The 72,089-nt window shown below is 36.6% G+C and overlaps 3 protein-coding genes and 1 long non-coding RNA gene across 4 annotated transcripts; 2 read left to right on the top strand and 2 right to left on the bottom strand.

Annotated features, from left to right (window-relative positions):
* The first annotated feature begins 17,185 nt into the window (after window positions 1-17,185).
* LOC111025398 (uncharacterized) lies at window positions 17,186-17,830 on the top strand. Its single transcript, XM_022303251.1, has one exon. It carries the CDS (start codon window positions 17,186-17,188, stop codon window positions 17,828-17,830), a length of 645 nt encoding a protein of 214 aa, XP_022158943.1.
* A 23,448-nt stretch (window positions 17,831-41,278) lies between these two features.
* Window positions 41,279-60,144, top strand: LOC148212310 (uncharacterized). The gene is made up of 2 exons (XR_015789700.1): window positions 41,279-42,026; window positions 59,835-60,144. It is a non-coding gene; the product is annotated as an uncharacterized LOC148212310 (long non-coding RNA).
* On the bottom strand, window positions 42,747-49,159 carry LOC148212312 (uncharacterized). The gene is made up of 2 exons (XM_088121584.1): window positions 45,932-49,159; window positions 42,747-44,962 (listed from the first exon to the last, which is right to left on the bottom strand). Exons 1-2 carry the CDS (start codon window positions 49,140-49,142, stop codon window positions 44,298-44,300), a joined length of 3,876 nt encoding a protein of 1,291 aa, XP_087977710.1. The 5' UTR covers window positions 49,143-49,159; the 3' UTR covers window positions 42,747-44,297.
* On the bottom strand, window positions 53,118-57,637 carry LOC148212311 (uncharacterized). Its single transcript, XM_088121701.1, has 4 exons — window positions 56,480-57,637; window positions 56,054-56,443; window positions 55,414-55,666; window positions 53,118-54,984 (listed from the first exon to the last, which is right to left on the bottom strand). Exons 1-4 carry the CDS (start codon window positions 57,635-57,637, stop codon window positions 53,237-53,239), a joined length of 3,549 nt encoding a protein of 1,182 aa, XP_087977827.1. The 3' UTR covers window positions 53,118-53,236.
* Window positions 60,145-72,089: the final 11,945 nt, after the last annotated feature.

The raw sequence follows: 72,089 nt of genomic DNA, 5'->3' as shown, positions 1-72,089 counted from the left end.
CTAAATCAATTGTTCATTAGAACGATAGTGGTACTGAAGGGGAAAAGATGTAACTTAGGGTAAAATGGTTTTTTTTACCCAACTGAGGTTACGAACAGCCTGTAAAGGATCAACTTACCGATGACAGTTATACCGAATGGACACAAATATATCTAAAGTGAGGGGAGTGCATCTACAGGCTATAGTGGATAGTCCTGTTAGTTAACGAATGTTCATTAACTAAGTTAAAGAGTTTGACCGATTAGTCTCGAATCGTTGGAGCCCATGATCTGTAGGTCCATCAGGTCTCCATGCTAGCTCATAAAGGATAAAATTGATGAACTAGGTGAAGCAAGAGTTTGAAGTGTTCAAATTCGGTTTTTACGGAATATTGTATTTTATATGACATATAATATATAATATAATAATTAATTGAGAATTAATTATATTGGAGAGTATGACTTATTTAAATTAGTTTTAAGTAAGTTTAAAGCTTGAAAAAGAGTTGTAATTTGATTAATGTGATTAATCAGGTTTAGGTATCAAAGACCAATTAATATGAGATATTAATTTAGCTTGGTTTTTGTTTTAAAAGAAAATTAATATTTCAATGTTTGTTTTTATAAAAATTAGTTTTATAAAAGTTTTATTTACAAAATCAAGTTAGTGGAACACTAACTATTGGTTTTTGAAGTGTTTCTTCAAGGCTGATAAGAAAACAATAGCCAATTGGATCTAAGAACCCTTATGGTTATGCAAACCCCTAGATCACAAGTGCTAAAACCCCCAAATCAAGATGATGTCAACCCAAGGAAGAAGTTAGAGCAGATTTACCTTGATGATCAATATCAAGAGTAGAGAAAACTTGTTTCTAAACTCAAGATTCGAACCACTCCACAAGATAGCTTGATCAATGCTACTTGAATGATTCTAGCATGCAATTCTAAAACACAAGAAATGCAAAGGAAAAGCTCATGGCTCAATAAGCTTAAATTTAATTATCTCAAAACTCAAATCTCAAATCTCAAATCTATTTTTCCAAGGGAACAAGCTAGGCTATTTATAGCCTCCAAAACAACCCTTCAAGTAACCTAAAAGAATTGTAAAGGTTGTAACTCCCTACTACATCAATACCATAACCACCACTAACACAAATAAAACTTAAAACACATAAATGAAATGTTTAAAACTGAAAATACAATTAAACATGCTTTAAATCCGAGAATGAAACTCCTCCACCATAAAACCAAGAGTTTGTAACCATTCAAGAGTGAATGAACTGGAGTTTGAACTACTTTCAAGTACTTTGAAGTCTTGTTCATTTAATGCATCTTGAGTTCAACTTAGACTTCCATTAATGCAACTTGAGTTTGTAGTAAATGAAGTTGGACTTGTTCTTGACTTCATTCAATGCCACTTGAGGTTGCCATAAATGACACTAGAGTGCATTTAATGCAACTCCAATTTGTTGTCAACTTGGACATAGGATTCTCCAACAACTTCCTTTAACTCTTTGAAGACTAAGACACTTTGGTTCATATCAAAGGCAATGACACCTATCTTTTACATACTAGTGGGCTTGTCCTTGCATGTATTTGGTCTTTATATAGGTGAGGAAGATCACTTGGAGAAGGCTAATTGATATAGAAATGAATGATCACGGAGTACACGGGGAAAGTCTACAAGAGGAGCAAGCTCAAATCAGCTCAAATGAAGCTTATGCTCAAAGTCAACCCAATCATGAGCCAATCATTATGCCACAAGGTCCAATCACAAGAGCTAGAGCTAAAAGACTACAAGAAAGGTTGAATGGTCACTTCCAAGCTAAGGTGTTCACACTTGGTGAAGAGTTGCATCCCTTCAAGCTTGAAAAGACATCTTGTCCTCTAAGAAACTTCATGAATCTAAAAATCCAGATTCATCCACATATTTAATTTATTATGTATTTTTCAAGGGTTGTGTCTTTTCATCCAAGAGTTGTGTCTTTTCATTATGTCTTTTGAATTACTATAAATAGGGATGTACATTTGCTTTTCAAACACAACATTTTGATGAATGAAAAATTCAGATTGAGTTTAGTCTCTCTCAAGCTTTTAAGCTTTCTTTGTATTCTTGTGTTAGAATACATGTTTTAGAACTTTCAATCTAGTTTGATCCATTAGATTGTGGAGAGTTCGAAATCTTGAATATAGGAACAAGTTCTCCTTTATTCTTGGTCATTGATCATCTTTTCCAAGCACAAATCTGTTTAGCTTTCTTGGGGTTGATTCATCATCTTGTTATTGGGGTTATTCTTATTATTGTTGTGGGGGTTCACCTTGTATAAGGGAGTTCTCATGCATAATTGAGTTAGTTCTTTTGTCATTTGGTATCAGAGCTTAGGCTCTAAACAGATTATATCTTTATCCGCTTTCCATTCTTCTTCATATTTCTTTCTATTTTCAACCATATCTAAATCCACTACGTGTGACTCTTCATCTTCTCATATTTGATTCATCTTTTATCATACTTGCTGGAGAAAAAATTTTGTTTTCAAGGGAAAAAAAAGTGACTCTTCATCTTCTTTTGATTCACACCATTTCACTCATATCTCTTTCTTTTCCATTCTATTTTGCTTATTAGAAAACGTTTCTCTATTTGTTTCCTAAATTTTTGATTTTTGTGACTTTTCACATTCTATGCTATATTGAAGTGTTCTTGCATGATTCTCATAAGAATACTATAAAGACTTGCTAAAGTTTGAGATATTAGAAGTTCAAATGTTTCAACAAAGGCGAAGACGTCGTGAGAATCACGTTAGTGAGGACCCGTTTTGGAAGTCTATGAGAGATAATTTTGCTGAAATGCGCAAATCCATGAAGTACATTTCAAAGTTAAATCAAGAATTGAAATTGAGGGACCAAGCCAAGGAAAGACAACCTGCACAATTCGTTCAAAGGGAGGAAGATTTTCCCGAGCCTCAAGAGGATGAGAAATCAATTCAAAATGAGAGAGAACATCCAAATCTCCAAAAGGATGATTCGAACAATGTTGAGGTCATTATGTGTGATGCTCAAGAGGAAGATTCAAATGATGAGGTTGTTATGTTTGATGAGAAGACAACCGAAGATTGTAATGAGTTATGCTCTGAAAAAGAGGTGGAGACAAAAGTAATAGAAAGAAAGGACGGTGAAAAAAGTGACAAACGAGAGAAAAGTGTTGACGATCATATGGGTTTGGTTACGAGAGTTTCTAAAGCTAGTATTGTTTTGTTTTCAAAACGACATATACAAAAGCTTGTAACCAAACGAAGTTGCTTTCTAACGGGTGCACTTAAACCAATTGTACCAAGTTTTTCTTTTGAATTCTTGCAGGAGGTCAAACTGCTTGTTGAAAAGCTAAATTCAAGAGTTGCTTTTAAAAAGAGCCAATTTCGTTCACATGGGACATATGAATCCAAGAGGCTGCACAAGAAGCATCATTCCAACTTCACTTCCTACCGCATCCTAGACAATAAATTCAAAGCAGAGGGGGATCCAAGTAGTACAAGGCCTAGGAATGCACATGACTTCAAATTTTCCATGCAACGAGATCCTTTAGATTCGAGGACGAATTTTTTCGAAGAATGGGAGAATGATATAGAAATGAATGATCACGGAGTACACGGGGAAAGTCTACAAGAGGAGCAAGCTCAAATCAGCTCAAATGAAGCTTATGCTCAAAGTCAACCCAATCATGAGCCAATCATTATGCCACAAGGTCCAATCACAAAAGCTAGAGCTAAAAGACTACAAAAAAGGTTGAATGGTTACTTCCAAGCTAAGGTGTTCACACTTGGTGAAGAGTTGCATCCCTTCAAGCTTGAAAAGACATCTTGTCCTCCAAGAAACTTCATGAATCTAAAAATCCAGATTCATCCACATATTTAATTTATTATGTATTTTTCAAGGGTTGTGTCTTTTCATCCAAGAGTTGTGTCTTTTCATTATGTCTTTTGAATTACTAGAAATAGGGATGTACATTTGCTTTTCAAACACAACATTTGATGAATGAAAATTTCACATTGAGTTTAATCTCTCTCAAGCTTTAAGCTTTATTTGTATTCTTGTGTTTAGAATGCATGTTTAGAACTTTCAATCTAGTTTGATCAATTAGGTTGTGAAGAGTTCGAAATCTTGAATATAGGAACAAGTTCTCCTTTATTCTTGATCATTGATCATCTTTTCCAAGCACAAATCTGTTTAGCTTTCTTGAGGTTGATTCATCATCTTGTTATTGGGGTTATTCTTATTATTGTTGTGGGGGTTCACCTTGTATAAGGGAGTTCTAATGCATAATTGAGTTAGTTCCTTTATCACTAATGCTTCCTTACATAAGTGTAGAATTTTTCCACTCAAATGTCTATTGTTTTCTCCTTCCATTAGTGCTTTCCCTTTGCTTTCACTCATAATTTGGTCCCACAACCGTGTTCATAAACCTGAGGATAGCATGGATTTCCCGTTGGTGGTCTCATTGAGTTAGGAGAAGAAGTTATAGTGGAGGTTTTCAAAGGTAAAAAGTTAATCATTCCCTCTTTACCTTATTCATCATATTTTCCAGCATGCTTATTTTAGTTAAATTGCTTCATTAAGTGTATTATGATCCTTAGCTTCCGCTGTGCATATCTAAAGTTTCATCATCAAATACATTAATTGAGATGGAATACTTAAACAAAATAATATTTTTTAATATATGCTAATATTAAAATTTATATTATTTGAATATTATTCAAATGAATATTTTATTAGTATATCTCATATATAAATAAAATTTTCCCCTCGAACGTATGAAATACATGAAACAGGACATGCTCATTAGCCAACTAAAATATGTTAATATCTCATATATTAAAATTATATTATTTGAATCTTAGTCAGATAAACAGTTTATTAGTAAATATCTATATTATTGAAATACATTAATTTATATTATCTTTATTATTTAATATAACCAAATACAGTAATTAATTAAATAGGATTCTGACAATTTAAAATTCAATGATATTTCAACATAACTCATTCATTGAGGGGTGTTTGTTTGGTTCCGTGTTTTCATAATGGGTAGTAGGGTTTGTATTTGTTTCATGGTTTTATAAAGTCAAATTTGCTACACTACGTACTATTCTACCCCATGTTGCTACGGTACATATTATTCCAACAACAGTTCCTTACAGTATTTTATCAATGATCTTTTTAAATATTACATTCCATATTTTATCTTTTAATTTTTGATCAAATATATTAGCTGAATACGAAAATCAATTAATTATAATTTTAATAATAAATAAGTAAAAAAATTTAGTTAAACTTGAAAGTAATCAATTATTAATTCATATATCGACAACAAAATTTTAATCGTAAACTTTATGAGTGAAAACTGAAATTAAGAAATGAAAAAATTAGCAAAATCGAGTTTATTTGATATGTTGGAGCCATACCTGTAACTTCGTTCATTTTTCTCAATCCTCTGTATCAACTTTGACTACCTAACCATTTCATTTATATATGTTATAAACTACATGTTTTAGAGAAATTATAATGATAAAGTTAGATGTAAAAAATTCTTTTTTTGAAACAATATATGCAATAATTTATGTGCACACTTTAGTCAGACATCAAAAAAAAAAATATTTTAAAAAATCAATAACATAACTAATTAAATATTTATCTCACACAGTAATTACTCCAGAAAAAATTAGATGAATAATTCTATTAAAAATGAATTATTCATACTCAAAATATTAGTTAATAAATAAATATTATTATAATTTTAATCACATGTATATAAATACTTGACAATACACATCATACAATCTAACATCTTTATTCTATAAATCCATAATTTTATCAAACTTTTTTTACTAGTGCAATGTAAAAGACAAATTAGTATAATTAACTAAATAAATGTAGTTTATACCATAAATGAATTTAACTATTATATTTAGTTTGTCTTGAAGTTAATAACTTTTTAATCCTTATTAGTTAAAATGTGTCAACTTTTTAATCCGGCTATATAAAAAGTTAAAAAAGTTAAGTTTAATGCAAATTTTGATGGTTATTAGTAAATAAATTTAGTTAACATAACAAGAAATTAACACAAATTAAATAAATCAGTGATATTAAAGTATGTGTTGATAAATTTGTATAAAAAAATTATTGGAAAAAAATTAAGGCAAAAAAATGTATTCATTTTTTTATTGATATTGAAAAGTATACTTCCTAATTTCATTAGAAAATAAAAAAAAATTATTATCTCAACCAAATAGTTGATATATGAACTATCTATTATTTATTATAAATTATAAATCTTGTGATAAACACAGTGGTAATAAACATAAGTTTAACAAAATAGTATCCAAAAACACCTTTAACAAACCCATACTTAACAACCTTTTTTTATGCCCAACCAAAAACATGTTTAAATAAATCAGACTTAGCAAACCCATTTTCTACACAACCAAACCCATACTACTTAACAACTCATACTTAATAAATTCATATTTAACAGACCTCCTCAAACCCGTGAACCAAACACCTCTGAATGTTCTTGCGATCCATAGTTTATACTTTTGGTTTATAGGGGACCTATAATTTATAAGCTCCAATTGAAGGGATCGAATCCCACAGTGGAAGCACGCGAACGCGTGTGCATCAATTTTGTCTTAGAATTACAACAAAGAAAAAACATATAAGCATGAATAGAATAAAATTAGTGATACATACCATTAAAGACACCTCTTCAATGTAGACACCAATGTCACCACAAAGTCTTCCTCGCTATCCATTAAGAACTCGATTTGTGGGAACCATCTTATAATTAAAAGGGAGACCGAGAGATCTAGAGAGAGAATTTCTCGTTGGAGTTTTGGAAACTCAACAACTGAGGATCGGGAGCTGTGAAAAGGAATTGGGAGAGCCTCCCTTTTATAGGAAAGGAGGAGTGAGAGGGAAGTCACTTCCACATTCACTTCCCCACTTCCCACTTTCCACCATGGGAGGTTTCCTCCCATTTTCCTTTTCCTTTTTTTTCTTTTTTTTCTTATATATTAATTAAAACAATTTTCATTAAAATAATAATTAATTAAATCTAATTTCATTAATAAGAAATGGAATTATTAATTTAATTTAATTAAATCTAATTTAATTTAACCAAATTAATATATCACATTAATTTAAACTTAAATTAATCAAATAATCAAATTCTAATATCCATCTCTCTCATAATTTTGAATCCAATTCAAAATTAACTTTATATTATAATGTATCAACATACATTATATTAATTGCATCTCATAATTAACCTTAATTCCCTTTAACTGTTCTAAACTATACTTTACGAGCTAACAAGGGGACCTAATGGACCTACAAATCGGAAGCTCCAACGATACGAGATTAATTGATTAAACTCGTTAACTGTCGGTCACTCCACTAAAGACCCACAGTTGCACTCTTCTCACTATAGAATATTTTGCGTCCATAGATTTTGACCATTGACAGTAAATTAATCCTTCACGAGTGTTCGCAAACACAGTTGGGTCAAATTACTGTTTTACCCCTGTGTTACATCTTGTACCTTAAGTACCGCTGATCCTCTAATGAACAACCCGGTTATGGTCCAACCAATAATCCGAAGTCCCTCTCGGGCCTGCGAGAGGATGGGGCACCTTGTTCAAGTCCCGGAGTCAGCACTCAATACAACACTCATCTACTTACCCTAAAGTTGGGAAAGAGTGAATTACATCTTGTGTAGTTATGTTTCTAACTCCCCACTCGGTCTCGTCCCCAAAATGGTAGGCATATTAAATCGAAAATTCAAGCCACTCTTACCCATACAAATCAAAGCAGGAGCTCTTACAGGCAGGAGTCCACAACTCACTCAAGATTGAGATCGAGTGGTGGTCATCCAATGTCTGTCCATGTTGTAGTGGCAGCAGTGGGGTCAGGTCTAGGCCCTTACCAGTGGCCTTCTTCTTCTTGAAAGTCTTACTTACAGAAGAAAATGGCACAAACTTGGCTCCATAGGTCGAACCTCGATGGAACTTTTTTGAGGTGGCAACGTTTGCCTCCCCTTCCTGTCCCTTGTTTTTTTTTATAAGAGACTGGTAAGTCTGTAGCTCATTTAAGAGCGTGGTAAGAGTATATTCCAGCTTATTCATAACTGTATTGCTACGGAATTGCAGGAAACTCTTCGGAAGAGATTCTAGAATAAAGCTAACCTGAACCTACTCGTCTATGACGACCCCGTTCGACTCCGCTACATTGAAATGGCCATCAGGTTGAGAAGGTGTTCTCGCACTGATGAGCGCTCCTTCATGCGAGAGTTGTGGATGAACTTTAAGGCTTCATGTCGAGCCTATGAGGACGGTAGTCCAAACATGCTCTGCAGCGAGTCCAAGATCTCCTTAACGGTGACCGTGTCCTCGTGCTTCTTAGCAAGCACATCAGATATGGTTGTCAAGATATAGACCTCAGCCTTGTCATTGGCTTTGATCCATATGTCATAGACGTTGCGCACCGCCACAGTGGCGTCAGGCGCAGGAGCTTAAGGACAATGATCTTGCAAGACGAACCTAAGATCATCTATCACGAGTATAGTGTTTAGATTCGATTTCCATTGTTTGTAATTCTCGCCGTTAAGTTTTTCCATTGCTAGAAGTGCAATAATAGAAGTAGACATGCTGAAAGTAAAAAGATGTAACGCCCCGAGTCCCTCAGGTTAGTTAGTCTCGAATCAGGAGTTTCATTTAAATTTTTATTAAATTAAACTTTAATTAAATTTGTACATATCGGGTTCCGCGGGATTGGTTTTATCTTAAGTTGGGATGGCTTTCTTTTTCTCTTGGGCTTGGTCATGTTGGACTTTTATTGGGTTGGTTTGGTTTTAAAACAAAGGAAAAGAAAATTAATAAAAAGAAAAAAAAAACACATTAGGTTGGCATCTCTTTCTTCATCCCCTTGCCCTAGCCGCCCACCCCCCCTTCTCTTCCTCTCTTTTCTTGTTCCGGTGACCTCACCCGTGAACGCCGGGTTACGGCAGCACCCCGACGTCCCGATCTACAGTAGCGGCGGCCGGCGACGGCAGCACCCCGACGTCCCGACGATCCATAGCAGCAGCGGCGGGCGACCCATCCAGCGGCGGCGAGTTCGTAACAGCAGTAGCGGCACCATCTTCGATCCGGACCAAACCTGAACGGTGGTGACGCGCGGATTTTGCAGCAACAGCGACGGTCCGAGGGTCATTCGTGACAGATCGTCATTTGGGAACGGCGCCTGATGGCTTCGGGTCCAAACACTTCACCTAGGCTCGGGTACAACAGTGCTCGGTAGCTGATTTGGTGCGTCCCCTCTGCTGCAACTCGTAGACAACAGCGTTTCAGTGACATTCGGGTTTACCCACAACCGTTCGAAGCTCGATTTAGGCTACCCACACCTTGGCGAGCTAGATCTAGGTTACCCACACCTATACGAAGTCAATTTTGTGGTAATGAGTCATTTGAACCCTCTTAGAATTGATCTCGAAGGCTGAATAGTATATGTAACTTGCTGTTTTTTTCTGTTTTAGTGCCTAGGTGTGAGATCGACGCAAAACTTAGGGGCGCGGTTGTGAGTAAGTAGACAAGGGGCGTGTGCGTGCGTTAATGTGTGTCAGATGGCTTCTAATGTGCTGTTTTTGTGATGTTTGATATTATTTTTGATACGCTGTTGTTTAGGTAGCTCTCGGTTGTGTTAATCTGTATACTTGGTGTAGTGTTGAATATTCGTTGGTGATAATGGTGGAAATTTTGCCTTGTTAAAGTGCTGAGAATGGTTGTGGGATGATGTGTGTTTACAAAGGATGCACGTTATAATGGAGTTATTGTGATTATGCTTTCTTATGATGTGAGCGTGCTTGTATAGTTTATATAAATGTTTCTTTATGATGCGAGCATGCTGGTCTGAGTCATATTATTTTCTTATGAGATGTGGGTGTTATTGAAGCATATTTTCGGACCCAGTTCGCAGGCTAGGGGTTGATGTGAAGTTGGTTATGACAAGGAACGTTGGATTCTTGAGGAAGGTGAATGGGTGAGTGTAGGGCCTCAGGTATAAATGGTCGGGGGCTGATACGTCACTAATGGAGTATCGAGGCCTCGGGTAAAAATGGTTGAGGGTCGATGCGAGGAGTCTTTTGGAAGGAAAACTATTAGGGCCTTGGGTAAAAATGGTCAAGGGCCGATAGATGGTGAAGTCATCGGGGCCTTGGATAAAAATGGTCGAGGGCTGATGCAATAGTGTCGGGGCTCTAGGTAAATATGGTCAGGGGCCGACTCTACTCGAAAGAGTTAGCTGTGGAAGACTAAGATAGCTGTGATAAGCGTAGAGGTACTTGAGATGTTAGGGAGACTCGAGGTTGGTTAATTTGTTCATGGTTGTGGTTGTCACCGAATCTTATAGAGTGTGTCTATGTTTGATTGCATAATGTGATGAAGAGCATGACTATGAATGTTTCATGATTTTGTTGAGCATGATGTGTGCGAGTTGTTGGTGAGGGCTACTTACGGAGTATATTTTATATACTCACCCCCCCCCCCTACAATTATTGTTTCAGGTGAAGGATTCGTTGGCGACCATGGTGATAAGACAAAGGAGACATGACGAGCGAGGACCATAGGCTGGGTAGTTACTTTTGCTTAGTTTAAGTTTTAGATGGTTAAGACCTTATGTTTTGGTCAATAAACTATTTGTTCTTATTTGAATAATTGGGAGGTTCCCACTTGTTGTTTATTTTATTTTGGGATAGGTGTTTATTTTAGTTTTCTTCCATTCATTGAGTTTTGCCTAGTTGGAATAATAAAGTTGCCTCATGAGATTGTCCACGAATGATGTTGATTGATATTCTATAGAGTTGATTCATTGTTAAATTGATGAGAGGTGAAACTTGATTTTATATAATTATTTCACAGAGAGTTGACATCTCGTGTTTGGGGTTAAGTTTAGACAGTTGGGTAGTTAACGTGACCTAGAAGTGTGTGGGAAGTTCTGGGGCGTTACAAAAGAAACATATATTAGTTTCATGCATTATCTTTTAAACTCAATCATATTTTAGCAAAAGTAATTAAACATCCTAACAAAATTGTTTTGCAACGACGCTTCAGTGATTTAGACCAACAGCTACTGTTAGGGTAGACAACTATTCCTTCACTGAATTGAGACGTTGTCAACTAAATTTTACACCAGAAAAACCTTATTCCTATAAACTTTAGTCATCGTTTATTTGGTCAGGAAATTGCTACCTAACTTAACAACTCCCCGTAAGTGTGACCCACCATTTTCAGACCTCAAAGGTCCGCCTCAATAATCATGCCTAGAGAGGAGGGGTACATGAATTAACCGATACCACTTTCGAATGAGAGGGATCCTACGACCATGGAAGAATGGTTAAGAAAAGGCTTAAAAGAATTAATAGTTGCTACCTATACCAACAAGGTGCACCTTTCTTTTCGGTGGCTCAATCGTAAGAACTCCAAAGTTAAGTGTGCCCTCCTAATTGCTTTACTAAGAAGCATGTAAGTGAGGACAAAGCATGCTCGAAGGGCTCGTGTTGGCTAAGGTCACTTCCATTTCCATTAATCATGTTTGGCAGATTAAAAAAAAAATAAGAAAGCATAAATCACTTAAAATTAATTTTTAAGGTGTCACTTGGGTCGTGATTTTTGAAAATCAATCATTCTTAAATCTATTTTTCAAAATCACTTCTTCTACCATCACTACCTAACACACCCTAAATACCCATTATGGAAAAACAAATAAATCCTCTAAACCAAATTGTATAGTATTTGGAGGCTGTACATTTGGTACGCTCATTTGTTTGCTTGGTACACTAAACTCTCTTTTTCTTGGGTTACTAATTTGATTATTGATACGAGAGTGTTCTATTGATAGTATTTTCATCTTTTGAGATACATAATTCACCCTTCTCAACAAAAAGAAAAAAAGAAAGCAAATCGATTCGGAGGAAGGGATAGACTGACAAAGCTTGGTGATTTTGAGCGATAAATGTAAGAGCAAGAAACAATTGATGTGATGAATGAACAGAGAGACAAAATCAAGAGAATGAAGATTAATTAGTAAACGACTTCAATAAAATAGAGAGAGTATAAGCTACAACCGACAAATAAAAACGATGAAAGAAATAATAGATTATTATATTTAATTCATACAGATTTGTGTGAATTTGAATGGATCTTAAGTAGAGGAGGAAATCGATATTTTATCACTTTTATTGATGACTTTTCTAAATATACTTATGTTTATTTAATGAGAAATAAAAGTGATGTTTTTGAGAATTGCAAAATATTTATCCTCGAAGTTGAAAATCAATTCGGTAGAAAATTAAAACAGTTAGAAGTGATAGAAGTCGAGAAAATGTGAATCATTGGAATTTAATTTACATGTTGAATCCTTGGGAATAATTCATGAGACTATTCCACCATATTCACCTGCTGCTAATTTAGTAGCTGAGAGGAAAAATAGAACCTTAATTGGTTTAACTAATGTTAATATATTAAAATCAGGTGCATCTTTTTTTGGGGTGAAGCAGTTTTCTGTTCTTTCCATGTGTTAAATAGATTACCACAAAAGAAGACAAAAATTACACATTTTCATAATGTGGAAAGGTTATAAGCCAAATTTAGGATATTTAATTGTTGGGGAATGCTAAACTTTTGTAAGGCTAACATATCCAAAAAGACCTAATTTATGATCTAAAGATACCACTTCTATTTTTCTTGGATAGACAATTAATAGCATAGCCTATAGTTTTATTGATATTGAAAATCATGTGATTTTTTAATCAGGCCATGCAATTTTTCTTGAAGAAAAATTTCTGGTGAGGGTTGTCGAGGCCCTCCAAAATAATTACTAATTTTACTAAATCTAACATGTAGAAATAGTGAGACCAGGTCGAATCCTAAGGGAACCAATGAAATTAATTTCTCAAAGTTAAAAATTGGGGGGGGGGGGGGGTTTCAATTTAAATTTTAAAATTTAAATAGACAAACTAAAAGGAAAACGAAAATTAATCTTACCAACTTCCAATCCAAAGGTGTAATTTTCATCCAATTGTAATCTTGATCATAGGCTTTACACAAAATTGGTTTCTTGATTCAAGAACTTAGTTTACTTACTCGGAACAACCATGGTAAGTTTTAATTCTCCTAATTTAATTAATTTAGACCAAGCATCAAATTAAATCTTATTAATTAATCAACTAGGCACAATAGCATTCTATATTAATCAAAGAATGGCATTAAAGATGATGAGAATAACTAAACCAGAATCAATTAATTTGAGATAGCTGCAAGTTAATTAATTTTATCTCTTTGTTTCCCTAGAGTCTATTATGCCAGCTATGTAAACATGGAAAAGCTATAAATACACACACAAAATCCAACCCCTTGCTACTTATTTTAATCATTCATGACAATTACAGATCACAAACTCATGGATAGCAGTAGAACAATTAATATTGTTATACGAAGAAAAACCGACAGTGTTAAGAAACCCTTGAGAGTTGGATCTAAGAACCTTGCTAACGAACAAGACCCATAGAACTCAATCCCAAAAACCCCGAAAACAAGTATGGAATCAACCCAAGGAAAAGTTTTAGAACTGATATGAACCAAGGAGCTACCGTTGTTATGCCTCATGGACCGATTACAAGATCGAGAGCTAGGAAACTTCAACAAGCTTTGCTACTTCGTGTCCAAGCGTTCTTGAACTCGACAAGAGAAATAAAGGAAGATGTGCAAGAAGTTAGAACTATGCACTTCAATTTGGTGCAAGTTATGCATTTTTAAGTGTTTTTATGGCAAGTTAAAGTCCACTTGGTCAAGGTCAAAGTCAACTCCATCAAGACAAGTCAAAGTCAACTCATTCAATTCAAAAACCAAGTCAAACACTCACATCCCTCATTATGGACGGGATTGCAATTATTTTGGTTGGCTTTCCATGTTCTTAACCTTTTCATTTGCTTGTCTTTTTCATTTCTCGTAAGTTATGTCTTTTCATTTACAAGTCTTTTCATTTCTTGTAAGTTACAAGTCTTTTCATTTGCTTGAGACTTTTCATATGGCTTGTTAGGATGGCTATATATAGCCTTGAGATGTCTTGTTGTAACACAATTTGAAGTTGAATGAAAAGTGAGTTTTCTCATTAGCTTGGTTGAGAGATTTATCTCCCATTTCTTGTGCAATTTCTTGTGTCTTTAGAATTTGCATGTTAGGATCATTCAAGCGGTGTTGATCATACCCCTTGTGGAGTGATTCGAATCACGAGTTTAGAAACAAGTTTTCTCTACTCTTGATATTGATCATCAAGGTAATCCGTTCTAAAACTTTTCCTTGGGTTGATTCCATACTTGTTTTCGGGGTTTTTGGGATTGAGTTCTATGGGTCTTGTTCGTTAGCAAGGTTCTTAGATCCAACTCTCAAGGGTTTCTTAACAAGAACGGATTACCTTGATGATCAATATCAAGAGTAGAGAAAACTTGTTTCTAAACTCGTGATTCGAATCACTCCACAAGAGGTATGATCAACACCGCTTGAATGATCCTAACATGCAAATTCTAAAGACACAAGAAATTGCACAAGAAATGGGAGATAAATCTCTCAACCAAGTTAATGAGAAAACTCACTTTTCATTCCACTTCAAAAATGTGTTACAACAAGACATCTCAAGGCTATATATAGCCATCCTAGCAAGCCATATGAAAAGTCTTAAGCAAATGAAAATACTTGTAACTTACAAAAAATGAAAAGACTTGTAAATGAAAAGACATAACTTACGAGAAATGAAAAGACAAGCAAATGAAAAGGTTAAGAACATGGAAAGCCAACCAAAATAATTGCAATCCCGTCCATAATGAGGGATGTGAGTGTTTGACTTGGTTTTTGAATTGAATGAGTTAACTTTGACTTGTCTTGATGGAGTTGACTTTGACCTTGACCAAGTGGACTTTAACTTGCCATAAAAACACTTAAAAATGCATAACTTGCACCAAATTGAAGTGCATAGTTCTAACTTCTTGCACATCTTCCTTTATTTCTCTTGTCGAGTTCAAGAACGCTTGGACATGAAGTAGCAAAGCTTGTTGAAGTTTCTTAGCTCTCGATCTTGTAATCGGTCCATGAGGCATAACAACGGTAGCTCCTTGGTTCATATCAGACAGGCAAACAGAATTGATGAAGTGGTGGACCGAAAATTGAGCCATTGGGCCAAGTCGAGCCCAGCGTTCCCTATTCCCTCCATCAATCCGTTACAAGTCAGCCTCATTCCCCCCGACATCCGTTACAAGCCTCCTTCCCGTCGTCATTCGTTACAAGTCACATGGTGAAAAAACCCTAGAGGAGTCGAACAACTATAAGGAGTGGGGTGAGCAAACCCTAGAGGTAAGCAAAAAAGAGAATAGTGACTTGATACTAAGGGATTTCGTTCATTGAGCTGACTTTGGCATCAGAGTCTGTGTGACTAAGGTTGCACCGGTTTAGTCTAATTTGAGTTTTGCAGGTCCCTGATCATCGAAGTTGTTGCAGATCCCGAGGCAATTTGCATCAGAATTGTCCACGCATCAACAATTGGTGCCATCTATGGGGATATGTAATCCTACAACCAATCATGACTCCGAAGAAAAGTCCACAACGCTCTGATGACGATTACCATCCAAGGAGGAGGCTAAACATGGATGACCTTCAACTAGGAGGATCTGGAGATGGAACGAGCCAACTAGGAGACCAAGAACTGCTCGAGATTCCTGTTACTGCCGTTCCAGAGCAACTCTAGAGTAAGTTTACAGCCCTGGAAGAAAAGGTGGAAAACATGTTTCAACGCATTACCCAACTACTCAAACAATTAGAACAATGGGTGACAGATTAATCACCTCTTCTTAAGGAACCCCAAAAGGGAAAGGGTCCTATACCCAGCGAGGTTAAAGAATCGACAAACAACGCGTAGAGCAGATTGAGGCTGGGAGGAAACGACAAGAGACGCACCCGAATTCTCGACTGTCGAAGTCCACAGAAGGACAAAAGGCAAACAAAGTCCCCAGTGCAGAATGAAGGCAAATGCGACCAGAATAGCCCAGATCTCGAGTCATTAGATTTTGACAAGGAGAAACCAGTGGAATGACCCGAGCCGTCAGAAAGACAATTAGGTCAGAAAGAAAAGGGATTTGATCTCGAAGAGGTACTAGACCAAGTTGATTCGCCATTCACATAAGATATCATAGAGGATAAGGTACCTCCAAAATTCAAACTACCAATTGTAAAGCAGTTTGACGGGTCGGTCGATCCGGTAGATCACCTCGATGCCTATCGAGAATGGATGGATATATATGGAGTGTCGGAAGCAATACGGTGCTGAGTGTTCTCCTCCACCCTTAGAGGTCAGCCATAGTATGGTTTCGACAACTAAAACGAGGTTCGATCTCCAACTTTAAAAGTTTGGCAAGGGCATTCGTGACCCAGTTTGTGGGAGGACAAAGTCGAAGCCGACCTGTGGCCTACGTTCTAACAATCAAGTAGAGAACAATAGAGAGCCTTCACGACTACGTTGCTCGGTTCAACGAAGAAAAGCTACAAGTCGAGGGCCTAATTGATGCGGTGTCCCTACTAGCATTCATGTATGGAATAAAGGATGAGCACTTGTCATTCTCGTTCAGAAAGAAAACCCCGAGCACTTTTTCGAAGGCTCTGAGTCGAGCCCAAAAATATATAAGCGCGGAAGAATTCTTCCATTCAAAAAAGGAATCTAAAGGAAAGCGGTCCGACCAGAAAAGGGAACGGACAGGAGATAAACTATAAGGATCAAGGTGGGAGAAGCGCGATCGAACCAGCCAGAAAGAACTACCCCAGAAATTCGAGAAGTACACTCCCACGATAGTCCTACTCGATCAGGTATTAATGGAAATCAAGGACCAGAAGCTACTCTGGTGGACAGAGAAAATGAAAGCACATTCTAGTAATAGAAGCAAGGGGAAATACTGTCTCTTCCACCGAGACCACGACCACGCCACCCAAAACTGTTTTGAACTCAAAGAAGAGGTGGAGGGACTCATTCGGAGAGGATATCTCAAAGAATATGTGGAGAACCCTAAAGCAGCCTTAACTGAAGAGAATGACAGCAAGTCACATGACAAGGAAATCTGAACGATTATGGGTGGTCCAATGGAGTCTGGTCGGAAGAGAAAGGTCAGTGTACGAGAAGTAATGACAAGTCAAGATCAACACAAAATATACCATGCCTTTAAAGTAGGACCCCCCTCAAAACTTGAATTCTCAAAAAATGAAGCAAATCACCTCTTCCATCCACACAATTACGTGCTAGTCACTTCTCTAAAAATAGCCAACACAAAGGTGCATCGAATTTTAGCGGATGGGGGTAGCTCAACCGACATCATCTCTTTAACAGCTTATAAAGCTATGGACCTAGGGGAGAAGTTGCTTAAGAATAGACCCACACCCCTAATAGGGTTTGGGGGAGAGCGAGTCATCCCAGAAGGGAAGATTGAGTTGCTAGTGACATTTGGAAGTGGGCTAAGAAGCATCATCAAGATGATAGAATTTTTAGTTATCGACTATGCATCCTCTAACAATGCGATATTGGAAAAACCGACCATACATATGCTGAAGGTAATACCATCTACACATCACCAATCACTGAAATTTCCAACGTTAGGGGGCATCGGAGAGATTAAGGGGGAACAGCTGATATCTCGTGAATGTTACTACACTTCTTTGAGAGGCAGTTTTGAGGAACGAAAGTCTCCTCCTTTTAAAGAGCCAGGAGCTATAGGATAGAAGCAATTTGGTTAAAATTCCTTTCTTTTTTGTTCTCTAAAAAAAATCTTGTTATGTTTTAATTCAAGTTTTCATTTTTAATAAAGCTTCTGTTATCCATTTACTTGAGATATTTCTTATCTACATATGCACTCCTCAAGTAGGGGGCATACATGTTCTAAGCCTGAGAAGGGCACAGTGTAGGCTGAATGACAAGTAGTCGAGGAGGGCTCGGTACCGAGCCTAGGTCGGCACTCTCACCTTCTCGGCACTCATCATAGCAGCATACTAGCCGACAGAAATTTGGAATTTCAACTTATTAAAGTAAACCATCCACTATGAAAAAATTGGGAAAGGAGCTAGATAATTTATTGATAATTCCAAATTTAGCTACAAATAAAGGTAAGAAAGTAGCTGCAAATAAAAGATAATTCTAAATTTAGCTACAAATAAAGGTAAGAAAGTAGCTGCAAATAAAAGTAAGACATCAATATAACATAAAAGCAATCAATGCAGACAAGATGGTTTTCCACCAAAGTGCTATCGACCCTCCTACCCATCGGTATCTTCGTCATCCATGTCCTCAGTGGCACTACACTGGCTTTAAAGCGCTCCTGAAGAAAAGAGTAATCGATGATCGGATGCTCTCTGGAAACTTGGTGAAGAGACTAGGATACGCCACACTCCATTGTGGCGTTCTGCAGATCAACATACTCCTGCGTTTTCCTGAATTCCTCGGCCAAGAATTTAGAGTTGTAGAGTTGAGCGTTGGCCTCGTCAAGCCTCCCTTGCAGGTTAGCAGCTCATCTCGGGATTTTCTCTTATTAGTCTCCAGCTCACGACAAGCGCCCTCCAATAGGCCATTGGCCTGATCCAAGGAGGAGAGGGCCCGATCCAATTCCTCCCGAGGGGCATAATGATGGTGTAGGTGGTTGATTTCATTGGCAACCCAACCCGAGAACACCACCAGACGATTAAAAACCTACCAAAGTCAGGAAAAGACGTTAGGTAAAAACGCTACAACTAGTATTTAAAAACTGCAGATATTCACCTAGTGGAGGTCGCTAAGGCATGCATTGATGATGTGATGATGATTCGACAAGCCAAAATCCGACCCACTCGACGATTCTCCGAGCCCCTGCCAGAAGCCAAACACCCTTTCCAGGTAAACTGCCCCGTCGACATCAGCGCTATATGGACTGAAAAACGGGAAGGTTAAAGCGTGGGAGGAAGACCTTGGGTGGCCGCGAAAAGTAGAGGTAGTAGGCGTCCCTTATAACCGAGCAGAACGCCGAGGTGCTGCAGAGGGCATTGGAGGTCGAGCCTGCCGAGATGGAGGGCCTCCTCTATTAAATCGGTCACCTAAATGTCTGAAGCCCAACTAGAGCCGGCCCCCGAGCTCGGAGCATTTCGACAGTGTTCTCTTTCATACAAGGAAGTGCTTCGTCTCGGCATTTCTACAAGTACAGATAAAAGTCAAAATTGACTTTCGCACAAAGCGAAGAAAGGATCTCGATGATTACCTGGAGGATTATGAGGAGGAGTCAAGCCAAAGTCCACTAAATTATGCTCCTTAACTAGATCCGGGCCTTAACGCTCGGTATCTGGTAACTGGATGACAGTATGATAGAAATTGAACGTCTCGATGGTAAGCTCACAATTACGAGGAACTATGAACAAAGAAAGAGAAATATCAGAATAGATGTCTATAGAAGTCCCGGTAGTGCTTGGGAATCTACTTACCTAACTCCTTACACTCAAGTATAATCCTCCCTCATCACGGGCTAGCCAATCGCCACCAACAAGGAACCAGTCGTCCTTCTAATGCTTCACTGAGGAAGGACCCATAACAAGAACTTGGTTCCAAGAACTAACATAGAAGTGAAAATTATCCTTGGTACTGTGTTTGAGGTAATAAAGCGACATGAAATCCGCAGCGGTTAAAGTTTGCTCGTCCGGAGGAACGACCACAAAATAAAGCAACTGATCAAAGTAGACCACTCATTTGGAACAATTTGGGAAGAAGCTACTTGATTAAAAGCTAAAAAATATTGAAGAAAAAAAGGCAACGGTAGACGAACTCCAAATTGGAACATGACTGCATAAAAAACAACCTCTCCACTAAAAGACCCATCAATACTTTCACCCGGATTCAGAAGACGAAGGCTAACCGAATCTAGAATGTGATACTTTGAACGCAAGCGACGAAGGTCCCACGTCGTAAGAGTTGAATTATCCACCCAGTACGGACGATAGGGTCGAGACTCAGATGAAGGATTTGATGACGACCCATCATCTGAGGAAGTCCACTCAAAATTTAGACCATCATTGGACGTCATGAGAATAAGGCAAATCAGAAAAATGAGGATGAAACAAAAAGTTTACCTTGAAGGAAAGGAGTGATTGAAATTATAAGGTGTAGGGGGTTTATATAAGTCCCGAAGGAAGGAAGAGTGCTCGACCAGTGGTCCTTAACCACTAGGCCGCGAACTGCTCGGCTCGCCTCCCAAAGTGACCATTAGTTAGAGACCGGCTCGTCACAGTCTCGGAGAGACCCGTGACCTTCTCGGTCATGGGTACGATGTGACACAGCAAAGGAGTAAAGACAAAAGTTGTTTGACACACTGCACGAGACACCCATCATCTCCTCGATCAAAGGGAAGATTTGACACAACAAAGGGAAAAAGCCAAAAGTGGCTCCGCACACTGTTCAAAGAACCTATAACCTTCTTGGTCAAAGGACAAAAAATGAAGACCTCTTTTTATCTTTGGTCTCGGGTTATGCAACGCATGGGAAACCACGAGTTGATGTGATAACACCTACACGGGAACCCATATTGTCTGGCTTGACGGTCGAGGAGGAGTAACTATGTTTCAGACACTCTTACTCTCAAGGAGATAAAAATAAATGCTAAAAAGCATCACCTTGAGAGTAGGGGCAACTATTATAGGAAGAAAAACCAACATACAAACAGAATTGATGAAGTGGGGGACCGAAAATTGGGCCATTGGGCCAAGCCGAGCCCGACGTTCCCTATTCCCTCCATCAATTTTTAAAAGAAAACAAATTAATAAAATAGTTCCTAATCAATTTAGGATTATGTTTCCTACTTTGATTATATCTGTTTATTTACAAAAGATCCTAAAAATTCATAATTGAAGCATCCCGCCATAATAATTGTGTCTGTATTTATCCGTTGAGTTCTCCTCAATTTGGTGAAGTCCGCATTATCCACTAAAATTGTGTTTTTAAATTATTATTCTTGAATATCTTCAATCTGCCATAAAATGATAAATTATAATTAAATTCAAATATTTAAACATAATAAATTAATAAAATATATAAAATATAGGTATCTTTTTCATCTTACCAATTTCCTTTCAAGTGAAGAAATAGTGGGGGTCAAAATCATGGACAAACTTCTACTAATTCTCTAGTTGAGTTGAGGAGTAAAAGAGCTAGAATTGTGAAAGATTTTGGTCTTGATTTTTATATTTATAATGTGCAAGAAACACCAGTTATTTACAATAAGCTTTATCATTTTCGATGCAATTTTCTAGAAAGAGGATGTGAATAATGACACAGAGTCACTAATTTCTAATAAGATTTGGAAATTAGTTGATTTACCATGAGGTTGTAAAATCATAGGGTGTAAATGGGTCATGAGAAAAAAGCTGAAACCGGATGGTAGTATATACAATAATAAAGCTAGACTTGTTACAAAAGATTTTAAACAAAAAGAAGATATAGACTTTTTCTATACCTTCCCCAGTTACTATAATCACATCCATTAGATTGTTAATAGCAATTGCTACAATTTTTTATTTGAGTATTCATCAAATGGATGTGAAAATAGCTTTTTTAAATGGTAATTTTGAAGAAGATCAAATTTATATGGACCAACCTGAAGGTTTTATGGAACCAAAAAAATGAGAACAAAGTGTGTAAGCTTACTAAATCCCTGTATGGTTTAAAACAAGCCCCAAATAGTGGCATGAGAAATTTGATTCATACATGCTAAATAATGGTTATAAACAAAATGAATGTGATAAATGCATATATTACAAATCATGGAAAGATTCACACGTTATTATTAGTCTTTATGTTGATGATCTACTAATTTTTGGCCCAAATATTTTTGTCATAAATTATACAAAAAATTTACTGAGGAGCCATTTTGATATGAAAGATCTTGGTAGGCTAATTTTATTCCGGGTATAAAAATAACTAAAATGTCTTATAGGGTTTTTCTTGACCAATAACATTATATTGAGAAAATACTTAGAAAGTATAATTATTTTTATTGTAAACATGTGCCCATTCCGTTTGATTCAAGTGTTCACTTGTTTCCCATTGAAAGTGAAAGTGATGTAATAAATCAAAAGGAGTATGCTATAGTCATTAGTAGCCTACGGTATGTAACTGATTGTATGAGACCTGACATTGCATATATAATAGGAGTTTTTCTTTTTTAAGTCTATTTCTAACGACATAGGAATAAAGATAGGCTATGATTGAATTATTCGTAAACAATTGCAAGCTTTTTTTTAGCATAAAGTAATTGTAAATTTATCTCATATAAAGAAAATTGGAGGACTTTAGACCTCCCTTTGAAATTTTGTTATGAGTTATTTTCAATATATCAATATTTTGGCATAGAATAAAAACAACCAAAATCAAAGACAATGTAAATTTGGAAAATCTTAGCCCAAATTACTCAAATTCTTATTATGTGTTCGCCAATAAGCTCTTTTAGTAAAAATGAGAAGTAGTCATTCCTTTCATTAACGAGGCATCTCTGTTTAGCTAGTTTTTTTTTTTTAAGTATTTAGCATGTTAATAAATGCACCTACCATTATTGATAAAGAACCCTAGTACAATTGATTATAAGAAATCTTAATAGAATTAGAACCCTTATAAAAGAGAAAACTAAAATCCAAAATTCAAGTTGTATCAACCCAAGGAAATCTATAACGATTTACCTTGATGATTAATATCAAGAGTAAAGAAAACTTGTTCCAAACTCAATATTCAAACCAATCTATAGGATAGCTTGATCAAGGCTACTTGAATGATCTTAGTATGCAAATCTAACACTCGAGAATGGCAAAGAAAAACAAGCTCTGGGCTTTTGAAGCAAAATTGTAACTTTCATTCCATCACAAAATTCTGAATTTTCAAGGGAACAAGCTAGACTAGTTATAGTCTTCAAAACAATCCTAAAAGTAACCTAAAGGCATTTGAAAAGTTTTAACTTCCAATTACATTATGACTATAACAACCACTAGCTAAAATATAACTTAAAAGACTCTGAAATGGTTAAAACTAAAAATAGAATGAAAAGACCTTTGAATCTGAGAATTAAAGTCTTGGTCAGCCTTTAAAGTCTTTGTAACCTCCCAATATTAAATGAAGTTTCACTAGAAATAGTTTGAAGTAGCTTTAAGTGTAGTTTCATTAATTGGTGGCTGACTTGAACTAAATGAAGCTTGAGATATACTTAGGTTCATTCAATGCACTTGAGTTCCTTGAATTCAACTTGGCTTTATTAAATGCGACATGAGTTTAACTCTACTTCAACTTCAGTTCTTCTAAATGAACTTTAAGTTCATTTAATGCAACTCCCCCCTTAAGCTCTATTTGAAAGATGTTGAGTTGAAAAGGTTCATCTCTCACTGGATCATCCTTAGTGGAGCTGACTATGTTTTCAACATGAGAAAGTAAAACTTGTCTAAGCTTCTTGCCTATTGATCTCATTATTGGTCCTTGAGGTATTACCATGGATATTTCTTGATTCACATCATCCTCCCCCTTTTGAGAAGGATTCACCCTCGAATCATAGTCATCACCTACATCAAAAAGACTCAAATCGGCAACATTAAAGGTTGCACTAACACCATACTCACTTGGTAAATCTATTTTATATACATTGACGTTGATGCGCTTGAGAACTTGAAATGGACCATCCCCTCTAGGATTAAGCTTAGGATGTTGTTGACGGGGAAATTTCTTCTTTAAAAAATTCACCCACACCTAATCTACTGGGTTGAATATAATATGTCTTCAACCCATTTTGATCTTATAACTAATATTGACATTTTACTTTCAACCCATTTTGATCTTATAACTAATATTGACATTTTACTTCTCAATCTTCTTCTTGACCTCTTTCTGTAGCTTATGAACATATTCAACCTTAGCATTAAGTAGGTGGCATAGGTAAAAAATTAAGAGGTGTAATACGATTAAAGCCATAAACAATTCCAAAAGGAGTGCACTTAGTAGTGAAGGGATCGGATCCCGCAGCGGAAGCACGCGAGTGCTTCGATCTTGTTTTATAATTACAACAAAGAAAAGACAAAAGCATGAGTAAAAAGAAGTTAGTGATACATACCTTTGAAGACACCTCTTCGATGTAGACACCAACACCACCACAAAGTCTTCCTCGCTATCCTCTGTAAGTTAAGAACTCTGTTTTTTCTCGTTCGAGTTTCAAAAACTCATTCCATCGATGTTCAAGCTACCGAATAGAAATGGGAGAACCTCCCTTTCATAGGGGGGGGGGAGTCACCACTTTCCCACTCATTTCCCCACTTCCCACCATTAAAGGTGGGAGGTGGGAAAACCTCCCAACTTTCCACCATTTTCCTTTTCCTTTTTTTCTTTTTTTTTCTTTTTTTCTTTTATTTTAATTAAAACAATTTTAATTAAAATAATAATTAATTAAATCTAATTTAATTAATTACAAAAAAGAATTATTAATTAAATTAAATTAAATCTAATTTAATTTAATTTAACCAAATAATATATCATATTAATTTAATTAATTTAACTAAATCATATTTAATCAAATTAAACTTAAATTAACAAACCATATAATAATCAAATTCTAATATTCATCTCTCCCATAATTTTTAATTCAATTCAAAATTAACTTTATATTTGTAACGCTCAGGATTTTCAATATTTCTAACAGGAACCGTTACTAAAACTACCTAAAAATTTCCACCAAAAAGAGAAGGGTTAGGGTTTTATTTTGTTTTCCTTTTTTTCTTTACTTTTATTTCCTTTTTACAAAAAAGTAATGGCCCAAATAAAACCCAAAACAAAGAAGAATAGGCTAAGACTTATAAAGTAGTAGGGATTTTTTTTTCTTAATCATTTTTTCAAAATAAAACCCACTCCAAAAAGGATTTGGAAAAATAATTAAGATATTAAATTATGCTTGAAAACCAATAATAAAATCCAAAAGGGAAATTAAATTCTGAAATTATTAACATAAAATTTAATTAAAAATCTCTTCCAAAATTTGAACTTAAATTATCTTAATCAAATGAAATTAGACTTAAATTCTAATTTACCCAAAATTAGAACTCCAAACGAAGATATCCTAAGAATTTAAATATCAGCTTAGCGAAAAATCCAAAGGTCCAATTTAAATCATAAAATAAAAAATAACTCGAGAATACGGGGCGTTACAGACTACCCACCTTAATAAAACTTTCGTCCTCGAAAGTTGACTGGTCTCACTATTCAAAACGTTAGGGTGTTACAGACTCCCTTCGTTAAAAAACTTTCGTCCTGAAAGGTTGACTAGTCAAACGATTCTTGGTGCTTGACTTTTGATCTTCTTTTTCCTTTTTAATTTTTTCCTTGCAACCTCTTTACTAAGGGGAGTTCTTGCTTCCTTAAGGTTTGGGGTTTCTCTAACCAAGATCTCAACAGGTCCTACTTTAGGTAGAAAAGCCTTCACCTACCTAAGCTAACTCGTTGTCCTTGCTTCTCTTTTGCCTTTTGAGGAGTTGCTTAACTCCTAATGGACTTCATCTAAAGAGCTTTCCCAACTTTCACTATTTAATTGACAACAAACACCGAGCCTGACAGTGTGAGGATTTACAATATACAACCCAATGGCTCCAACTTAAATCTGCTTACCAAACACAAGCATTGAGAGCAAGGAATGACCCAACACCTAATTCCTTCGGTGGGTCATGACATCTTACTTAAACCTTAAACAAATAAATTATACGGTGGGTCATGACATCTTACTTAAACCTTAAACAAATAAATTATAAACTCTGATAGGTTCAATTAACTACAAAGATCTTATCCCACTTCCACTATTTAAATAATAAACAACAAATAATGCAACAGTTCAACTCCAGGCTCACTCGCCAACAAGCAACAAGAACAAGGGGAAATATCAACCTTAAGTCACAAAATTCGCCAGCAAAACATTGCGTACTAGAATGTTTCCTAAAACGACAAATCCAATTGATAGAGTAGAGTCCTGTCAAGCACCTAGAAGGGAACTAAACTTAGTGTAAGAGTACCTGTTGCAACAACATCTACCAAAAGCATACACGAAATTGAGCACAGAACTACCTAGCCATATAAAGGAGCACCTTATGTCTAACTAATCATCAATAATAACAAATCACAACCAAACAGGTTACATAATAAGCAACTAAAGTTAAACATAAGAGGATATTAGGTCCATAAAACAAGAAGTCATACAATAACGAGATCACGTACCTAGTGATGGAGAGGAGACTAAGAAATACCATAACACTAAACGACCTAGGTTTTAGATCAGTCTACACGACCAACTCTGCTCTGATACCAACTGTAACGCCCCAGGATTTTCAACATTTCCAAACAGGAACCGTTACTAAAACTACCTAAAAATTTCCACATAAGCAAGAGAATTAACTTCAACAACAATACTAAAAGATAAAGCCACCACGCTTCCGCTGCGCTACTCTGATTTTAACCTTCACGAGAGCTTGAATAATCAAAACAACAACACAAAGGATTTAACCAAGACTCAAATCCCTTATAGACAAACCAGCTAATAATAACTTCACCTTATCCAATATTCTCAAAGAATCCCTTACCAACCATAAACTATCCACTAAACGACTTTTAAGATCTCGAATGGCAACGAAGCACAAGCTGACTGAATAAACACAACATGACCAAATGTATTAATAATTATTCTCAATAGATTACAACCACACAATTCGAAAAGCTAAACAAAACTAATAACCCCAAAAAGTAGTGAACTGACAACTTAAAACATCATTCAAACCATAAAACTAAATAGAACCAACCACTAACAACTCAACTACAAGATGGAATAATTGTTACTATCCTAACTGAAAGAAGTTAAATTCACGTAGTACAGCTAATGGTCTTTCCGGTCAAGCCTCCTCCTTGCCATCACCATTCCAAAGAGTAACCCTGTTACCTACAAAATCTAGTGAGAAAAATAAGGGGTGAGTACAACCACAGTACCCAGTAAGCAGTACATACTTGAAGGGTTACGCACAAATAGCATGCTTATCACAGAAAGTTCAAACGACATGCATAACAAATCATCATGCTTTACATAATAAAAATATAAACATATATGAACATGCAACCTACATCCCAAACCTATCCTTGCACCTTAATTCACTAGTTTGTTTTCGTGTTTCCCAAAGACTTACTCCTTCGAGTCGTATCGATCCCTGACCTTTGTACCCAGTGTCTCGACACTTCTCTATTGCACTTCACGTTCGACCCTTGACCTTTGTACCCAAGGCTTCGAATTGTTGCGCTGACCCCTGACCATGTATAGCCAAGGGATCGACACTTCTCTAAACTCATTAGTTCTCTTTCCTATTCCTCTAAGACTTATCCCTTTGAGTCGTATTGACCCCTGACCTTTGCACACAAGGCCTCGACACTTCTCTATGGCACTTGGCATTTGATTCCTAGACCTTTGTACCCAAGGCCTCAAATTGTTGCACCAACCCCTAACAATGCATAGCTAAGGCATCGATAACTTTGCAACATATGCCTTATCATTTCCTCTCAAGACCCCAATACTTGACTTTCTCTAAGACTCATCGCATCGACCCTCGACCTTTGTACCCGAAGCCTCGACACTCATCTTTATCCACAGTTTGGCGTATCGACCCACGACCTTTGTACCTGGAGCCTCGATACCCAACTAGTGACGTATCAACCTTCTGGCCCTGATACTCACCCATTCACTTCATAGAATCTCATAAATCTCCCAAAAGTTCTACATGTTTCTAAGTCATGACCCCAGCATCAAATGTCTCACAAAAAATCAACATGCTTCCTAAACCACAACCAACATACCAACAAAGAACAATAATGCCAATATGCTTCCACAACATAATAATTTTCAATAATAGCATGCTTTACAGAGAATGTAGTCATAACATAGCACAGTCAACAAATCATAACACGCTAGAACAAATCATAATCATCCAGAACATCCAACAAGTTTTCATAATAGCCAGAACACATCCAACTCGCAATATAACAATAGCAATATGTATAAAATGGTACCAACCGCAAGCAATCATGCAACAACACTCATAGGCACACAAGCAATCAATTCGTTCATAGCAACACACGACAAACAAATCCCCTCAAGTAAGAAACTACTTACCAACGAATGTCCTAAGGCTCCTAAGTCTGTCGAAGAGTTCCTAAAAGAAAAATGGTACGATCTCGAGGTTATTAAGCAATTAGAAGCAGTTAAATATAATTGAAACCAAGTTTAGGTGAGTCATTACCTACTAACTCATATTAAAAAAACTTGGGTTATGAGTGGGTCAACGCCGAGGAGGTTCGAGCTTCCAAAAAAACTGAGTTCGAAAGGCCTTAGACTTGCTGGCCTGAAGCCGAAAACCGATCGACAATGCTGATTTGAGTCCGAACATGAGTGGGTCGACACCAAATCAAAGTCAGAAGGGGTGGGTAACTTAAATCAAGCTTGAATGGGTGTCGGTAAGCCGAATATCGCCGGAATGAAGAAAAACGCGACAAAAATTTTGTTTCCCGCATTTTGCAGCAAGGGAAAAGTGTCGAGATCACGAATCATTGCTGCCATTGCTCGAAGGCGTCGTCGAAGGGAGCCATGCTCAGATCTGGTACCGTGGATGCTGGAGAACGTGTCGAGGTGTACGGGTTCCGCTGCATAAATCAAAAGGACGTCGTGCCGCTGTGAAGTCCACCGGATTACGTCGAAGATTGACAGAAACCACCATTGCTAATTGACGCCGGTGTGGTTTACTGCTACTATGGGAGGCGCCGCCGGAGGAGCGAACGCGTCGCACCACCGCGGGTCGATGGCGAACGCCGCTGCTGGTCACCAGATCTAGGATATCTCGAAACTGTCCATCGTTTGGGATTAAGAGTCGTCGTTGCTACTTGTCCAAGTCCACAATTCCTGGGTCTTGCTGGAAGCCGCCGCACCAGAGAGCTACAGGGAGTTGTGCCGCTGTTCGATGCCGGCCACTGCTGCCGTCGTGGTCGCCGAAGAAAGGTTAGGGTTTTATTTTGTTTTATTTATTTTTTCCTTATTTTTTTCTTTACTTTTATTTCCTTTTTACCAAAAAGTAATGGGCCAAAATAAAACCCAAAACAAAGAAGAAGGCTAACGCTTATAAAGTAGGGGCAACTAGAGAAATGGCTATATTAAATAGTTTGATTTGAAAAATGGCCAAAATAATTAGATATCACGAAAATGGCTAAAAGACAGTTAGAGTTGAACTACGAGATTTTGTGTGGACAAATTTACCCTACAATCAAAATAGGTAAATTTATCTTGACACTACCCCTATAAAATTGTGACAAAAATACCCATTATCAAAATCTTTAGTACACCTAAATTCTAGGAAACAAGATAGTAAATCAAAATTATACCGTTAAAAAAATTTAAATAACATCTAGATTTAGAAATTTAAAAAAAATGTAAGATAAAATCTGTTGAATGCATACTTTGAAATTAAAAAAAAATTTGAATCAAAGTGTAAAATAGACTAAAAAAACGTAAAATCAAATTAGAAAAGTGGAAAAATAAAGATTGAAGCTGCAAAGTACTGTTTTTAAAAATATAGATGGAGTAGTTGAAGATTAATACCATGTTAGGATCCATTATGGAAGGGAAGGCAACTCAAATGACTCATTCCCACTTTTTGCCCTTAACTCCTTCCCACACTTGCCCTAACTCTTCCTTCCTAAAATCAAATAAATTTTGATACAATGAAGTCTCAAGCCCCTCAAGCCTCGTGCGCCTCAAGCTTTCAGCGTCCCTCTTCGACGTACACAATTTTCGGCATCCCTCTTCCCACTCTTGCCAGAACCTAAAGAACCTCCTTCGGGTAAGCTTTCGGTGTCCGTCTTGGGGTACACAATCTCCTAGCTTCGTGATATCTGATTCCTCTAGTTGAAACCAAAATCCCTTGATTTCAATGGGTGGATAGCTTTAGGCAAAATCCCTTCAAATCAAAGATTGAAATTCTAGGTGATTGTGTGATTTCAATTTTGAAGTTTTAATTGAAATCCTTGTGTGATTTCAAATTGGGTACAAAATCCCAATTTTAGATTCTGGCATTCCTTCGGCAAAATCGCTTGAAGCTTTCGAGTACAAAATCCATTGAAATCAAAAATTGAAATCATCCATCGAAATCCTCCTTTTGAAATCCTCCAAACTTCGACGTTTCTCCTTCAAGGGTAAGTAGTCGACTGTTTTTTTTTTTTTTGTAATCGACTGTTTTGTAATACTCCAAACCTCATTGTTTTTGTTATCCAACAAGGGTATTCATCGATCGATTTTGAATGTTGTTTAAATAAATAAGGTTTAAATAATTGACCGTTTGTTAGCAACCTCCGATATTGAAGGAATTTTGTTGGATACAACCTGTTTTTAAGTCACCTTTAGATATGGTCAGTTGGGGAGATTATATTGAAAATATAGTTTAGATTAAATAATAAATAATAAAAATATTGTTAAAATTAGATTGTCAGGTAGTTTAGTTTGCACACAAAAAAAATATATTTAAATAAATTTCCAATCTTAAATCTCATCTTAAATTTCAAATTTCAATAAATTTAAACCCATACCTCAATTCTGATGTTTCAATAAATATGATTAGTATGTGGAACTTGTCAATTATGATGTTTTTTAGCTCAATGTAACCATTCTATTGTTAAACATTTAAAATTTATTATAAAAAAATAAAGAACATCCAATTAGATTGATTCCCCTATAACTAATTGATACTCATTAGGAATATAATATGTGGTACTAATTGATACTCATTCGGAACTAATTAATTTTAACAATATTAGGAATAGACATTCTTATTTGTTGGTTCTACCGGACGAATTTTTTTTGGGCTTGATTCAATGGTTGAATCTTGTGGAGTTTTCTTTTTTCGTTAATATTCTAATTTTCTAAGAAACTGGGTTTGCCGCAATAGGAAGATTCTTTCGAGTAATGTTTCAGTAACTCGATGACTAATTCTCATATATCAAGAATTAAAATGCAGCTTCTTAGAATGTAATAATCGTGGCATATTAGTCATGAATGTTGATGGACAAGGATAACCCAGTTAAAATGGCCATCTACTAATAGAATCCTATATCTACCCCGTTGTATTGACGTCTCTTGCTTATTTTGTGAGATAACCTGATATAGAAATGAATGATCACGGAGTACACGGGGAAAGTCTACAAGAGGAGCAAGCTCAAATCAGCTCAAATGAAGCTTATGCTCAAGGTCAACCCAATCATGAGCCAATCATTATGCCACAAGGTCCAATCACAAGAGCTAGAGCTAAAAGACTACAAGAAAGGTTGAATGGTCACTTCCAAGCTAAGGTGTTCACACTTGGTGAAGAGTTGCATCCCTTCAAGCTTGAAAAGACATCTTGTCCTCCAAGAAACTTCATGAATCTAAAAATCCAGATTCATCCACATATTTAATTTATTATGTATTTTTCAAGGGCTGTGTCTTTTCATTATGTCTTTTGAATTACTATAAATAGGGATGTACATTTGCTTTTCAAACACAGCATTTTGATGAATGAAAAATTCAGATTGAGTTGAGTCTCTCTCAAGCTTTTAAGCTTTCTTTGTATTCTTGTGTTAGAATGCATGTTTTAGAACTTTCAATCTAGTTTGATCCATTAGGTTGTGGAGAGTTCGAAATCTTGAATATAGGAACAAGTTCTCCTTTATTCTTGATCATTGATCATCTTTTCCAAGCACAAATTTGTTTAGCTTTCTTGGGGTTGATTCATCATCTTGTTATTAGGGTTATTCTTATTATTGTTGTGGGGGTTCACCTTGTATAAGGGAGTTCTCATGCATAATTGAGTTAGTTCTTTTATCATTTGGTATCAGAGCTTAGGCTCTAAACAGATTATATCTTTATTCGCTTTCCATTCTTCTTCATCTTTCTTTCTATTTTCAACCATATCTAAATCCACTACGTGTGACTCTTCATATTCTCATATTTGATTCATCTTTTATCATACTTGCTGGAGAAAAAATTTTGTTTTCAAGGGAAAAAAAAGTGACTCTTCATCTTCTTTTGATTCACACCATTTCACTCATATCTCTTTCTTTTCCATTCTATTTTGCTTATTAGAAAACGTTTCTCTATTTGTTTCCTAAATTTTTTATTTTTGTTACTTTTCACATTCTATGCTATATTGAAGTGTTCTTGCATGATTCTCATAAGAATACTATAAAGACTTGCTAAAGTTTGAGATATTAGAAGTTCAAATGTTTCAACAAAGGCGAAGACGTCGTGAGAATCACGTTAGTGAGGACCCGTTTTGGAAGTCTATGAGAGATAATTTTGCTGAAATGCGCAAATCCATGAAGTACATTTCAAAGTTAAATCAAGAATTGAAATTGAGGGACCAAGCCAAGGAAAGACAACCTGCACAATTCGTTCAAAGGGAGGAAGATTTTCCCGAGCCTCAAGAGGATGAAAAATCAATTCAAAACGAGAGAGAACATCCAAATCTCCAAAAGGATGATTCGAACAATGTTGAGGTCGTTATGTGTGATGCTCAAGAGGAAGATTCAAATGATGAGGTTGTTATGTTTGATGAGAAGACAACCGAAGATTGTAATGAGTTATGCTCTGAAAAAGAGGTGGAGACAAAAGTAATAGAAAGAAAGGACGGTGAAAAAAGTGACAAACGAGAGAAAAGTGTTGACGATCATATGGGTTTGGTTACGAGAGTTTCTAAAGCTAGTATTGTTTTGTTTTCAAAACGACATATACAAAAGCTTGTAACCAAACGAAGTTGCTTTCTAACGGGTGCACTTAAACCAATTGTACCAAGTTTTTCTTTTGAATTCTTGCAGGAGGTCAAACTGCTTGTTGAAAAGCTAAATTCAAGAGTTGCTTTTAAAAAGAGCCAATTTCGTTCACATGGGACATATGAATCCAAGAGGCTGCACAAGAAGCATCATTCCAACTTCACTTCCTACCGCATCCTAGACAATAAATTCAAAGCAGAGGGGGATCCAAGTAGTACAAGGCCGTGGAATGCACATGACTTCAAATTTTCCATGCAAGGAGATCCTTTAGATTCGAGGACGAATCTTTTCGAAGAATGGGAGAATGATATAGAAATGAATGATCACGGAGTACACGGGGAAAGTCTACAAGAGGAGCAAGCTCAAATCAGCTCAAATGAAGCTTATGCTCAAAGTCAACCCAATCATGAGCCAATCATTATGCCACAAGGTCCAATCACAAGTGCCAGAGCTAAAAGACTACAAGAAAGGTTGAATGGTCACTTCCAAGCTAAGGTATTCACACTTGGTGAAGAGTTGCATCCCTTCAAGCTTGAAAAGACATCTTGTCCTCCAAGAAACTTCATGAATCTAAAAATCCAGATTCATGCACATATTTAATTTATTATGTATTTTTCAAGGGTTGTGTCTTTTCATCCAAGAGTTGTGTCTTTTCATTATGTATTTTGAATTACTATAAATAGGGATGTACATTTGCTTTTCAAACACAACATTTTGATGGATGAAAAATTCAGATTGAGTTTAGTCTCTCTCAAGCTTTTAAGCTTTCTTTGTATTCTTGTGTTAGAATGCATGTTTTAGAACTTTCAATCTAGTTTGATCCATTAGGTTGTGGAGAGTTCGAAATCTTGAATATAGGAACAAGTTCTCCTTTATTCTTGATCATTGATCATCTTTTCCAAGCACAAATCTGTTTAGCTTTCTTGGGGTTGATTCATCATCTTGTTATTGGGGTTATTCTTATTATTGTTGTGGGGGTTCACCTTGTATAAGGGAGTTGTCATGCATAAATGAGTTAGTTCTTTTATCATAACCTCTAGTAGCCATATATTTACACATCCATCGTATCTCCCCTTAGGTAAATATTAATATATGTTTCCTTGATTTGCTAATATGCATTTTTTATTTTGTTGGTTTTTGTTACCTTTTTACCTTATTTTATGCATTGATCTTTGTTCCGATGCAGTGATAAAGAAAGGTTATGTGATGCAAAATATGACTATTTTCTACAGATAGTTTTCAATTTATTTTCGGCGTCTGAACTTTCACTACCCCTGTAGATGGTGTTATATACGGGGTTAGTATTTACAACTATGCAGTAGTCGCTGCACCTGACATCCGCCAACAGGGATATGGCACACGCCACGTCCCTATCTACTAATAGCCTCATAATTAACGACTTGCCAGCACCATTCTGAAAAGTGAAAGACGTGTAATTTTTTTCCTTCTGGAAAATGAAGATCTCTAGAGATACATTCACAGAGTTGTCGTAGGGTGGAATCGAATGGAATTGAAACGTGCCCGATAATGAACCCTTGATAATTGTTGTGCTCCTCCCAACTAAAACTGTGGCTAACAATGATCGCATAATATTCTCGCATTGATTGATTTAATTCTTGAAAAAATGTAAAAATAAAATGGGTGAGGATTAATGATACCTTGTGTAAGAATATTAAAGAAACACTGTATTTAAGGTTGCTGATTACAGTGGAATGTTCAAACCAATAGTTAGGTTTGTTTAAAAAAATTAAATACATTTTAAACTTGTTTGAATCATATATGTAGATTTGATGGTTTAAATTTTGTGGAAAGATTTTAGGAATTATATAGATTTTGTAGTTAAAGGTGGTTTCAATATTAAATATGATATAGGTAGATTTTGTGGTTTAAATTTTGTGGAAAGATTTTAGGAATTATGTAGATTTTGTAGTTAAGGTGGTTTCAATATTAAGTATATAACATTGCTAGTTAGGGACACATTTAAGGGAATGTGGGAAGCCTAAAACGTGGATGGGTAAAATGGAGAAATATTGCAAGGGCAATATAGATATGAAATGTGTGGAGGGATAAATAAGGAATTATATATCTCCCCAAATTTTAGGAAACCAATTTTGGCCATGACATGCAATTTAGAAAAACTTTGGTCATTTTTCTTAACGATAACCTGTGTGTAGCCATTTGTAAAGATTTCCCTATAAAGTAGTAGGAATTTTTTTCTTAATCATTTTTCAAAATAAAACCCAGTCCAAAAAGGATTTGGGAAAATAATTAAGAGATTAACTTAGGCTTGAAAACCAAGAATAAAATCCAAAAGGGAAATTAAATTTCCAAATTATTAGCATAAAATTTAATTAAAAATCTCTTCCAAAATTCGAAAACTTAAATTATCGTAATCCAACGAAATTAGACTTAAATTCTAATTTACCCAAAATTAGAACTCCAAACGAAGATATCCTAAGAATTTAAATATCAGCTTAGGGAAAAATCCAAAGACCCAATTTAAATCATAAGATAAAAATAACTCGAGAACACGGGGCGTTACAATATTATAATGTATCAATATACATTATAATAATTGCATCTCATACAATTAACCTCAATTCCCTTTAACGAATGTGAACAATTCAAATTCTTTTCAAGACTAAATGTTCTTAACTATCATTTACGAGCTAGCAAGGGGACCAATGGACCTGCAGATCAGAAGCTCCAACGATTCAAGATTAATTGATTAAGCTCATTAACCAAATTAATCAACATTAACTGTCGATCACTCCACTAAAGACCCACAGCTGCACTTTTCTCACTGTAGAATATTTTACGTCCACGGATTTTTACCATTAACGGTAAGTCAATCCTTCACGATCAATCCTTCACGAGTGTTTGCAACCACAACTGGGTCAAATTACCGTTTTACCCCTATGTTACATCTTGTAGCTTAAGTACCGACGGTCCTCTAATTAACAACCTGGTTATGGTCCAACCAATAACCGGAAGTCCCTATCGGGCCAGTGAGAGGGTGGGGCCCTTGTTTAAGTCCCAGAGTCAGCACTTAAGAGAACACTCATCTACTTACCATAAAGTCGGGAAGGAGTGAATTTCATCTTGTGTAGTTATGTTCCCTGCTCCCTACTGGTCTCGCCCCAAAACGATTGGCATATTGAGTCGATGACTCGGGCCACTCTCACCCATAAAAATCAAAGAACGAGCCCTAATAGGCAGGACTCCATAACTCACTCAGGATTAAGATTGAGTTGCCTAGTCATCCTATTGAAATATTAATCTATTAGCTAACGATATTACAACTAAAGATTAATTATTTCGCGGTTTGGTTTTATACACACTCATTGTATTGAATACTGCCACTTGTAACTATTACAATATCAGTCGTATCCATAGTGTTACCAGGAAAACGTACCCAACTTTATCCATATATTATTGACCTTTTAGGTTACTACTGGAACATTATCTACCTGTATATCGAATATATATACACTGTATATCAAATATATACCTTGTATAATTAAATGTATATTGTATATCTGTTACATACTGTTCCAGTTACATGACATAACCTCAAATGTTAGTTTATTGGATTTAGGTTAATGCAATTTTATCAATAACAACTTTATTGAATGAATATTTGTTTTATGTTTACAAACCACGAGTTTAGGGCAGAAAACCCAACAAACTCCCATTTGAACTAAACTCTAGTGAGGTGTACAAAAGCTAAAGCCAACAGTGGGTTGTACAATAAAGTACAAATATAATAAACTAGAGCATACACTACAACTTTTACAAGTCTCCCACTTGCCATAGACTATATTGTACATATCTCGTAGGTCTAGACTGTCTAGACGGCCTTTTAACACTTTAGCCGTATGAGCCTTTGTAAACGGATCAACAATTTGCCACAACATCACTGTTATCACAATAAAGTGTGATGGGCGAAATCATGTTTGGAACAACTTCCAAATTAGTTAAGAACTTTCTAAGCCACACTGCCTCTTTTGTTGCTTCACAAGTGGCAACATATTCGGCCTCCATTGTGGAGTCTATAAAGCATCCTTGTTTGATGTTCCACTATACTACAACTCCTTCATTCAGAGTCAACACTGATCCCAAAGTGAATTTCCACGAATCCTTATCACTTTGGAAATCAGAGTTAGTGTATCATGTTAGGATCAAATCCGTAGCGCCATACACAAGCATATAGTTCCTCGTTCTCCTAAGATACTTGAGGATTCCCTTAACGACAGTCCAATGATTATATCCAGGATTGGATTGATACCTACTGACAATCCCTACTACATAGCAAATGTCAGGCCTAGTACACAACATGGGATACATCGACTGCCCACTGCTGAAGCATAGGGAATGCGTCGCATATCATCAACTTCTTGAGGTGTCTTAGGACATCACTCCTTAGACAAAGAGATTCCATGTCTGAAAGGTAGTAAACCTTTATTGGAATTCTGCATCGAATATCTGACAAGCATTTTGTCGATATAAGTTGCCTGAGATAAGGCTACCATTCTGTTCTTTCAATTCTTTATGATTTAAATCCCCAGAACAAACTAAGCATCTCCCAAATCTTTCATTTGGAATTCAATTGCTAGCCACTTCTTAATGTCAGTTAGGAAACCTACATCATTCCCAATGAGTAGAATATCATCCACATACAACACCAAGAAAGCTACAGTGTTGTTGATGATCTTCTTGTATACACAGGCTCATATGACTTGATTGCGGTATCAAATCTTGTATTCCAAGATCGAGATGTTTGTTTTAATCCATAAATGGATCGTTTAAGCTTGCAAACCTTTTGCTCTTGACCCTACTTAATGAACCATTCTGGTTGAGACATATAAATACCCTCTTCAAGATTGCCATTCACAAAAGTAGTCTTGACATCCATTTGCCAAATCTCATAGTCATAAAATGTGGCAATGGACAAGAGTATTCTTATAGACTTTAACATGGCAACTAGGGAGAAGGTTTCCTCATAGTTAACCCCTTCCCTATGGGTGTAACCCTTTGCCACGAGCCTAGCCTTAAAGGTCTGTACCTTTCCTTCGGCGTCTCGTTTTCTCTTGTAGATCCACTTACAACCTATAGGTTTGACCCCATTAGGTTGATTTATAAGGTCTCAGACATAACTGAAGTACATAGACTCCATTTCAAGGTCCATAGCTTTGATTCATTTGTCCTTATCAACATCTTCCATTGCCTTTTTGTATGTCAATGGATCCTTAATGTTATTATCAGGTATGACGACCTGGATTTCTGTTAAGTCCACGTAACGACCAGGTTGTGACACAATCCTCCCACTACATCGAGGCACTCTCAACTTCTGAGATCGATGTGACTGATGTGATGTTGTTGAAGTGCTAGCTTTATCAACAACTTTTGTTAATGTATTTGTAGCTTCATCGAAAATCTCATTTAATACAACCTTACTTTATGGTTTATGATCTCTAATGTAGTCTTCTTCCAAGAATGTAGCATTTGTCGATACAAACACTTTGTTTTCTTATTGATCGAAGAATAGTCCACCTCTCGTTTCCTTGAGGTAACCTACGAATAGGCACACTTTTGAACGAGATCCAAGTTTCTTCGGGTTTGTCACTAACACAAGTGTTGGACATCCCCAGATTTTGAAGTGACGTAAACTAGTTTTACGTGCTCTCCATAGTTCGAAAGGTATTTCAAAAACACTTTCTGATGGAACTGTATTCAAAATGTATACTGCAGCTCTACATCATAACCTCAAAACAAGGCAGGCAATTGAGCATAGCTCATCATAGATAGAACCATGTCTAACACGGTACTATTTCTACTTTCTGATATATCATTCTGTTGAGGTGTATCAGGTGCTGAGAATTGGGATGTAATTCTATGTTCTATCATATAGTCCTAAAATATTAAGTTCATATACTCTCTACCCCGATCAAATCGAAGTGTCTTATCGTCTTACCTAATTGGTTCTCAACTTTAGTCTTGTACTCCTTAAACTTTTCAAAGGCTTCATACTTATGTTGCATTAGATAGAGGATATCCATACCTTGAATAATCATCTATGAAAGAGATGAAATACTCATACCCTCCCCTGGGTTTAACATTCATCGGACCACAAAGGTCTGAATGTACCAGCTCCAAGGGTTCTTTGGCTCTAACCTTTTCCAGTGAAAGGTCTTTTAGACATCTTGCCTTCAAGACAAGATTCACATGGAGGTAAGGAATCATCTTCTAACTTGCTTAGAAGTCCAGTCTTAACCAATCTCTCAATCCTATTGAGATTTATGTGACCTAATCTTAAGTGTCAAAGATAGGTATTTTCTTTTGGAGAAGTTCTTTGCCTTTTGTGTTGAGTTTTAGCATTTTTAAACAACTCTGTATTTAAACTTCTGTAGTTATGGTTGGTCTTAACACATATAAGTTGTTTTCGAGTTTTGCAGAACAAAAGTTAACACCATTTCGTGTAATGAACACATCATTTAATGAAAAGGAAATAGCATAATATTGTTCCAGTAGATAAGAAATTGAAATTAAGTTCCTCTTTATTTTAGGAACTACATATACATTATCTAATAATACATATGTATTCTTGTCTAAAAACAACTTTAGGTCTCCCACTGCGACTGCTGAGACAACATCTCCTGTTCCGACTTTGAGAGTCATCTCCCCAGCATCAAGTTGCCTCTAGGAACTAATTCCCTAGAAAGAAGAACAAACATGGTTACTGACCCCTGAATTAAGTATCCCGGCAGAATCATCATTCTCCACTAAGCAAGTTTCAAGAACAAGTAAATCATATTTACCTTCTTTGGCTTTCTTAGTTTCAGCCAAGTATTTCGGGCAGTTTCTTTTCCAGTGCCCATCCACGTTGCAGTGGAAACATTTTCTTTTGTCTGCAACTTTGGCCTTGTCTTTCTTGGTAGCAGCAGTAGCAGCAGTAGCAGTAGGGTCAACTTTCACCCGCTTACCATTGTTCTTCTTCTTCTTGAAAGTCTTACTTCCAGAAGAAGAAAGTACAAATTTGGTTCCTGAGGTCGAGCCTCGATGGAATCGTTTTGAGGTGACAACGTTTGCCTCTCCTTCCTGTCCCTTATTTTTCATAAGAGACTGAAAAATTTGTAGTTCATTTAAGAGCATGGTAAGGTTGTACTCTATCTTGTTCACCACAGCATTGCTGCTTAACTGTAGGAAAATCTTCATAAGAGATTCCAAGATAAAGTTGACCTGACTCCCCCCGTCTATGACAGCGCCGTTCACTTCAGCCACATTAAAGTGGACCATCAGATTGAGAACATATTCTCGCACTGATGTTCCCGCTTTCATGCAGGAATTGTAAATGAACTTGAGGGCATCGTGTCAAGCTTGAATGGACGGCTGTCCAAACATGTCCCGCAACGAGTTCATGATCTCTCTTGCGGTGACCATGCTCTCATGCTTCTTGGCCAGCACATCAGATATACTTGCCAAGATGTATACGTTGGCCTTGTCATTGGCCTTGATCCACTGTCATAGGCATCCCGGCTGGCTCAGGCTGCATTAGGCGTGGGAGCCTGAGGACACTCCTTAGTTAAGACGAACCTAAGATCATCTACCACGAGTATCATGTTAAAGTTCGTTTTCCATTGTGTGTAATTTTCACTGTTTTCAGCGGCAAGCAAGGCAATAACGGAAGTATGACATGCTGAAATTCAAACAAATCTATATTAGACACTTGCACTACCCATTAAAACCCAATCAAATTTAGCAAAAAGTAATAATGCACCCTATCAATCAAGAATATTTTTGCGACGATGCTTCAGTGATTTTTAGAGCAATAGCTACCGTGGGGCAGTCAACTATTCCTTCATTGAATTGAGACATTCTCAACTAAATATTACACTAGAATAACTTTTATTCCTATAACAGTTGGTCACTGTTTGTATAACGCCCCTCATTCTCTGACTCGTTTATTTTAAGAGATAAATAGTGTCTTTGGATTTTTCCCTAAGCTAATAATTTTAATTCTTGGATTTTTTAATTTTCGAGTTCTAATTTTGGGTAAATTAGAATAAAGTTCGTCGAATTATGAGAATTTAAGTTTTCAAATTTGGGAAAGAGATTTGATTTCGATTTTAATTCAAGGTTTTGGAAATTTAATTTTTCCTTCTGGATTTTATTATGGGGTTTTAAAATCTAGCTAATTTCTTGGATTATTTTCCCCAATTTATTTTACAGTGGGTTTTATTTATGAAAAATAATTAGAAAAATACCCTTTGTTTTTAGAGCCATGGACTTTATTTCGTTATTTTATTTTGGATTATCTTGTTTGGAAAAGAGAAGGGAAATAAAGAAAACAGAGAAAATAAAACAAATGGAAACCCTAAATGTTCCTCCTCTTCCTTTCCCCCTTTAGTAGCCGCCTACCCCTTTCCCCCCGTTCTTTCTTCTTCCCTCCCAACCGCCACCCATTTGTTTCCTGACCCTTCCGGCAACCCGCTTTCCCGTCAACAGCGACCTAGGTGAACGACATCGATGAGCAAATCCACCGATGAGTGACGGCGCGGTAGTAAACCCAAAAGCTACTTATTTTTTTGGCTGCGTATTGGGAATTTTCCGGTGAAGCTCGCGATTGGGAGATCTCTGCGACGGTGCGCGCGTTCCTTCTTCGATGAACAGAAACTCGACGGCGGCGAACGGTGAAAGGCAACGTCTTTAGAAGTGAACAACCTCGAACGACATCTCTACTGCAACCCCGATCAGATCTGTGTCTGGCGGCTCTCCGTGCAAATGTGCAGCGGTGCAACGGTGGCTTGATTCCAGCAGTGGCTTCATTTCTGCAGTGTTTTCACGCGGCTTCCGACGGCTTTGGGTCCAAACCACGACTCCATCGTCACCTAGTCTCGTGTACAGCAGTCCTTGGTAGCAAATTTGGTGCATCTCCCCTGCTGCAACTCGTGGACAACAGCGTTTTAGTGGCGTTCAGCGCTTACCCACACTCGTTCGAAGCTCGATCTAAGTTTCCCACACTTGTTCGAGTTAGAACTAAGTTACCCACACCCATGTGAAGTTAGTTTTGTGGTAACGAACCTTTCGAACTCCCTTAGAATCATTTGTTATGGCTAAAAAATAGTTTTTAACATGCTGTTTTTTTATTGGATGCCTAGGCATCAAACAACGCAAGATCTATTCTTACTTGAGGGGATTGTTTGTTGTATGTTGCCATGAACTGGTTGCTTGTTTGTGTCCATGAGTGTCAGTTGCATGATTGTTTGAGATTTATGTTACTTCATAAGTGTAGTTGATGATATATTTGCTGAGTAACATTTGGAAATACATGTAAATGTGGGATGTATTATGAGCTATATACATGTTGGATGTAATATTGGTTGGCTAAGTTGGATTGATGTTATATCCTGGTTAGGCTGAATGTGAAAGTTGTGTTAACTGTTTTGGTTCTATGTTTTGTTGTGTTTGGAGCATGCTGACGTTGTTGTGTGTATTGTATTTGAAAATGAACTACTGCGAACTTGTTTGGTAGAATATATATTGGCTCTCTCTTTTGAAATACAAAGCATGTTGAATGTGGAGAGAAAAGCATACTTGTGGTGCTGGATGAACATGCCTGTGTGATAGTTGCATATTTTCGTGTGTAACGAATGCCATATTGTTGTGAGATAATTTATGCATGGGTCATGGCTTAAAAGCATGTAGGACTCGGGTAAGAGTTTCGGGATGTAATGAAGTGACTGGAGGACTAACAGGGCCAGAGGGCTGACATGTCACTAGTTGGGTATCGAGGCTCCAGGTACAAAGGACAAGAATCGATACCCTTACTTGGTAGAGATGAGTGTCGAGGCTCCAGGTACAAAGGTCGGGGGTCAGCATGATGATTCTAATTGTTTGAATTAGTATTGGGTCTTGATGTGGTGGCGGTCAAGGACCAATACGTTGAGTAGTCGTTGATGCCTGGGGATAAATGTCTGATGGAACTCTTACACATGCACAGCAGAAGCTAAGGATCATAATACAGTTAATGAAGCAATTTAACTAAAATAAACATGCTTGAAAAAATGATGAAAAAGGTAAAGAGAAAGAGATTAACTTTATACCTTTGAAGACCTCCATTACAACTTCTTCTCCTAACTCAATGGGACCACCAACGACAAATCCGTGTCATCCTTGGGTTGATGAACACAGTTGTGGGATCGAATTTTGAGTGAAAACAAAAGGAAAGCACTAATGGCTAGGAGAAGACAATAGAAATTTGAGTGGAAAAATCTGCACTTATGCAAGGAAGCATTAGCCTTATCTAAGTGATCTTCATCACCTATATAAAGACCAAATGCATGCAAGAACAAGCCTAGCATACCTTCTACCTCAAACTCCACTAGCATGTAAAAGATAGTTGTCATTGCCTTGAAGAAACACTTCAAAAACCACTAGTTAGTGGGAACATCCAACTTTGAAGTTGGATTTTTCCACTAACTTGACTTTTTAAATAAAACTTTGATAAAACTAATTTTTATAAAAACAAAAATTGAAATATCAATTTTCTATTAAAACAAAAACCAAGCCAAATCAATATCTCATATTAATTGGTCTTTGACACCTAAGCTTGATTAATCACATTAATCAAATTACAACTCTTTTTCATGCTTTGAACTTATTTAAAACTAATTTAAATAAGTTATACTCTCCATAATAATTAAATGTCAATTAGATTATATATATCTCATGTAAAATACAATATTCCCTTAAAAACCGATTTTGAACACTTCAAATTCTTGCTTGATAAGCGCCAAGGTTGCTCGGGTTTACAAAGCTAGAGGTCCTTCTAGGATCCTTGCAAACATTCACAAAAACGACTAACTTACCGAATGATTCCAACCAAGAGTAAGGTTAGAAGATGAATCACTCTTAGATCGGACTTAGAATCTATGATGGTCACTCCTAGATCCTAAGACGACTCACTCCAGAATTAGCTTGATCGAGACTAATCCAATGAATCGGTTTAACATCAAACCTAAAGCAAGATTTGAAAGAAGCAACACCAAAAGTGTTAAGGAACAAAAGTTCTTGAATTTCAATATGTTTTTTTAATCCTCCAAAACAAGGTGATTACAAGCCTTTAGATAGGCCAAATGGTCGTTCAACATGAGGAACACCAAAAGTCTTTCAAATCCTATTTAATGCAAATTGTAGAAAATAAGACATGCAAATTAAAACATGATTGCACATCAAACTAGACAACTAAATGTGAGTCCAAAAACGTAAAATTGCTTTAAATTGTCTTGGAAATTACATGTAGGAGGCGCTTTACGTTTGGATGAGATTTGACAAGCTTTGACATCACAAACTCCCAAGAGGTGCAATCTGCAAAGGCACCTGTTCACCAATCTGCACACTTTTTTTGTCCTCCGTGCCATCTCTCAAAATAGACAACTTTTCCGGTGCCATCTTTGCTCCATTCTCTTCTTGACTCATTAAATTAACATTGTAAAGAATTTTTGCCTCAGAAATCTTTGTCTCCTCGTGTGCATTAGCTAGCCTTTGAAGATGTATTATGAAAACCTCTTGAATCTTCTTTGCTTTGCTTCTTGTAATTGGTCCCCCGGGTACAGTCAATGGATCCGTGGTTGGATTTGCATCATCCCCCCTTTCTTTAAAAGGATTTCTCCCCAAATCATGGTCTTCATTTCCTACATCAAAAGGAGTCAAATCAGCCACATTAAAAGTAGAACTTACATTATACTCACCTCGAAGATCCAATTTGTACGCATTGTCATTGATCCGTTCAAGCACTTGAAAAGGACCATCTCCTCTTGGTTGAAGTTTTGACTTCCTCTGATCTGGAAACCGTTCCTTTCGTAGATGAACCCAAACCCAATCACCTGGGTTAAAAATAACTTTCTTTCTCCCTTGGTTCTTGCGACTTACTAGCTTTCGATTCTTGTTCTCAATCCGTTCCTTGATCTCTTTGTGTAATGTTTTGATGTATTCGGCTTTAGACAAAGCTGCATCACTTGTAAACATATTAGGTGGCAAAGGTGTTAAATCTAAAGGAGTTAGAGGATTAAAGCCATAAACAACCTCAAATGGTGAACAATGGGTGGTGCTATGTACAGCTCTATTATATGCAAACTCCACAAAAGGTAGAGTCTCTTCCCAAGACTTAAGATTTTTAGAAATGAGTGACCTAAGCAAGGCCCCTAATGTTCTATTAACCACCTCAGTTTGACCATCGGTTTGTGGGTGACAAGTTGTAGAAAACAAAAGCTTGGTACCCAATTTGCCCCATAAAACTTTCCAAAAATGACTTAAAAACTTAGCATCTCGATCACTAACAATGGTTTTAGGAACGCCATGTAGTCTAACCACTTCCCTAAAGAAAAGATTAGCTATATTAGTAGCATCATCTGTTTTGTTACATGGAATGAAATGTGCCATTTTACTAAACCTATCAACCACCACAAAAATGCTATCATGATGTCTTCTAGTTTTTGGTAACCCCAAAACGAAATCCATGCTAATGTCAACCCACGGTTCACTAGAAACTTCTAAAGGTGTGTAAAGACCATATGGCTGAGTCTTAGACTTAGCCTCCTTACATTTGAAACGTTGCTTGCACACTTTGTTCACATCTTTCCTCATTTGTAACCAATAAAAGTGTTCACACAACATGCTATATGTTTTAAATTCTCCAAAATGTCCCATAAGTCCTCCCCCATGAGCCTCCTTTACAAGCAACTCCCGAATGGAACACTTAGGAATACAAAGCTTACCTTTCCTAAAAAGCATACCGTCAAACACAAGATAATCATGTATATTTTTCCCTTCCAAACATTGCTCATACACATCATAAAATTCCGATTTCTCAACTTTGTACAACTCAATCATATGCTTAAAACCAAGAATTTTTGCACTAAGTGAAGAAAATAGAGCATACCTCCTTGATAATGCATCGGCCACTACATTGTCCTTACCTTTTTTGTAATGAATGACATAAGGAAATGTCTCGATGAACTCCACCCATTTAGCATGCCTCCGATTTAACTTTGTTTGGCTTTTGAGGTGCTTCAAACTTTCATGATCGGTATGGATAACAAACTCTTTTGGCCATAAGTAGTGTTGCCAAACTTGTAAAGCCCTCACAAGTGCATGGAGTTCCTTGTCATAAGTTGGGTAGTTAAGCTGTGCTCTATTTAGCTTTTCACTAAAGAACATGATCGGCCTTTTTTCTTGCATCAAAACAGCTCCTATACCTATCCCACTTGCATCACATTCAATCTCAAAAGATTTGTCAAAGTCAGGCAAAACAAGACAAGGTGCATTGCTCAATTTATCTTTCAATTCATTGAACGCATTTTCTTGCTTTTCTTTCCACTCAAATTTAGCATGCTTCTTAACAAGTTCATTTAATGGTGAGGCTATGCTACTGAAATCTTTAATAAACCTCCTATAAAAACTAGCCAACCCATGAAAAGACCTTACCTCGGTTGCATTGGTGGGTGTTGGCCACTCTCGAATAGCCTTTACTTTTTCCTCATCAACTTTCACCCCATCCTTTCCAACAATGAACCCTAAGAAGTTGACTTGGTCTTGACAAAAACTACACTTTTTGAAGTTGGCATAAAGCTTTTCTTCTCTAAGTTTTAGTAAAATTGTCTTGACATGCAAAATATGATCATTCAAGCTTTTTGAGTAAACAAGAATATCATCAAAGTATACAACAACAAATTTTCCAATGTATTCTCTCAAAACATGATTCATTAGCCTCATAAAAGTACTTGGTGCATTAGTAAGGCCAAATGGCATAACAATCCATTCATACAACCCAAACTTTGTTTTGAAAGCTGTTTTCCACTCATCTCCCACATGCATTCGAATTTGATGGTAACCACTTTTAAGATCTATTTTTGAAAACAGATTAGCACCATGTAATTCATCTAACATGTCATCCAATCTAGGAATAGGATGTCGATACTTTACCGTGATTTTGTTGATGGCTCGACAATCAACACACATCCTCCATGTGCCATCTTTCTTGGGTACCAAAATTACCGGAACCGAGCAAGGACTCATACTTTCTCTAACATAACCTTTCTCCATGAGTTCTTCCACTTGCCTTTGAATCTCCTTGGTTTCGGTGGGATTGGTCCTATAGGCAGCCATGTTTGGGAGAGTTGCACCTGGTATAAAGTCAATTTGATGTTCAATCCCTCTAAGAGGAGGTAAACCCGTAGGTGCATCTTCATGGGGAAACATGTCATTAAATTCCTGCAAAAGAGACTTAAATGCACTTGGCAAAACATCATGAGATTTTGTTTCAATTGTTAAACACATACCTTTGCACATAAGCACAAAATGTGGCTCTTGGGTTAACAACACATTTCTCAATTCACTCTTTCTTACAATCAAACTCACATTCTTTCTTTTCAACTCATCTTTTTTTTCTTCTTGATTTTTACTCTCATTTTGCCTTTCACTCTTCTCTTTTTTTTCACTAGTCTCACTTTTGCTCTCTTCTCTCCTCTCTTTTTCTTCAAATTCTTTTCTTTTCTTCTCTAATTTCAAGTGGTCACAATGTACTTCAAATGGAGACAACGGAAGTAAAGTAAATTTCTTTCCTTTCAAAGTAAAACTATACTTGTTCAACAGCCCATCATATGTGACCTCTCTATCATATTGCCATGGTCGGCCCAATAGTATATCCCCCGCATTCATAGGGACAACATCACAAAGGACTTCATCTTTGTATCTTCCCAATGTAAAAGGAATAAGAGCTTGGGAGTTTACCTTTAGTTCTCCTTTGTTTGTCAACCATTGAAGTTTGTATGGTTTTGGATGTGGACGTGTAGCAAGTTGAAGTCTCTTAACAAGAAAACTACTTACCACATTTGTGCAACTTCCACTATCAATCACCAAGCTACACGGATTTCCTTCAATTAAGCATCTTGTGTGAAACAAGTTTTCCCTTTGATCTTCAACTTTCTCTTCCTTGATTTGTACACTAAGTACCCTTCTTGTTATCAAGGATATGAAGTTACCTTCTTCAATATACTCTTCATCACGTTCTTCAAATTCTTCATCATGTTCCTCACAATCATCATCCGAGTCAACTACACCATTTCTTATCACCATAACTCTTTTATTGACACAATCTTTACTCATGTGTCCAAACCCTTTGCACTTCCAACATTGAATAGAACTAGTCTTTTCCCTTACCTCCTTTGGAGCTTCATTCTTTTTAGTATTGGAACTTTCTCCCTCCATTCTTTTGGCAGCTACGAACTTTCCTTTTGGTTGCAATGATTCATTCCTATTCACAAAACCAGCCTTGTTCCAAGCATTAGAATTGGAATATGTATTAGCTTTAGATGTGTACCTTTTTGAATACTCCTTTTCTTCCTTCAATTGATCTTCAATTTTGACAGCATAATGGTACATATCTTCTAGGTAAGGCGGTGGATTTCTATCAACAGCATGAGCAATTTCTCGATTCAAACCTCCAAGGAATCTAGACATGGTGTCTTCCTCTTCTTCTCGGATTTGGGTTTTTAGCATTAAGGTCTCCATCTCTTGATAATACTCAGCAACACTTTTCGTTCCCTGCCTCAAAGCTTGCAGTTTAGTTTTCAAATCTCTTTCATAGTGTTTTGGAACGTACCTCCTTCTCATGGCTTCTTTGAGTTCTTCCCAAGTGTCTAATGGATCCTCCTCCTTCCTTCTTCTTTCTAATTTGAGATTTTGATACCATTCACCGGCATGATTGGTGAATTCAGCAATGGCGAGTCTCATCTTCGTATTCTCACTATATGTATAGCAATCAAACACATGTTCTATCTTCCTTTCCCATTGCAAGTAAGCATCGGGGTCCGCCGTTCCACTAAAGGGTGGAATCTTGAGTTTAACTCCGCCATCCCTATTTTCATTTAATCTTTCCAATCTTCTAGGTTGCATGACGTTGGCAAAGTTATTTCGTCCTCTTCCTCTCCCATTTCTTCTTCCTCCAACTTGTCTTTCTTGTTCAGCAAGGTCAAATGCATCATCTTCTTGTAAGGCTCGTTCTTCTCTTTGTTGTTGCGCTCTCCTTTCTTGTCTATCTTCCATCATCATTTCCATCATTCCTTGAATTGCTTGAAGAATCACCATGTTAGGATCTTGCGGTACTTGTGGTACTCCATCCTGTGCCATTTTGTTAGAAACAATAATAATGATAATAAGGACCTTACCACTCTTCTCACCAAGATTTCACTCAAGGACACTCCTGTTTATCACTCAAGGGTAGGCTTTTGGTACTAGGTCAAAGATGTAAGGGTTGGCTTAAATTTTGGTGCAATCTTGCTTAAAGCTTGATATAACTAATTCAATGATCAACTCTCACAAACTAAGACTACAGAAACTCAATCTTAGGATAAACAACTTGATAATTTAAACAAAACACAACATAATGAAAAGAACCTTTCGTGTGCCTCGGATCTTCGAATGCTTTTTTTTTCTACGGTTTTCTTTCTTTTTGCTACTGTTTTTGTTTCTTTTTGCTACTGTTTTTTCTTTCTTTTGCTTCTGTTTTTTTTTTCTTTGCTAATGATCCGAGAGCAAAATACAAGAATTTCAAGACAAGTTATGTCTTGTTACACTTTGTAAGAAACTACTTTCGAAAAAGGAAAATAACAGAAAAATAAAATTAAATAAAGTAAAGATATTTCACCTCTAGAACCGGCCAAAGGATGTCGACCAATGCTCTGATACCAAATGATAAGCGCCAAGGTTGCTCGGGTTTACAAAGCTAGAGGTCCTTCTAGGATCCTTGCAAACATTCACAAAAACGACTAACTTACCGAATGATTCCAACCAAGAGTAAGGTTAGAAGATGAATCACTCTTAGATCGGACTTAGAATCTATGATGGTCACTCCTAGATCCTAAGACGACTCACTCCAGAATTAGCTTGATCGAGACTAATCCAATGAATCGGTTTAACATCAAACCTAAAGCAAGATTTGAAAGAAGCAACACCAAAAGTGTTAAGGAACAAAAGTTCTTGAATTTCAATATGTTTTTTTAATCCTCCAAAACAAGGTGATTACAAGCCTTTAAATAGGCCAAATGGTCGTTCAACATGAGGAACACCAAAAGTCTTTCAAATCCTATTTAATGCAAATTGTAGAAAATAAGACATGCAAATTAAAACATGATTGCACATCAAACTAGACAACTAAATGTGAGTCCAAAAACGTAAAATTGCTTTAAATTGTCTTGGAAATCACATGTAGGAGGCGCTTTACGTTTGGATGAGATTTGACAAGCTTTGACATCACAAACTCCCAAGAGGTGCAATCTGCAAAGGCACCTGTTCACCAATCTGCACACTTTTTTTGTCCTCCGTGCCATCTCTCAAAATAGACAACTTTTCCGGTGCCATCTTTGCTCCATTCTCTTCTTGACTCATTAAATTAACATTGTAAAGAATTTTTGCCTCAGAAATCTTTGTCTCCTCGTGTGCATTAGCTAGCCTTTGAAGATGTATTATGAAAACCTCTTGAATCTTCTTTGCTTTGCTTCTTGTAATTGGTCCCCCGGGTACAGTCAATGGATCCGTGGTTGGATTTGCATCATTGCTTCACCTAGTTCATCAATTTTATCCTTTATGAGCTAGCATGGAGACCCGTTGGACCTACAGATCATGGGCTCCAACGATTCGAAACTAACCGATCAAACTCTTTAACTCAGTTAATCAACATTCATTAACTAACAGGACTGTCCACTATAGCCTGTAGATGCACTCCCCTCACTGTAGATATATTTGTGTCCAATCGATATAACCGTCATCGGTAAGTTGATCCTTCACAGGCCGTTCGTAACCTCAGCTAGGTCAAAAAAAACCGTTTTACCCTTGAGTTACATCTTTTCTCCTTAAGTACCACTATCCCTCTAATGAACAATTGATTTAGAATCAAATCACTAAATCCAATTCCTCTAGGGCCAGTGAGAGGATGGGGCCTCTTGTTCAAGATCCGGGATCAGCCCTTAAGGGAACAACCTCTCTACTATCCCTAAATCGAGTAGGAGTGAATTCCGTCTTGCTAATTTATGTCTCCAACTATCTACCCAGTCTTAGCCCTGAAATGAGAGGCATATTGAGCAGCGCTGATGAGCTTACTCTCACCAATGCAGATCAAGGGAGAATCCTGAATAAATAGGAGTTCATAGATGGCTCAGGATTTAGATCAAGTTATTTAGGTCATCGATAAACGAAATTAATCAGTGTTATCCGTAAATGGTGTTAATACGTAACAGTGATTATTTCATGATCAGTCTTACACAATCTCATTGTGTAAAACACCCCCGCTCACATGTTTCTACACGAACAAATCAGGATCACTTCGTTTATGACACCTTACAACATTTGTAACAATCATAAAGCGGCCCATATTCAATAGTGTCTTCAGGAAAAGGTACCCAACTTGATCCATGTACTATAGACTGTTTAGGCTATTTACTTGAACTTGATCCAGTTTATGTCTCCACATAAAGTCCAAGTACTCATTATAATAGCCAAGGGTTCGTAGTTTATTGGATTTATTAAAAAAACAAATTCACTTTCATTTAACAACACTTGTCTAAATAACCTCACATTAATGTTCACTATTTACAAACTACGAGTTTTAGGACATAATACCCAACAATGTCAAGGGTCGATGCACAGTTCAAGGCCTTGGTGATAAATGGCAAGGTCAAATGCCAAGCTTCTGTAGATGAGTGTCGGGGCCTTGGGGATAAATGGCAAGGGCTGATATAATTCAAGAAGTTGGACTTTGAGGACTAACATAAGTTGCTTGGAGGCTAAGAACCAATACGTTGAGTAGTCGTCCATGCCTTGAGGATAAATGTCAAGGGTCGATGCACAGTTCAAGACCTTGTGGATAAATGGCAAGGTCGAACGCCAAGCTTTGTAGATGAGTGTCGGGGCCTTGGGGATAAATGGAAAGGGTCGATACGATTCAAGGAGTTGGACTTGGAGGACTAACATAAGTTGGTTGGAGGCTAGGGACCAATACGTTGAGTAGTAGTTGAGGCCTTGGGGATAAATGTCAAGGTCCAATGCTGAGCACCGTAGAGAAGTGTCGATGCCTTGGCTAAGCGAGGTCAGGTGATAAGAAAACAATAGCCAATTGGATCTAAGAACCCTTATGGTTATGCAAACCCCTAGATCACAAATGCTAAAACCCCCAAATCGAGATGATGTCAACCCAAGGAAGAAGTTAGAACAGATTTACCTTGATGATCAATATCAAGAGTAGAGAAAACTTGTTTCTAAACTCAAGATTCGAACCACTTCACAAATAGCTTGATCAAGACTACTTGAATGATTCTAGCATGCAAATCTAACACTCAAAAATTGCAAAGAAAAACAAGCTCTAGGCTTTTTGAAGCAAAATAGCAACTTCATTCAATCATCAAAATCCATCTTTCAAAGGAAACAAGCTAGGCTATTTATAGCCTCCAAAACAACCCTAAAAGTAACCTAAAGGCATTTGAAAGGTTGTAACTCCCAATTACATGATGGCCATAACATCCACTAGCTAAAATGTAACTTAAAACACATAAATGAAATGTTTAAAACTGAAAATATAATAAAAAGAGGTTTAAATCCGAGCATTGAAGTCTTGGTCACCCTTCAAAGTCTTTGTAACCTCCCAATTATAAATGAAGCTTCACTTGAAGTAGTTTGAAGTGTAGTTCCATTAATTGATGGATAACTTGCAATAAATGAAGCTTGAGATGCACTTAAGTTCATTTAATGCAACTTGAGTTCCTTGAATTGAACTTGACTTTATTGAATGCAACTTGAGTTAAACTCCACTTCAACTTCAGCTCCTTTAAATGAACTTAGATTTCATTTAATGCAACGCCTCCCTTAAGCTCTACTTGGAAGATATTGACTTGAAAAGTTCCATCTCTCTCTTGATCATCCCTAGCCGAGCTCACCAAGTATTGAAGATGAGAAAGTAAAGCTTGTTGTAGCTTCTTGGCTCTTGATCTCATTATGGGTCCTTGAGGCATGACAATGGTGCTTCCTTGGTTCACATCATCCTCCCTCTCTTGAGAAGGATTCGTCCTCGAATCATAGCCATCACCTACATCAAAAGGACTCAAATCAGCAACATTAATGGTTGCACTAACACCATACTCACCTGGTAAATCAATGTTATAAGCATTGTCGTTGATGCGCTCGAGAACTTGAAATGGACCATCTCCTCTAGGATTGAGCTTAGAATGTGAATGTCATTGGACGGGAAATCTCTCCTTTCGAAAGTGCACCCACACCCAATCTCCTGGGTTGAATATAAGATGCCTTCGTCCCTTATTAATTTTAGTAGCAATATTGGCATTTTGCTTCTCAGTCCTCTCCTTGACCTCCTTGTGTAGCTTATGAACGTATTCAACCTTAGCATTAGCATCAAGATTCACAAATTCAGTAGGTGGCAAAGGTAGCAAATCAAGAGGTGTTATAGGATTAAAGCCATAAACAATTTCAAAAGGAGTGCACTTAGTAGTACTATGGACAGCTCTATTGTAAGCAAATTCAACAAATGGCAAACAATCCTCCCAAGATTTGATATTTTTATCAATAACAGCCCTAAGCATAGTAATCAATGTTCTATTTACTACCTCAGTTTGACCATCCGTTTGAGGGTGACATGTAGTACAATAGACTAGCTTAGTACCTAACTTTCCCCATAAGACACGCCAAAAATGACTCAAGAATTTTACATCCCGATCACTAACAATGCTGTAAGGAATGCCATGCAATCGAACAATCTCTCTAAAGAACAAATCCGCAATGTTTTTAGCATCATCAGTTTTGTGACATGGAATAAAATGAGCCATTTTACTAAATCTATCAACAACCACAAATATACTATCTCTACCTTTCCTAGTCCTTGGTAAACCTAAGACAAAGTCCATTGATATATCCAACCAAGGAGCAATTGGAACGGGCAAAGGAGAATATAAGCCATGCGGTTTAAGTCTAGATTTAGCTTGCCTACATGAAATGCAACGCTCACAAACTTTATGAACGTCATGTCTCATCCTAGGCCAATAAAAATGTTCAGAAAGCATGTCACATGTTTTTGCTACTCCAAAATGCCCCATTAATCCTCCTCCATGAGCTTCTTTAACAAGCAATTCACGAATAGAGCAATTTGGAATGCACAACTTACCTTTCCTAAAAAGAAATCCATCAAACAAGTTGTACCCATCCAAAACAATACCATTTTCAAGAGAATCAAAAATAGAACCAAAAGAAGGATCATCATGGTACAAGGTTTTAATATGCTCAAATCCAAGTAGTTTAGCATTCGAAGTGTTAAAAAGAGCATACCTTCGAGACAAAGCATCAGCAACCACATTCTCTTTACCTTGTTTATACTTAATGACATAAGGAAATGTCTCAATGAACTCCACCCACTTAGCATGGCGACGATTGAGCTTATCTTGACCTCTCAAGTGTTTTAAACTTTCATGATCAGTATGGATAACAAACTCTTTAGGCCAAAGATAATGTTGCCATGTTTGTAATGCACGAACCAAAGCATAAAGTTTTTTGTCATAAGTGGGATACTTCAAAGAAGCACCATTCAACTTCTCACTAAAGAACATTAAAGGTCTTTGATTTTGCATTAAAACAGCACCTATACCTACCCCACTAGCATCACATTCAATTTCAAAAGTTAAGTCAAAATTAGGCAATGCAAGTAGTGGAGCGGAACTCAATTTTTCTTTCAAAGTGGTAAAAGCACGTTCTTGGTCCTCTCCCCACACAAAAGTAACATGTTTCTTAACAAGTTCATTCAAAGGTGAAGCAATTGTACAAAAGTCTTTTATGAACCTACGATAGAAACCCGCAAGTCCATGAAAACTTCTTACCTCACTTACACTTTTAGGTGTAGGCCAATCCCTTATAGCCTTTACCTTTTCCTCATCAACCTCAACACCTTTAGATGAAACTACAAAACCAAGAAAGTTAACTTTTTCCATACAAAAGCTACATTTCTTTAAGTTTGCATACAAACACTCCTTTTTTAAAGTATTCAAAACAGAACGTACATGCTCAACATGCTCATTTAATGACTTAGAGTAAACAAGAATATCATCAAAATATACAACCACAAACTTCCCGAAGTATTCACGCAAGACATGATTCATTAACCTCATGAATGTACTAGGTGCATAAGTCAATCCAAACGGCATAACTAACCATTCATAAAGACCATACTTAGTTTTGAAAGCAGTTTTCCATTCATCCCCAATATGCATGCGAATTTGATGATAACCCGATTTCAAATCAATCTTAGTAAAGAGACTACATCCATGCAACTCATCAAGCATATCATCTAATCTAGGAATTGGATGCCTATACTTAATATTTATCTTGTTTATAGCCCTACAATCAACACACATACGCCATGACCCATCTTTCTTAGGTACAAGAATAACCGGAACAGAACATGGACTCAAACTCTCGCGTACATACCCTTTGGCAAGGAGGTCATTCACTTGCCTTTGTATCTCTTCAGCCTCGCTAGGATTAGTCCTATAAGCTGGACGGTTTGGAATGGTTGCTCCCGGAATGAAGTCAATCTTTTGCTCGATCCCCCTAAGTGGTGGCAATCCACTTGGCATCTCCTCGGGAAATAATTCCTCAAATTCCTGCAAAAGGGCAACAAAAACACTAGGCAAAGAAGGGTTAAGCTCGTTAGTAAGGAAACAAGATCCTTTGTACAGAAGTACAAGGATATTTCGTTTTGCAATCAAAGCATTCCTAACCTCAGCCATTCTAGCACACAAGCTCACACATTTGGCTTTTCTCTCATTTTTCTCACTAGGTCGATTGCTACTTTCTTGCTTTTCACTCAAACTCTTTTTTTCTCTCAATTCTTTTTCTTTCATTTCTTTTGCTTTTGCATCGACCTCTTGCCTTTTCGTTTCAAGTTTACATTGGTCAACATATACATCTTTTGGAGACAAAGGTACAAGAGTAGTTTTCCTACCATTATGAGTAAAATGATAACGATTAGCATATCCATCATACATTACCCGACGATCAAATTGCCATGGTCTCCCTAACAAAATATCTCCGGCATGCATTGAGACAACATCACACAAAACATCATCAGCATACTTTCCAATGGTAAGAGAAACAAGAACTTGCTTATTCACCCTTACCTCCCCACAATCACTCAACCATTGAAGCTTATACGGTCTAGGATGTGGTTTAGTCTCTAAATTAAGTCTCTTGACCAGAATTGAACTCACAACATTGGTGCAACTACCGCTGTCGATCACCATACTACAAGGTACAGATTGAACAAGGCACCTAGTGTGAAATAAATTCTCTCTTTGGTCTAAGCTATCCTCCTTAACTTGGGTGCTTAAAGCTCTCCTAGTGACTAAGGACATATGTGTAGGGTCCTCTTCACTATACTCCTCACTATCACAATCCTCATTTTCTTTCTCTATTACCTCATCTTCCTCCTCATCGTCCGTCACCAACTCTCCCTCCCTAAGGACCATAGTTCTCCTATTAGGGCAATCTCTACTATAGTGACCAACCCCTTGACATTTCCAACACTTAATGTCTCTATTTCTTTCCTTAGTCCCATCAACCTTTTCTTTCCCCTTATAAGAAGTCTCTCCCTTATCCTTAGGTTTCTCACTTAACTCTCGGGTCTTAGACTTATATTCAGCATGCTTACTATCCATTTTCCATGTAGAAGTACTTGAAGAAGGTTTAGTAGAATACCTTTGGGACTTTCGTTGGAGTGGCTTCTCGATCTTTATGGCAATATGCAACATCTCCTCTATGTTATAGTAAGGTTGTAGATCAACCTTATCAGCAATCTCCTTGTTTAAGCCATTCAGAAATCGTGCCATGAGATTCTCCATATCCTCTTCAAGATCAAGTCGATCCATCAACAAATCCATCTCCTTGTAATAGTCCTCCACGGACTTGCTACCTTGTCTCAACACTTGTAGCTTTTGCGCCGTGTCCCTTTGGAAATGTCTAGGAACAAACCGCCTTCTCATCAACTCCTTGAATTCATACCATGAATCGATTGGCGCCTCAAGATTTCGTCTCCTACTTGACATCAATTTGTCCCACCATGTTATTGCATAATCTTTAAATTGAGCAATACATAGTTTTACCTTCTTTTCTTCGCTAAAATTGTGGCAGTCAAATACATACTCCACTTGCTTCTCCCATTGAATGTAAGCCTTCGGATCAGTCTTTCCATAGAACTTTGGAAGCTTCAATTTGATATTGCCCAAGTTTCGGTCAACTTGAGCATCCTCCCATGGAGCTCTCCGTTGGAAATTATGGTAGCCTCTTCCTCGGCCTTGCCCTCGATCTAAGCCACGACCAACATGTCTCTCTCCCCGTCTTGGAGCCGCCAAGACTGTAACTTGATCGTCCTCCCAATGATCAGATCCATCACCTTCATAATCATCCTCATCCAGAACACGTGGTGGTGGAATTCGCTCCGGAGCTTGGTTTTGAGCCTCCAACCTTCCTATCCGCTCTGTCAAAGCCTCCATGCCACGAATCAATCGTTCCATAGTTCCTTCTAGTGCCTCTCTCCTTCGGGCATCGGGAATGGTATTATCTTCACGATTGGACATGCTGCAAAACAAGTTAAAGTAACAAGAAATGGACCTCACAGGCACTCCCTCACGTGTTTCCACTCGTTAATGAATTTCACTCGTGTTTAACACTCAAACCATGAATCACTCCCTCACAAACGCTCAATCTCACCCTCTCAGCAAAGTACACTCCAATATTGAAAAGTAAGCCAATGAGCAAGACTGCAACTCAAGTGATTAGATAAAACACACAAAGAAAACACTCAAATAACTTGATATAGGAGTAAATTCAAAACTCAAATTAGAAACAAGCTAAAGAAGAAAGTGACAGAATTGGAACATGATAATTAAGATGGAGCAAGAAGTTCAAAAGACCAGAAAATGTAACTCTTGAAGAATTAGGCTATTTTGAGAATTTATGGAGCTTAATTTAGCCTTGACAACAGATATGAGTTACACAAGAAAAACATCATGAGAAATGAAAAACAAATTGCTGGAAATTAATTGAGACAATTGTAACCGCCAAAAATTTAATGAGCAACGGTTAGTTGTGGAAATAAATCAAAACATAATTGATATGATTTATTACCAACAGCTAGATTAACAAAAATAGGCAATTTCAACAGCACAACTCAGATCTAGCATGATTTGGAAGTAAAAATGTAAAGAACAAAGAATTAACACATGCTCTCGGGTATAGCAGTTTTCCAGAATAGAATGTCAATTTTCGAACTTTTCACCCAGAAGCAAATTGAATCAGAAGATATACTAGAAGACAAAGTTGTACACAAGATAGAGATCTACAAACTCATAGAAGACAACAAGACGAAAAAAAGAATAGAAATGACACTTTTTTTATATTTTAGATACGTGGACAGAATGTAACGAGATGAACAATAAGAACAAAAACTTCAAAACAAAGATCAAGAAGAGCAATACGAAAACGGAAACATATATCCGATCTAGAACCTAGAGCTCTGATACCAAATGATAAGAAAACAATATCCAATTGGATCTAAGAACCCTTATGGTTATGCAAACCCCTAGATCACAAATGCTAAAACCCCCAAATCGAGATGATGTCAACCCAAGGAAGAAGTTAGAACGGATTTACCTTGATGATCAATATCAAGAGTAGAGAAAAATTGTTTCTAAACTCAAGATTCGAACCACTCCACAAATAGCTTGATCAAGACTACTTGAATGATTCTAGCATGCAAATCTAACACTCAAGAATTGCAAAGAAAAACAAGCTCTAGGCTTTTTGAAGCAAAATAGCAACTTCATTCAATCATCAAAATCCCTCTTTCAAAGGAAACAAGCTAGGCTGTTTATAGCCTCCAAAACAACCCTAAAAGTAACCTAAAGGCATTTGAAAGGTTGTAACTCCCAATTACATGATGGCCATAACATCCACTAGCTAAAATGTAACTTAAAACACATAAATGAAATGTTTAAAACTGAAAATATAATAAAAAGAGGTTTAAATCCGAGAATTGAAGTCTTGGTCACCCTTCAAAGTCTTTGTAACCTCCCAATTATAAATGAAGCTTCACTTGAAGTAGTTTGAAGTGTAGTTCCATTAATTGATGGATAACTTGCAATAAATGAAGCTTGAGATGCACTTAAGTTCATTTAATGCAACTTGAGTTCCTTGAATTGAACTTGGCTTTATTGAATGCAACTTGAGTTAAACTCCACTTCAACTTCAGCTCCTTTAAATGAACTTAGATTTCATTTAATGCAACGCCTCCCTTAAGCTCTACTTGGAAGATATTGACTTGAAAAGTTCCATCTCTCTCTTGATCATCCCTAGCCGAGCTCACCAAGTATTGAAGATGAGAAAGTAAAGCTTGTTGTAGCTTCTTGGCTCTTGATCTCGTTATGGGTCCTTGAGGCATGACAATGGTGCTTCCTTGGTTCACATCATCAGGGGTCGGTACGACTCAAATGAGTAGGTCTTGGAGGAATCAGAAAAGAGAACTAGTGAGTTAAAATGTGAGGATGAGTTTGAAATGTATGGGGCATGTTTAGTTAAACTTATGCATGAACTGCTTCTTTTAATATGCTCCTTTTCATTTAAGGCTCAAAGTTAATGATAAGTATGATGTGTTGATTCTTTGATAAGCATAATGTGTTGATTTTTAGATAAGGATGTTGTTTGTGCGTCACTTTTCAGATAAGGACTGCTTACTGGGTACCGTGATTGTGCTCATCTTTCTTTTTCCCCCTCCAGTTTTGCAGGTAACGAGTGGACTCTTGGAATGGTTATGGTGAGGAGAAGGCTTGACTAGAGAGAGACCATTTAATACTGCATTGTTAAGTTTCAATTTGAATAGGATAGTTATAGTTGTTTATTTGTAGCTTGTGTCTGTTATTAGATTAATAAATTGTTTTGTTAAATTCCTTATTTAGAGGATGTTTTAGGATTGACAGTTCGTTATTCTTGAGAACATTAATTTTGTTTAACAACTTGAACTGTGGTGATGTAATCTATTGAGGACATTTATCAGTATAATACATTTGTTCAAGTTGAACTTGAGTTAGCTTGCTATTTTAGAAAGTTGGAGTCGTGTAGTGGATGGTTTATGATTTCTGAAGATTTCATTGAGAAGTTTTATAAGGTTAGATTGTTATTAAATTATTAACTGTGAAGAATCTGAGTTTCGTTAGAACTTCAGTGTTGTTTGGTTTGTTTAGTGCAAGATTTTTTGTAAGTGTTATTATTCAGAGTAGCGTAGTGGAAGTGTGGTGAGAGTTTGCCATAGTTTGTATTTCTAGTGGTTTAAATCTCTAGTACGAGCAGGACTTTTTAGGTGGCTTTTAGTAATGGTCCCCGTTAGGATGTTTCAAATCCTGGGGCGTTACAGTTTGTTTGGTCAAGAAGTTATTAACTAACTTAACAACTTCCCTTAAGTGTGACCCGCCATTTTCAGACCTTAGAGGTCCGCCCCAATAAGCGTGTCATAGGGAAGGACAAATATTGGTGAAAAACCTAAGAGACCTTATCCATTTCCAAAGTTCGCCATGATTTTGATTCCATATAACAGACTCTCCAGAGGGGTGGTCGCTCCAGGACTACATGCAGGCCATGTATGAAACCTCATGTTGCAAACCAATTAAGGAGACCGTAGAATGTGTTGTAACACGTCCTTCTCCCACTTATTATAAATACTTTCTCTATTCACATTGGTATTGAACCATGCAAATACCTTCCGTAGGGAGGCCGCGCCCAGGGCGACACGAGGCTGAGCATGGAGCTCACGGTGTGAACTTATACGGAGACGTGAGTGAAAGAATGTATATATACACCACATATATCTCGTATACTTGGTATATTTATATACTAGAAAAGTGATTGATATCAAAGAGAGTCTCAGACACCTAATCCTCCCACTTAGTATTTTACAACTAGGGTTATTATTTAAGTAAAATCGGGCTGAATGAAATTATTTACGTTTGTTAGTTTGCCCAATATAACTTTTATATTGGATTTGTTTACACTTCATGTTTTAGTTCATTAAACACTTTAATGAACTAACCACATTATTGCATGCAATAAAATATTGACTAATTCAACCCCTAGGTCGGTTCCCAGGTAGAGGTGTTCCCTTACGGTCAGCTTGAGTACCTCAACCTAAACAGAACCTTCCTTAGACAGGGTTCCCTTATAGGCAATATTTTATATTAACTATTTATTTCGTCGTTTTAAACCTATTTAAAACCAAAATAAAAAGTTTATAACCTAGGATATAATCAATTTCAAACCCCTTTAAAATTAATTATTGAAGACCTAGGGTTTGCATGTAATTCTTCATTATAAACTTTAATTTCTATTCACCAAACTTATAACACTTGTAAATTTAAAGAAATTAAAACTATAATCAGACATCAATGATATACATAAATATAGGGGAAATTGTATTGGGTAGGTAAACTTTTATACATATTTACAAAAATGTCAACCACTTTTCTATTTTGCAAAAATGGAAAAATATTTGAATTTTTATTTTCGAAATTTTTATTATTCCAGTTTTACCCTTATGATATCTGATATACACCAGATGTAAATCTGATATATGCTGATATGGCAATCCTAATTCTCAGCCCAATGATCCAAGCTTTTGTTGAGTAAGAACCCTTGAATCAAAGAAATTAACACCTCCTTAAACAAGTTAGAATCAACCAAGAGAAAGGCTAGAAATTGATTACCTCTATGATCAAAGATCTAGAAGCAAGAATTGAGATCTTGTTCTAGAATGAGTCATTCCACAATCAAACTTGATCAAGGCTGGATTGAATGGCTCAAAATGCAATCTATCACAAGAATTGCAAGAAACCTTAGAAATGGCAATGGGATTTCTAAAGAAAATGTCTCTTGAGAGATCAAATTTCATTCAGCTAAATTTGCCTTTTACATAGCTTGGATGGGGCTTTTTATAGCCATTATATGATTGAAACCCCCAACCCTCCACTTCCCAAAATAAAACCCATAAGTAGTAATGACCACAATTGGTCTACTTAATAACCTCTCATAATTGAACTTTAAAGTTGAAACCATGATTTGGAAGACCAAAAACTCAAAAATTACAAGCAAAATTTGATGACTTAGAAACAACAATTGAATCTTTAAAATGTTGGCACAACGTCAATCTTGCAAACGTTGACCTTCACAACATCGTCCTCTCTTGGATTATTTTGCAGCATCTGAAATAAAGGTTGAACTGAGCCTATCCAATTTTGTACGTGAATAAGGAATGCTTGTTGAAGCTTCTTAGCCTTGGCTCGTGTAATAGGTCCAGTGCAGACGTGCGGAACACCATGATTCTTATCATCTTTCCCCTCTTCAACAGGATTCGTCCTCGAATTAGATAAGTCATCACCTACATCAAAAGGACTCAAATCAGCAACATTGAAAGTAGAACTTACTGAAAAGTCACCTGTAAGATCAATCTTGTATGCATTATTGTTAATTCTTTCAAGAACTTTATAAGGACCAGCCCCTCGTGGATGTAACTTTGTCTTCCGTTTCGAGGGAAAGCGCTCCGTGCGAAAATGTATCCAAACCCAATCACCCGGTTGAAAAATCAGTTCTTTCCGTCCTTTGTTAATACGTGAAGCAACTTTTGAATTTTATTTTTCAATCCTCTATTTGACCTCTTTGTGTAAGGTTTTGATCAAATCAGCCTTACTTGTGGCTGCATCACTCACAAATTCATTAGATGGAACAGGAAGCAAATCAAGGGGTGTAAGTGGATTGAATCCATAAACAACCTCAAAAGGAGAACAATGTGTGGTACTATGAATTGCCCTGTTATATGCAAACTCTACAAATGGCAAACTTTCTTCCCAAGAGTTAATAAGAAATAATAGTCCTAAGTAATGCTCCCAATGTTCTATTAACCACCTCGGTTTGGCCATCAGTTTGAGGATGACATGTAGTTGAGAACAACAATTTAGTACCCAACTTACCCCACAACACCTTCCAAAAGTGGCTTAAAAATTTAACATCCCTATCACTAACAATAGTTCTAGGAATGCCATGCAACCTTACCACCTCCCTAAAGAATAAATCAGCCACATGTTTTGCATCATCTGTCTTGTTACATGCTATGAAGTGAGCCATTTTACTAAATCTATCCACCACAACAAAAAACTATCTCTACCCTTTTTAGTTCGAGGCAAACCAAGAACGAAATCCATAGATATATTAGTCCAAGGTTCATTAGGTACATTCAAGGGAGTATACAAACCATTTGGTTGTGATCTAGACTTAGCCGATTTACATTTAAAACATTGTCTACAAACCTTATGCACATCATGTTTCATCTTAGGCCAAAAGAAGTGTTCATGCAACATATCATAACTTTTATGAATCCCAAAATGTCCCATCAATCCACCCCCATGGGCTTCTTTCACAAGCAAATCTCTTATAGAACATTTAGGAACACAAAGCTTACTTTTTTTAAACAAAAGGTCATGAAACACATAATAATCATCCACAGCTTTCCCACCAAGACAAGATGCATAAATAGTTCCAAAGTCATGGTCATCTCTATATAACTCCTTCATATGCTCAAATTCAAGAATTTTTGCACTAAGAGAAGTAAAGAGATTGTACCTTCTTGATAATGCATCAGCAACCACATTGTCCTTACCTTGCTTATATTTGATAACATAGGGGAATGTTTCAATAAACTCTACCCACTTTGCATGCCTACGATTTAGCTTGCTTTGACCTTTAAGATGCTTCAAGCTTTCATGATCGGTGTGGATCACAAATTCTCTCGGCCACAGGTAGTGTTGCCATACTTGCAATGTACGAACTAAAGCAAACAATTCTTTATCATAGGTAGGATAGTTCAACGAAGCCCCATTTAGTTTTTCACTAAAATACATTAAGGGCTTTCCATCTTGCATCAAAACAGCACCTATGCCCAAACCACTTGCATCACACTCGATTTCAAAAGTTTTATCAAAGTTAGGCAAGACAAGTAATGGTTCATTGGTTAATTTTCCCTTAAGTTCATTGAAAGCTCTCTCTTGCATTTCCCCCCATTCAAAAACAACATTCTTTTTCACTAAGTCATTCAATGGTGCAGCTATGGTACTAAAGTCCTTTATAAACCTTCTATAGAAGCTAGCTAGACCATGAAAACTCCGAACCTCACTGACTTTTTCTGGTGTTGGCCAATCCCTAATTGCCTTAACTTTCTCTTCATCAACTTCAACTCCATTTTTACCAACTATGAAGCCAAGAAAGTTAACCTTTTCCATGCAAAAGCAACACTTATTAAAATTAGCATAAAGCCTCTCTTTTCTAAGTGTAATCAAAACGGATCTAACATGCTCTACATGCTCAAGCAAATTCTTTGAATAAATCAAAATATCGTCAAAATACACAACAACAGACTTCCCCAAGTATTCTCTCAAAACATGATTCATTAAGCGCATAAATGTACTAGGAGCATTAGTTAACCCAAAAGGCATAACAAGCCATTCGTACAATCCAAATTTAGTTTTGAAAGTTGTTTTCCATTCATCTCCTACATGCATCCTAATTTGATGATATCAGGATTTCAAATCAATCTTTGTAAATAGACAAGAACCATGCAATTCATCAAGCATATCATCTAGCCTAGGAATAAGATGACGATACTTTACAGTGATTTTATTGATGGCTCTGCAGTCCACACACATGCGCCAAGTTCCATCCTTCTTTGGCACCAATACGACCGGTACAGAACATGGACTCAAACTTTCGCGAACATAGCCTTTCTCCATGAGCTCCTCCACTTGCCTTTGAATTTCCTTTGTCTCAGTTGGATTTGCACTATAAGCTGGCCTATTTGGAATGGTAGCCCCCAGTATGAAGTCTATTTGATGTTCAATACCTCTAATTGGAGGTAACCCTTTAGGTATATCTTCTTGGAACACGTCCTCAAATTCCTGCAAAAGAGGTTGAAACAAACTCGGCAAAGGCAAAAGGTTATCGTTAGAAGCCAAATACCCTTCTTTGTACATAAGTACAAATATGGGCTTTTGGGAAAACATTGCTCTTCTCACCTCTCCCACTCTAGCCAAACAACTGACTTTCTTTTCTTTTCTATCAATTTCATCTCTTTTTTCGCTCTTTTCTCCACTTTTTCTTTCTCTCTCATTTTCCTCTATTTTTTCACCCATCTCATTCTTTTCTTTCAATTCTTTTTCTTCAAACTCTTTTCTTTTCTTCTCCAACTTTAATTGATCAGCAAATACATCTTCCGAACGCAAAGGTACAAGAGTTGTTTTTTTACCATCTTTTGTAAAAGAGTACCTATTCAAATAACCATCATAGATGACCTTCCTATCAAATTGCCAAGGTCGGCCAAGCAAGATGTCACCGGCATGCATAGGTAATACATCACATAAAATCTCATCTGTATACTTTCCTAAAGTAAAAGAAATTAAAGCTTGAGAAACAACCTTCATTGTTCCACTATCGTTGAGCCACTGAAGCTTGTAAGGTTTAGGATGGTGTTGAGTTGGAATTTGAAGCCTTTTGATCAAGAATGTACTTACTACATTGGTGCAACTTCCACTGTCGATAACAAGACTACAAGGAGTCCCATTAACTAAACACCGTGTGTGGAATAGGTTGTCTCTTTGGTCATTAACATCATCCCCCTTAACTTGAGTGTTAAGAAGTCTCCTTGTAACAAGTGCCAAATGACTCCCATCTTCCAATTCCTCCTCATCCTCCTAGAGCTTTTCTTCAATTAGCTCATCTTGGTCACTTTCTTCACCATCCGTAACAACTTCTCCATTCTTAATGATCATGACTCTCTTGTTTGGACAATCACGGCTAATATGACCAATCCCTTGACATTTCCAACATTTGATGTCCTTGTTTCTCTCTCGAACCTCTTTAGATCCCTCCACTTTTTCCTTGCCCTTGGAGCTCTCAGGCTTGTCCTTTTTATCAAGCTCATACTTTCCTCTAGGTTTGAAATCTGCATTCTTTTTCCAAGTATTAGTAGAAAAAGAAGTTGACTTAGAAGAAGTATACCTCTTGGAGTTCTCCTTCTCCCATGCTAATTGGCCTTCAATTTTGACAGCAAGGTGTAACAACTCTTTCATATCAAAATAAGTTTGTCTATCCACTTGATGAGCCAACGGTCGATTCAACCCGCCAAGGAACCTAGCCATTGTATCCTTCGCATCCTCATCAATTCCAGCTCTATTCATAAGGGCCTTCATTTATTTGTAATAGTCTTCCACACTTTTGGATCCTTGTTGCAACGCATAGAGTTTTTGCTTGAGTTCTCGAGAATAATGCTTAGGAATGTACCTCTTCCTCATTAAGGCCTTTAATTCCTCCCAAGTTTCAATTGGTTCTTCATAGTTTCTCCTCCATTCTGATTTCAAAGATGTCCACCAAATATTGGCATAATCACAAAATTCAGCCACTGCAAGTTTCAACTTTCTTTCCTCACTAAAATTGTTGCAATCAGATACATGCTCGATTTTGCTTTCATATTGCAAATACTCCTCCGGATCTGATCTCCCATGAAAGGATGGAATTTTAAGCTTCACTCCCCCGGCCCCTCTCTCTTCCCTTTCATATTGGTACTCCCTATCAACCCTTCTTAGTGGTAACATTTCTCTTCCCACTCTTCTTCCCCTTCCTCTCCCCCGGCCTGCACCTCTTACTCCCCTCGGATTGTGCCCGGCTAAAAGGGTTACATTGTCATCTTCTTCTTCATTTTCAACTCCTTCATTAACTTCCCTTCCTTGATGATTTCCTAAAGCTACTTCAATTCGCTCCATCCGGTCTGCCAAGGTACTAATTACTTGGTTTAAATGAGTAATGGGCCCGGTTTGTGCTTCTCTCCACCTAGCTTCACTAATATCCGCTCCATTTCCCCCATCTGGATTCATGACGTTACAAACAGTAGTTAAATATGTTTAGGACCTCACACACTCAACTCACTGATTTTCACTCGGAACACTCGTGTCTATCACACACAAAGGTAGGCTATTTGGGAAAGTGACTAAATGTTGATATTGGGTAGGCTAACTTGTGGTCCAAGCAATTCTTGTAATAGTGAACATTACAAAACAGCCAAGACAAGATAATTATGAAATCTCAACTAGAACAAAGAAAACAACGATAGGATGCCTTCTACGAAATTCAGAGATATGTGCTACACAAATAAAGAGACAGCCCTAAATATGATGGAATTAGTCTTTATGAAGCAAAGAGAATAAATTTGAATGACAAATTCCTTCAATTCTGAAAAGAATAAAGTATAGAAGCAAAGCAGGATTTTTCCGTTAAAATTGCACACAGAGACGGAATTCCAAAAACGAATATATTACTTTATGATTTTGACTAAATGGTCTTCTTAACTTTGAAAGGTAACATTCAGATCTAACGTTTCACTTCAGAAGAAACAATTAAATTCGAACGTTATCAAGGAGTTTCAATAGGCATTACAATCATTAAATGCTGCAGTTACGAATTTAGACGGTCACAACAACATTTGATTATAACTATCAATGAACAACAAAGTTTCGTGCAATTTGAAACGGATTAAAGAGAAATATGAATGAACAACTCAAGAACACTACTTGAACAACTTCTGGATTTTTTTTTTTCAAGAAATCAACACTGAACAATTGAAATGAAAGATAGAATCAATTCTAGAGTAGACAACAAAGATGCAACCTATTCTCTGATACCAAATGATAAGGCAATCCTAATTCTCAGCCCAATGATCCAAGCTTTTGTTGAGCAAGAACCCTTGAATCAAAGAAATTAACACCTCCTTAAACAAGTTAGAATCAACCAAGAGAAAGTCTAGAAATTGATTACCTCTATGATCAAAGATCTAGAAGCAAGAATTGAGATCTTGTTCTAGAATGAGTCATTCCACAATCAAACTTGATCAAGGCTGGATTGAATGGCTCAAAATGCAATCTATCACAAGAATTGCAAGAAACCTTAAAAATGGCAATGGGATTTCTAAAGAAAATGTCTCTTGAGAGATCAAATTTCATTCAGCTAAATCTGCCTTTTACATAGCTTGGATGGGGCTTTTTATAGCCATTATATGATTGAAACCCCCAACCCTCCACTTCCCAAAATAAAACCCATAAGTAGTAATGACCACAATTGGTCTACTTAATAACCTCTCAGAATTGAACTTTAAAGTTGAAACCATAATTTGGAAGACCAAAAACTCAAAAATTACAAGCAAAATTTGATGACTTAGAAACAACAATTGAATCTTTAAAATGTTGGCACAAGTCAATCTTGCAAACGTTGACCTTCACAACATCGTCCTCTCTTGGATTATTTTGCAGCATCTGAAATAAAGGTTGAACTGAGCCTATCCAATTTTGTACGTGAATAAGGAATGCTTGTTGAAGCTTCTTAGCCTTGGCTCGTGTAATAGGTCCAGTGCAGACGTGCGGAACACCATGATTCTTATCATATGCCCAATGGATGTATATCTGATATACGCCCGATGGATGTATATCTGATATACGCCCGATATATCTCTGATATACTTCCGATCTACATCTGATATACATCCGATCTATCTCTGATATACATCAGATGTACGTATTATACATCTAATATATATCTAATGTATCTCTAATTTATGATATACTAAATATATTTGTAATGATATACCTATGTATATCTTATCTGATATACATTTTATGTACATCTGATGTATATCAGTGGCATACTAAATATATTTGTAGCTCTAATATATTATTGATATTACAAATATTTTTAGTATGCCATTGATATACATCAGATGTAGATCACAGATGCATCAATGTTAGATATCAGTAGATATCATGGTTTTATCAATGGTAAATTAGAGACGTATTAATTATATATCATGTATGCATCAAAGTTATATCAGTGGTAAATCATATAATCATATGAGAAGTTATATTAGTAGATATCATAGTTATATAAGTGGTAACTTAAAACATATCAAGTATACATCACAGATATATAAGTGTTATATCAGCATAGTAAATCAATGGTAAATTATATAATCATATAAGAACTTATATCAGTAGAAACCATAGTTATTTTATACGTATATCAATGGTAACTCATATTAGAAATTATATTGGTACATATCATAGATATATCAGAAGTAAATCAATTATATATCAGTATTATATCAGTGATATATCAAAGGCATATCAATAATATATTACACATATATTAGTGGTAAATCAATAAATAGTAAATAATATAATCATATGAGAAGATATATGAGTAGATATCATAGTTATATCAATGATATATCGATGTATATTAGATGTATATCAAGTATAAATCAGATATATATATATATCAGTGCTATATCAATGGCATATTAATGCTATGAGGGTAAATTTGACATTTTATTATTGGACCTCCGTTTTTTCTAAAAATTTTGCTATATTTACAAATCTAAAATGTAGATGCTCAATTTGTTATTTCCTTAAAATTTTTTGCCATATTTGTAACTGCCCCTAAATATAACATTTATATTTAATAAAGTATGTTCAATACAACTTTATTTTCATCTAATTAATACAACACTTATATTAATTAATCATGAAAATAAATCATGTTATCATACATTTATAACTATTATATACATATGATGTAGAAACATATGGTAGGATTTTAAACTATATGGCATACTTTATGCAACCTATACAACTAATTAAGTATAAATTTAAAATGCATAATCATGAAATAGCAAAAGAGACCAGTTTTTGGCTTCCTATAATAAATAAAACAAAAAAATTATTTTTTTTAAACCCTGCGCCTAAGCACCCGAGCCCAGTGCCTAGGCGCTATCCGCCTGGGCTCCTCCAGTTTTTGTTCACCTCTCTGGTACTCTTTCACAACAACTCCTTGCCATGAACGACCCAAACTTACAGACTCAATTTACAGGATTAAATGCCCAAAACAACGGGCTTTTACATAGATCGAATCAACGGAAAAACTCTAAAGCTAATGCCAAAAAACGAAAACATCTATTTGCAAACCACATACATCAAATGTATAGTAACACCCACCATTCTTTTCCCTGTTAATCAAAACAAGATCAAAAGTAAAGCCTAGGCTCTGATACCAATTGAAGGGATCGGATCCCGCAGCGGAAAAGCGCGAACGCGTGTGCTTCGATCTTGTTTTAGAATTACAACAAAGAAAAGACATAAGCATGAGAAAAAGGAAGTTAATGATACATACCTTTGAAGACACCTCTTCAATGTAGACATCAACGCCACCACAAAGTCTTCCTCACTATCCTCTGGAAGTTAATAACTCGGTTTGTGGGAACTGTATTATAATTGAAAGGGAAATTGAGAAATCGAGAGAGAGCTTATTCTGTTGGAGTTTTAGAAACTCATTTCACTGACATTCAAGCCACCGAAAAGAGATGGGATAACCTCCATTTTATAGGGAAAGAGTGAGGGGGAAGTCACCACTTCTCCACTCACTTCCCCACATGGTGGGAAGTGGGAAAACCTCCCCACTTTCCACCATTAATGGTCGAAAGTGGGAGATTTTCCTCCCATTTTCCTTTTCTTTTCTTTTTTTCTTTTATATTAATTTAAACAATTTTAATTAAATCTAATTTAATTAATTACAAAAAAGAATTATTAATTCAATTAAATTTAATTTAATTTAATTTAACCAAATTAATATATCACATTAATTTAATTAAATCATATTTAATCAAATTAAACTTAAATCAATGAACCATATTAGACTCAAATTCTAATATCCATCTCTCTCATAATTTTGAATCCAATTCAAAATTAATTTTATATTATAATGTATCAATATGCATTATACTAATTGCATCTCATACAATTAAATTTAATTCCCTTTAACTAATTTAAACAATTCAAATTCTTTTCAAGACTAACTAATCTTCACTATCTTTACGAGCTAGCAATGGGACCTAATGGACCTACAAATCAGAAGCTCCAACGATACGAGATTAATTGATTAAACTCATTAACCAAATTAATGAACATTCTTTAACTGTCGGTCAGTCCACTAATGACCCACAGCTGCACTCTTCTTACTGTAGAATATTTTGCATCCACGAATTTTTACGATTAACGGTAAGTCAATCCTTCACTAGTGTTCGTAACCACAACCGGGTCAAATTACCGTTTTATCCCTATGTTACATCTTGTACTTTAAGTACCGTTGATCCTCTAATTAACAACCCGGTTATGGTCCAACCAATAACCGGTAGTCCCTTTCAGGCCAGTGAGAGGGTGGGGCCCCTTGTTCAAATCCTAGAGTCAGCACTTACCTAAAGTCGGGAAGGAGTGAATTCCATCTTGTGTAGTTATATTCCCAGCTCCCAACTCCGGAAGGAGTGAATTCCATCGAGAGATTGAGAGAACGGTTTCTCGTTCAACCGAAAAAAAAAAGAAAGGAGAGAACCTTCCTTTTATAAGGAAGGAAGATCCACTTCCCCACTCACCACTTCTCCACTTCCCACCTGAGGTTTTTTCTCCTTTTTTCCTTATTTTTTTAATTTTAATTTAATTAAAATAATTTTAACGAAATTAATAATTAATTAAATCTAATTTAATTAATTACAAAAGAATTATTAATCTAATCTAATTTAATTTAACCAAATTAACATATCTCATTAATTTAGTTAAATCATATTTAATTAAATTAAACTTAAATTAATCAACCATATTAGAATCGAATTCTAATATCCATCTTTCTCATAACAGACAGGATTCCATAACTCACTCAGGATTGAGATCGAGTTACCTGGTCATCCCATTGAAATATTAATCTATTAGCTAATGGTGTTACAGCTAAAGATTAATTATTTTGCGGTTTGGTCTTATTTTTCCACACGAACGACCTGGATCAAGTCATTTGTAATGTTTACAAAGTGGGTCGTATCCATAGTATTACCAAGATAAGGTATCCAACCTTACC

The sequence above is a fragment of the Momordica charantia genome (genome assembly GCF_013281855.1).
Source record: "Momordica charantia cultivar OHB3-1 chromosome 3 unlocalized genomic scaffold, Mcharantia_2.0 BLBB01000003.1, whole genome shotgun sequence".
Classification (NCBI taxonomy): Eukaryota; Viridiplantae; Streptophyta; class Magnoliopsida; order Cucurbitales; family Cucurbitaceae; genus Momordica; species Momordica charantia.
The sequence above is the reverse complement of the archived record's forward strand: the minus strand, read 5'-3'. Positions and strand labels throughout refer to the sequence as shown.

Coding starts and splice junctions, on each gene's coding strand:
- LOC111025398 (XM_022303251.1), top strand. CDS start 17,186: ATGGGTGGTCCAATGGAGTCTGGTCGGAAGAGAAAGGTCAGTGTACGA.
- LOC148212312 (XM_088121584.1), bottom strand. CDS start 49,142: ATGGCACAGGATGGAGTACCACAAGTACCGCAAGATCCTAACATGGTG. Junction 44,963..45,931: donor TGTCATTCATTACAAAAAAG/GTAAGGACAATG, acceptor CAAGTGATGCAG/CTTTGTCTAAAGCCGAATAC.
- LOC148212311 (XM_088121701.1), bottom strand. CDS start 57,637: ATGTCCAATCGTGAAGATAATACCATTCCCGATGCCCGAAGGAGAGAG. Junction 55,667..56,053: donor CATGGCAATTTGATCGTCGG/GTAATGTATGAT, acceptor GCCCTTTTGCAG/GAATTTGAGGAATTATTTCC. Junction 54,985..55,413: donor AGATGGGTCATGGCGTATGT/GTGTTGATTGTA, acceptor GTATGGAAAAAG/TTAACTTTCTTGGTTTTGTA.